General features: G+C 44.1%; 4 protein-coding genes across 9 annotated transcripts; 2 read left to right on the top strand and 2 right to left on the bottom strand.

Annotated features, from left to right (window-relative positions):
* Positions 1 to 5405: 5405 nt before the first annotated feature.
* On the bottom strand, positions 5406 to 15745 carry bach1b (BTB and CNC homology 1, basic leucine zipper transcription factor 1 b). 3 transcript variants are annotated; one of them, XM_017691420.2, is made up of 6 exons: positions 15626 to 15745; positions 12906 to 13157; positions 10120 to 11301; positions 7997 to 8203; positions 7135 to 7603; positions 5406 to 6791 (listed from the first exon to the last, which is right to left on the bottom strand). In XM_017691420.2, the coding sequence occupies exons 2-5, from the start codon at positions 13143 to 13145 to the stop codon at positions 7139 to 7141; spliced, it is 2094 nt and encodes a 697-aa protein (XP_017546909.2). In that variant the 5' UTR covers positions 13146 to 13157; positions 15626 to 15745; the 3' UTR covers positions 5406 to 6791; positions 7135 to 7138. The 3 variants fall into 3 exon arrangements, with proteins under 3 accessions (XP_017546909.2, XP_017546907.2, XP_017546908.2); XM_017691418.2 differs by having other exon boundaries at positions 5406 to 7603; XM_017691419.2 differs by lacking the exon at positions 15626 to 15745 and adding an exon at positions 14967 to 15269 and having other exon boundaries at positions 5406 to 7603.
* A 3054-nt stretch (positions 15746 to 18799) lies between these two features.
* Positions 18800 to 33451, bottom strand: map3k7cl (map3k7 C-terminal like). Its single transcript, XM_037546962.1, has 5 exons — positions 33160 to 33451; positions 32597 to 32678; positions 26788 to 26846; positions 24724 to 24839; positions 18800 to 20011 (listed from the first exon to the last, which is right to left on the bottom strand). Exons 2-5 carry the CDS (start codon positions 32670 to 32672, stop codon positions 19831 to 19833), a joined length of 432 nt encoding a protein of 143 aa, XP_037402859.1. The 5' UTR covers positions 32673 to 32678; positions 33160 to 33451; the 3' UTR covers positions 18800 to 19830.
* Positions 33452 to 37316: 3865 nt separating this feature from the next.
* Positions 37317 to 47497, top strand: cct8 (chaperonin containing TCP1, subunit 8 (theta)). Of its 3 annotated transcripts, none has more exons than XM_017691415.2 (16): positions 37317 to 37503; positions 38784 to 38874; positions 38958 to 39037; positions 39638 to 39787; positions 40822 to 41002; positions 41116 to 41177; positions 41303 to 41440; positions 43333 to 43511; positions 43648 to 43714; positions 44422 to 44509; positions 44629 to 44744; positions 44856 to 44927; positions 45349 to 45513; positions 45601 to 45720; positions 45865 to 45996; positions 47216 to 47497. In XM_017691415.2, the coding sequence occupies exons 1-15, from the start codon at positions 37444 to 37446 to the stop codon at positions 45970 to 45972; spliced, it is 1677 nt and encodes a 558-aa protein (XP_017546904.1). In that variant the 5' UTR covers positions 37317 to 37443; the 3' UTR covers positions 45973 to 45996; positions 47216 to 47497. The 3 variants fall into 3 exon arrangements, with proteins under 3 accessions (XP_017546904.1, XP_017546905.1, XP_017546906.1); XM_017691416.2 differs by having other exon boundaries at positions 45865 to 46004; XM_017691417.2 differs by lacking the exon at positions 45865 to 45996 and having other exon boundaries at positions 37319 to 37503.
* Positions 47498 to 48188: 691 nt separating this feature from the next.
* On the top strand, positions 48189 to 66830 carry tmem135 (transmembrane protein 135). Of its 2 annotated transcripts, XM_017691414.2 has the most exons (15): positions 48189 to 48361; positions 49792 to 49919; positions 52419 to 52511; positions 54049 to 54082; positions 54269 to 54334; positions 55340 to 55386; positions 55490 to 55531; positions 55695 to 55865; positions 57825 to 57894; positions 58679 to 58846; positions 59033 to 59096; positions 62533 to 62609; positions 62787 to 62885; positions 65532 to 65599; positions 65791 to 66830. In XM_017691414.2, exons 1-15 carry the CDS (start codon positions 48221 to 48223, stop codon positions 65921 to 65923), a joined length of 1401 nt encoding a protein of 466 aa, XP_017546903.1. In that variant the 5' UTR covers positions 48189 to 48220; the 3' UTR covers positions 65924 to 66830. The 2 variants fall into 2 exon arrangements, with proteins under 2 accessions (XP_017546903.1, XP_037402857.1); XM_037546960.1 differs by lacking the exon at positions 55490 to 55531 and having other exon boundaries at positions 55569 to 55865.
* The last annotated feature ends 3080 nt before the right edge of the window (positions 66831 to 69910 follow it).

Here is a 69910-nt window from a genome sequence, read left to right as displayed (position 1 = left end):
GTCTGTTAAAGATCCATCTACTGAAAGGTTATTTAGAGAACGTGGCTCTTATTGAGGTTCACTCTAAATAACGCTAATACTCAACGAAAATCTCCAGGTTCTCCGGACTTGCGAACCTGGGACCAAGCATTTTTATAAGCTTGGAGGTGTGGCCCTGTAGATCTGACATGATATCATTGAATTCAGGTGTTCCAGTCACTTCCGTGGCCACAGGTGTATAAAGCCGAGCCCCTAGGCCTGCAGACTGCTTCTACAGACATTAGTGAAAGAATGGGTCGCTCTCAGGAGCTCTGTGAATTCCAGCGTGGTACCGTGATCGGACGCCACCGGTGCAGCAAGTCCAGTCGTGAAATTTCCTCACTATTAAATATTCCATAGTCAATTATCAGTGGTAAAGTTTGGTGGAGGGGGGATCATGGTGTGGGGGTGTTTTTCAGGAGTTGGGCTCGGCTCCTTAGTTCAAGTGAAAGGAACTCTTAACGCTTCAGCACCAAGAGATTTTGGACAATTTCATGTTCCCAACTTTGTGGGAATAGTTTGGGGACAACCCCTTCCTATTCCAACATGACAGAGTCCTGACCTCAACCTGATAGAACACCTTTGGGATGAATTAGAGTGGAGACTGTGAGCCAGGCCTTCTCGTCCAACATCGGCGTCTGACCTCACTAATGTGCTTCTGGAAGAACGGTCAGACATTCCCATAAACACTCCTAACCCTTGTGGAAATCCTTCCGAGAAGAGCTGAAGCTGTTATAGCTACAAAGGGTGGGCCAACATCATATTAAACCCTATGGATTAAGAATGGGGTGTCACTCAAGTTCATATGCGTGTGAAGCCAGACGAGCGAATACTTGGGTGATTCAGAATCAACAACATTATGAAATATAGAAAATGGATGCGTTTCTTTGAATCTGTCTGTTTTTCACTTCACTAGATTGTGTCACTGTGTTGTAGCCCGTGTGCCTATAAGAGATGATTGACTGGCTGGCGGTTGCTTGACCTTTGCTTGGACAGCAGGTGGGAGTGGGGATCAGGGTGAGCTATTAAATAAAGCTTTGAGAGCAGGGTCAGCCCGGAGATTAGGAGGATCAAGCTTCAGTAGATGGGATTTAAAAGAGTGTGTTTAAGTAGCTTGCGGGATGCAGCCGCTAATTCGTCCTCCACTAATTAAAGAACACTTTTTTGCTTTAATTGATTGTGTTCAAGTGGCATTTTTCACAATTCTTCTAGAATGGAAATAAAACGAAGAGAAACGTTTCTCTCTGCCTTGAATACATTTACATCAGTGCTCACCAACCTTCCTCCTGGAGGTCCTTCGCTCAGTTTAGTCTCCGTATGTATGGGACTTGGACACTGTCATTTCAGTCATGATTCCCTATTCAAAAGCCTTTACAGTCCACCATAATCTGGGTCTGTAAAACTGGCTCTCAAAGTTTGAAGCAATTCTTACATAGACTAGGTTTCTGGTAATAGAGTGAAAACAGAGCTGACGTCTCCGTTCAGCAACGCTGCGTTTCTGTAGGCTTCAAACAGGCATGAACCAGAGAGGAGTGCGAGGAGGCTTTTCGTTAATCTCAGCATGTACTGCCAGCTTAAGGATTTTTTTTCTTCCTCTTTTTGGTATTTTGATTAATTCTGGGATTGGGTTTAGACCTCTGTAATGCCGTTTGCCTGGCCTCTAATCTGCTAACCTCATAACTCTTAATCAAAACCCCAAGCAGTTTTTTTTTTGTTGTTGTTGTTCTATATTTTAATCTTGAATGAACGAGGCTGTGGATTATGTGCCTGTCCTGTCTTTCCTCTCAGATGACTTTACCTGAATGACAGTTCTAGAACAATCTGTCAGATGAGACATCACGCCAACCAGGCCTCCGACCCGAGCAAGGTGCGCGAAATACGCAACACGTTTCAATCCAAACAGGTCGAACATGTTAATATACCTGCTTCCTCTTGCCTTGCTGTGCCTGGCATCCGGGTCCCTGTACGCTCTTAAAAAGACGGAGCTTCAAGGGTTCTTTAGTAAAGAAAATGTACTATGTAGAACCTTTATCATTCAAAGAACACTTTGCACGACTAAAGGGCTCTTCAGATTGATGGAGAACGAACTGTGTATGGTTCTATATAGAAAAAGGTTCTTCAATTGTTGAAATGTAAAGCTTGTATCTATAGAGCAGATCTTAGACTCTGAGCTCCGTTTTATCCCACATGTAAACACAGTCACTAAAGTAGCGACTAAAGTTCGGCCTTTTCTCTCTCAGAGCGACGCAGAGAGACTTGTTCATGCGTTTCTTACAGCAGAGTTGATCACTGTAATGGTCCTCTTACTGGAAAACTATACATTTACAACACAGAGAGATCAGATCAGTCCCGCTTGGAAAGAGCTGCACTGGCTACCTGTATCTCTCAGGATGGACTTAGAAGCTCTGCTACTAGTTTCCAAGGCTCTAGGTGACCTTAAAGCACCACTTACAATACCGAGTGTTGACAGATCTACAGATACTGACCTTCTGCGAAAACTGTAAAATACAGAAAACTTATTCTGCTTCTAAACTGTGGAGCTCCGCTCACTTTTTATTAGACAGTCCAGCTCAGTGCTCACTTTCAAGAACCATCTAAAAACGCCTCTCAGCATTTAATTAAAACTCTACGTCTCATGGTTTTTATCTTTTAATCCGATCTGTGTCATTTTCTTATGACTCCAAATGAATTCTTATCATTTCTTGCATTACTGTTGAGCTTTACCACCTTCTATAAAGCACTTTGAGCTGCCGCTGGCTTGAGAAGTACTATATAAATAAAAAGGTCCCTCTTTATTTTGTTTCTAATAACTGTGTAGGTACATGTGGACAACATAAGCATTGACAGTGTAACTACTAACGATTTAGACGCTGTTACTGATGATTACAGGCATACACCTTATGTAATTACACAAGTGTATCTTATAGTTACATTTATTACATTTACGGCATTTGGCTGACACTCTTATCCAGAGCGACTTACAATTTGATCATTTTACACAGGAAGGCCAAGGCGGTGTTAGGAGTCTTGCCCAAGGACTCTTATTGGTATAGTGTAGGGGGCTTACCCAGGTGGGGATTGAACCCCAGTCTACAGTGTAGAAGGCAGAGGTGTTACCCACTACACTAACCAACCACCACCCCAAATTGCACAATGTTAACAACACACATCTGATTATATTTGTAACAGTTTTGGAAGGTTTTTTTTGTGCCCAGCAGTAAAAGGAAGTATTTAATAATGTACAATAAGATATTACTTATACTGTACTTGCCAGCTTTCCTAAGATTTAGCTAGAATTTATGTTTACAGTGCTGAGACACTGTGACCAGACACTGTGACCATTTCATTACCCCAACACAATGTTTATATCACCACTCTATTATTACACAGTACTTATATAACAACTATTGGCCTTATTTTAAAGCCTAACTTCAACACTGCACTCCAGGAAAGTTCCTGTGAAGAAGATACACTTGTGTAATTACATGAGGCAAAACAGAAGCTGATACACGTGTAATTACATAGGCTGTACCTCTGTAATCCTTTTGTATCATTAACAAATCAGTAGTTACATTGTTATTCATATGTAACTACACATTACAGATTAGTTATTAGAGACACTTAATATAAAGTGGGACCAGTAGAAATTATTATTATTATTATTGCTACTACTATAGTAGAATGCTGTTGGGTGCTATATGGAACCCTTTTCAAAAAGGTTCTATATAGAACCATCGGTAACACTTTATTTGAAGGCCACCTACATAAGGGCTTCATAACGCATTCATAAGCGCTGAATAATGTGTTTATGAAGCACTACTTGAACTGAATTAAGTGCTTATGTCGGTTCTCGCCACCTGACATATGTTTTATGAAATAAATGACATTGTACTGACATAATATGAATAAACGTTGAACATATTTACATCTTTAAACATATTTAAAACACTATACATAACTATATATGTCAGCATTCTTAAGATGACACTGTACTGATATCAGGTGAAATATGCCTGGAAACCACCCCCTCTTCCCTCCATGGCATGGATAAGATGATGGATGCAATTTTACATCACATCAGAAGGCAGATTATGATAGATAAATACATAAAGGTTGTTTTTACAGTTTATGTGTGAAGTATTGCTTTTGCTTCATGTCACTCATCGCCTCTCTTAAAATATGCTGACATAAATAGTTATGTATAGTGTTTTAAATATGTTTAAAGATGTAAATATGTTCAATGTTTATTCATATTATGTCAGCACAATGTCATTTATTTCATAAACCATCTTATGTCAGGTGGCGAGAACCGACATAAGCACTTAATTCAGTTCAAGTAGTGCTTCATAAACGCATTATTCAGCGCGTATGAATGTGTTATGAAGCCCTTATGTAGGTAGCCTTCAAATAGTGTTACCGAACCATCTGCCACACATTCTCCATCAACCATTCAATCATGCAAAGGGTTCTTTGAATGTTCACGGTTCTATAAAGACACATTTTCTTTACTAAAGAAGCACAAAGCCCTTTGAAGCACAAAAGCTTACTGGCTGTTTCTTTTAGTCATGATTGTTTTTGCCTTATCAAAGAATAAGACAGAGCAGCTTTATATCCCTTTTCCGCTACCTTGGCACTGCATATAATATCCGCTGTTTACATAGAAATGCAGGGAAAGGAGAGGACGGATTAGAGGCCGCTCACAGATACGTCCTCTCACAGAGTTCAAATTAGTCAGGCCGCTGACGTGATATCGCCCTGTACGTTAGAACTCTTCAGTCTTTAAGCTCACGTTAAGGAGACGGTAAGTCTCCTCTCCATCTGTGAGAGACATGCAGATGTCAATTATACGTAAGCGCAATGCCGAGACGTGCAATATAATCTGCTGTGGTGTCTATTTGTGCATTCGTTTCTCCTGCTGCTTCAATTTCATCTGAGAATTAAAGTCTTACAATCATTGGAAGTAGTACAACCACTGGAACTGCCCGGTGATGTCCATCCTTTCCATCAAAGCAGCTCTTAAAAGTCCGATTTCTGTGTAAATATGAACACAAGTTAACACTTTACTGTAGGGTCCTGTTCATAAGGCAATATGACACCTACATAAGGCTGTTATGACAACTGACATAACCCTACATAACTGTTTATAAATGCTTCCAATACGCGTCATTCTTTATAGGTTACATTTGCCAATTTTGATCAAAGTCAGCTAAAGTAGCCTTTATGACAGATGATGCCTACTGTAATAAGCATTTATAAACAGTCATGTAGGGTTATGTCAGTTGTAATGACAAGCTTATGTAGGTGACATGTAGCCTTATGAACAGCAACCTATAGTAAACACCACTGGACACCACTTTCGTATAAGAACTATCCTTATAGTGTTCATGAATGGTTTAAAATGTGTTTATTACTTAGATCATAAACACTCTATAAATCATTTATAAGCAGTTATAACTAATTTTAAAAAAGTGAATTCATACAGCCGATGAATGAATGTGATGAAGCCATCTGTTTAATGCTGACTGATGGATGAAGATCAGTAAGCATCAAAATCTGAACTTTAACAGTATAAATGGATGTGATTTCACTATTTTTTTAAATGCTTATTATCATTATCATAGGGTGTTTATAACGTAATTAATAACCATTTATAAACTGGTTTCAACCAGTCTGAAGGGCAACTGTGACCTGATGTCTGTCTAATAGTGAACCCACGTTTATTTATACTATTAAGCCTCCGATTTTAATTGTTTTCCTGTCTTCTCCATCAGTCAGCATTAAACTAGCGGCTTCTTCACAGTCATAATCATCAGATATAACAGCTCACCTTTTATTCCTGCGTCATAGCTGCTTATTAATGATCTTGGAAGTGCCAACCGTTTATAAAGGTAGTCTTATTCAAACACAACAACAAGTGCAAGTGAACCTACAGAGATCAGGACTGCGCGGGATTAGCCCGGGCTTAAGATGATCTTAAATCATTTCCTCCGGTCTTCAAACGTCAATCAGACAGGCTTATATTCACCTATAGACTGATAATCAGTATCAGGTTCTGCATGTATTCGAAAGAGTTTCATACTATTATACTAAACCAGAGCCAAGCATCTAAGCTTTTAGGGTTAGGGAGGTCCCGGGAATGACGGTGAAAGACAAACTATTACAGTCAAACACTGCCATCTGCTGGTGGAACAGAACTCATAGCACCTAAATATTCCAGCAGGCTGCACTGACTGATAGTCTTCTAATGTGGAATCCCTCTGTATGCTCTCCCACTGCATGCATTAGAAATGAATGCAGTACTTCACGCAGGGAATAAATCCAGAGCAAGTGTGAATTAGCAATATTAAACAAACAATTTAATCATGTTGCCTGGGCGCCTCGTAAGAAAAATGAACTCATTTGGGGCCATGCAAGAAAGCAGCAAGAGACTAATTAAACCATTAGGTATGTAAGTGATCATATTCCATAGGTTTAGGAAAAGCACCATAACCATTTGTCTACAAAACAATAAAAACACATCTCTGGACTGGTTACCTTCAATTTAGCTGAATGGGCATTTATGCCATGACTACGTGAAGCAATACATGTAGTCCAAACTTATCCTAAAGCTCCTTCATGTGTTGTACATTAACATTGTACGTTATAAATTAACCACAAAATTATTTTCCAGCATGCTTTTTTTCAACGTCCTGAGTGTTGCTTGCCTCTCGGTAGAGATTCCTCTATTAGTCTCTCCTGTGATGAGCTGTGCAGGAATCGAGTGATGACGGGGGCTATGTGAAAGTGGGTCAGAAAAAGGCAGAGGTCATCGGGTGTGTAAAATCAGGAGAAATATGCCTTAAAATCTATAAAAATGATCCGTCTGTTCAGTGAATAGTGCCTAACACTGACGAAACCAGGCCGACTTATGAATGAGCAGGAACGCGCGTGACGGCACATACATAAAAGCATCAATATACAACCTTAAAGACGAGGAATGGAAGTGACCTCACACGCTGTAAGGTTGACAGTTAGTCTGAAAGCTTCATACAGTGAAAAAAAAAATTTCCATTTTCCACAGTCCTCATTTTAAACAGTTCGTGGTTTACAGATATTTAAAAAAACAACAGGAAGCACCTTTTTATTCGTCTGTTTCAAGTTTGCTGATTTGGTCTGGGCAGATGTGCGTGGCTGAGGTCATCGTGCTCTCCTCTGTGTGTGGAAAGTCAGTGGGATGTGGGTCAGGTAGACCTGCTAGTGGACCTGAGGGGCTCTGGGTTTTGCCGTTGACTCCAACGGCAGGGGGTTCCAGAGTGGAGCTGGTGGAAGGCTTGGGCTCACAGACAACAGCATCGGCGGCCAGACCTGCAGCCAAGGGCTGGAGTTCAGACTCGGGGCAGTGGTAGATACATGCTTTGGTGGACAGGTGGGCTTTGAATGGGCAGTCTGCCAGGGAGGTGTACTTGGCAAACACCTGTACCTGCTCTGGCTGGAGGTTGGCCTCGGTGCACAGTCTCTCGTACAGACCAGAGTAGCTCTGCCATGTCTTCAGCTTCAGCTGGTCCAGCTGCCGCTTCTCAGCTGTTAGCTTCTCCTTCTCGCTCCGCTGCAAAACATGCACATTCTCACTTGTAGCTATGAGTTTGTGGAAAGGCAGCGGGGCAAAATTACTCGACATCTCCCTATCTCGCCTCAAAAATCACGCAATGCTACTAAACTGGGTGACCGCTAACCTCTAAAGCATCATAAATCCATCGTTTCAAACTGCCGCTACCTTGATCACATCAGCCAACAGGTACCTGCTTTGGAAATCACTGTGTCGAGTGGAAAAACAAACCCAAACCAAACCAGTTTAGAGTGTAAAGCGTCATACATCTTGAACATTACGAGATTTTACTGAAACTCAGTAACTCAGTTTAAGGGTGCACTGAGCAGCTGTACGACTAAACCACTAGAAGCTTATAGAACAATCCGAGAGCACCACATCCTGACTACCCACCAATCTTTCGATCTCGCACTCCAGGTTATGAATGCAATCCAGCTTCCTCTTACGGCAGCGGCGAGCGGCGATGCGGTTCTTGCTGCGCCGCCGGACATCGTGCACGAAATCGAGCTGCTCGCGCGTCAGGGAGTGCGTCTTCAGCATCTGCTGGAAGTCGTTGCGGCTCAGAGACGCAATGCGATCCACAGAAAACGGCAGCTGCATCTGCAGGAGAGAATTGCCTGCCGTCAGTCAAGCTACATTTGTGTTACTGTGCTGAGTTTGTTAAAACAACACTAAGGCTGCGTCCACACAGCAGGTAAAAGGGGCCCAAATCGGCTGCACGCGACATCAGCCTGAACAGATCAGCTCCTAAACTGACCCACATGCGCGAAAGAACAACGTCCGGAGGTAAACGGTGACTTCAAAAACGCCAGTCGCTCCCAGAGGGTTCAGCTTCATATTCGCCAGCGTCACAGGAGCCACCGTGTCTTTGAGCTCACCATCAAAAGGGCACGACATTCGGCCATGGTCACTTGTTTGGTTCACATCCTCGGATTCTTTTAACTTCACCCCAAACGTTCGAAGTCTTAGAAGCGTGAAATTATGACGAATGTCGATTTGGATTGACGTAAAAGCCACATGAGTTCCGTTCTGGCTGTGACGGAGTCACACTGCCACAGATCGGATACGGATCGGATTTCAGTACCACATAAGAAAGCGGAATTGAAAATGACAGATTCAGTGTGTTTATCTGTTCACACCGACACACATTTGAGTCACATACGGCGAAAAAGGTCGGATTTAGGCCTCTTTTCCCTGCTGTGTGAACCTAGCCTAATATACTAAACAAACAGTCCAGTGTATTTACCAATTTGGCCAAAAGCCAGTGAAAAGCAGACGCAGAGCGCTCAGGATCATATTAATAATAACAGTCATAACAGTTCAGGATCATAATAATAGGTCAGTAATAACTGTGTCGTTCTCTTTCTCATAAATAGGGCACGTCCAACTTCGTGAGAGGCGAAAAGTATGGAAACAAGAGACACCCTGAACTGTTCCTCATCCAGCCACAGCCACAGGTGGTTAATACTGAAACTGGTTTATAATTATAGTGTCCTGCGTCTCGCTGACGTGAGGCAATCAGTGTGTGAACTTGTGGACTTTTCCCTTTGCCACAGGGTTGTTGTAGGATCATCAAGAGTACAACAAGCACACTGCCAACACCTTTACAGCCCTAAACAAGCCGCCAAACTCCAACGAACACAGTTGTTTTGAAGGTGGCGGTTTCGTTTACGAGAGCACAAACAAACAAGAAAGAAAAAAAAAAAAACCTCTTTCAACTTTTCACCACAGAGAACCCGAAAGTTCTACCTTGTTCTACCTGGTTGTTAAACCAGGCTCTACCTTGGTTTTCGAAGTTTGGGTGTTTGTTTGGCAACGGAAAACTGAAATGTTTAAGAAAATCTTCACATCTCAAAGTTTCAGAGTTTATACTCTGAATGGTAAAATGTAAATTAGGACTGTAACGTTTAAAGAAGTTTGACGTAAAGGAATAACTTAAGGGTTCAAGTTCACTGATCATCTTCACTGAATGAAATAAACAGAAGAAAGGTTTGGCAGCTCTTCCAGATTTTCCTGTTTTCAGGCCTGGTGCTCATGTTGCATTGAACAGTTAATACTGCTCTTGTTTAATATTGACAACCTGCCAGTATTTAATTATTGTGCAGTTCAGGGTCTAAAATCTACACAGTTCTCTCCCAACTACAAATATTCCATCTCTTATCCATAAAACTGATAAATGTACAGACAAAAGTCAGGCCTCAATCTGGTTACTAATGGAACTACTTATGTAATATTTGTATTTTTATAGATAACATTATTGCATAAAGATTGCTTAATAACCTGACCTGGTGTCAGGCGTATATCTGCTGACGTAGACAGTTTGCACAATACTAAGTGCTGTTCATAAGCTTCCATGTCTTGTTAGGTATATTAACCTTGTAGTTCCAGTGAAAAACTAAAATATCAAACTCGGAAAACCTAACATTCCTTGGCTGATCGACTCCATTTAAAGAGAAAACTGTAAATTAGACTATTTTGCTTTATGAAGTCAGTGGAACTAATCAGCCGGTGCTCACCTCACTCGCCCGTTCATTGGTGTAGGACTCGCTGTCGCCCTCTGTATCGAAGCTGTCTGAGTCTTCTCCTGAGAGCATGGAGATGTAAGGGCTCTCAGCTGAAAGGAGTAGCTTCTCGCTGCCTCGTACCTGAGCGTCCACGGCGTCCAGGTCCCTGAGAAAGGGGCAGTCCACCGGCCTGGGCCCGAGCTCGAGCTGTCTGAGCCAGTGCATCTCTGAGGTTCTCCTTGTTGTGTCTGGGGCAGATGCTGAGGCTCTGGGGCCGCAAACATCAGGCCAGGAGGTGAGCTGGTTCGCCACCTCGATCTCCACAGTGCTCCTCTGGTCTGCTCTGAGTGTGCTGCATGGGCTTGGACAGGCTGGTCCAGTGCAACAGTCTGAGATTATGGCTTCTTTACCCTTAAGTCTTGCAGCAAGGCTCTCTCCTCCTTCCCCCGCAGTTGCTGGGGCAGTTGCTGGGCAGCTGGCCTCGGCAGCCTCCCTGCAGAACTGCACTGATGCCTGGCCGGGGCAAAGACTCAGAGGTGTCTCGGTTGGTGCTTGCTTACCAAGCGGGCAGCAAAAAGGTGTCACAGCATCCTTCACGTCGTCTCCTGGAGGGTCTTTGCTAGTAACCACAGCCTTGCAGTCTCCAGAGCTGGAGCAAGGCAGGCAGTTTAGAAGGCAGGCACTGTTGGTGTTTTCAGCCTCTGGGGCACAGGTGTCCATGTAGGACGAGCCCTTGCCACAGGCCAGCTGAAACTTGCGGTACTTTGGGCACAAGAGGGAATAATCCGGTCTGGACTCCGTTTCCAGCTCCTGCTCGGTCTCTACATGTGTTTCCGTCTGAGATTCGGCATTTTCACCAATTTTATTTGGGCTGGACAGCTCCTTTTTCTCCAGCGTGGCACACGGGGACACCAAAGATGTTTCTTGAGCCTCATCAGCGTCATCACCTTTAAAGCTTGATTCAGCCTGTGATCTCCAGCATTTGGTTTTACAGCACTGCTTCCTGGATCCTTTTGATGAATTTTTGCTGCTGTCAAAGAACTTGGGCAAGAGGAAGTCGAAGCAGGCTTTATCCAGGTTCTTGAAGCCCAAAACGGTGGCACAGTTACGGATCTCCAGTACGTTCTCTTTGGTGAAGAGCAGTTTGGAAGTGTATGCAAACTGCAGTAAAGGCTCAAATCCTTCTGCAGTTACCTTGGAAAAACAAGACCCTTTTCAGTGGGGGATAGAAACTAGTGACACTGACACACCGGCCCAATCCCATTTCTTATTTTCAGTGTCTCCCTGCCCCTTGGATCTGAGTTACAAGTTGTAGTGGTTGAGATCTTCCCTCTGAAATGAGACCCTCAAATAAACAGAGCATCACTTCATTAACAGCTACTAGCACCGCTCTGTAGGCGACCCGGCCCGTCTGCAGGGACAGCAGAGGAGGGGAAAGTTCAGCTCCTCACTGCTGGGCTTTAGTTACATTTAGGGATCATACGCCTTCAAAGAGGGGGGCAGTTATTTATTATCACCCACCCCTAATTCTTCAGTGATATGAAGCTGAAGTCAGATATTCTCCAGACTCTTGTTAGAATTTTCCCATTCCACCTTAAATAGACCAGCAGTTACATTGTGGCACTTCTGGACTATTTAAGGTGGAACAGGAAATTTAGTTAGATCACTACCGAGACATCAGTGTACTACCAGCCATTTTTATGCTGGTTATGAAGAAAAGGACCATAATACACTGAAACCACATTAAACTAAGATAAAACGGCGGTTATCGTCATTTTTAACAGAGAAAATTCTCACATTTGTGGGTTTCTTTGGTCTCTCGTTCAGCCGTCTTGCTGCTTTTTCTTTTTTTCTCGGAACTCTCTGTTTGGAGGGTCATAGCTACTCCTATCTCAACAAGAATCAGGACACCCTACCGCTAGACGTGGACGAGCGAAATAGAGGGGTAGGGCTGAGTGGCAGGGGCGAGGGGTGAAATGGGATTGGGCCTAAATGATAAACAAGACAAAGCAACAGAGGGAAACAACCAAGCTGCTCATTACGGACTAATAACTGATCTCACCTAACCCGAGTGGCAAAGCAGAGCTAAGTGACCCTGGATACACATTTGCCTGATCGCTGTGTTTGCACACCTCACTTCTGGGACAGAGCGAGGCAGGGCAGGGAGGCAGTGGCAGTGGTGGGTGAAGTGTTAAATGCTTTTAAATATAGGCCTGTGTTCTAAAAGCAAATGAGTGAATATATATATATATATATATATATATATAATACACACACACACATACACACACACACATATTGCGCAATATTTGCTGATGCATAGTAATCGTTGATGCAATTTTGGTTTTGAAATTCTGATATTGCTGAAGAATGAACTGTACATTTCTGTAATTGATGAATCAAGGCATTCACATGATCAAAGGGTTCAAAACCACACACACACACACACACACACACACACACACACACACACATACATATATATATATATATATATATATATATTTTTTTTTTTTTTTTTTTTTTTTTTTTTTCTTTTTCTCAATCAAAACCACACAAAGCCATTGTTAACCATAACATCAAGTCAAGGGCTGACTAATGTGTCTGAAATGTAGATCAATAATCAAAGTATCTGACAATAAAGCTGCACTTTCATCTACATCATGCAGGCCCATTTGCTGGTAAGGCAGTTGCATCCAAAACACGTAACCACCACTTAGTATCAAGGCTATATGGAGGAGGAACACAGAGGTATGGTGTTTGTGAACCCTTGATTGAGCCACCGGACGTGCCCTTACCTCCTCAGGCAGGTTGATGACGAGCCCCTGGCCCGTGTGGCTGGACATACGGGCGCTGAAGTAGTCACTGCAGGATGCAAGAATGGAGCGATGAGCCCGGAAGCTCTGGCTCTCCACCGCCACCGTCACATCGCACAGGAGGTCCTTCTGCCGCTGCTCGTTCAGGCAGCGGAGAACATGCGAACTGTGCACCGAGGACTGGAATGTGAACACTGAGGTCCTGCAGCTCTCCAGTGACATGCTGAACTACATCTACCAGGGCAACAGAGGTAACATGAAAACCCTGAACTGTGACCTCAGACAGGTGGCATTTACCACACAACCAGAGGCAATTTATGTTTATGATAGATGATTATCCCACTGACAGCGTTTACAGCAGGGTACAGACGCCGATGGGAGAACTTTGGGACGTCTGTGATGTGGATCATAACGCATGTAAAAAGTCAGCCAAAGGAAAATTGCACTTTATCATCATCATATGTACGTATACATGCTCATATATCGCTGCTGTCGGAAGAAAACCTCGTATCTCCATTTTTGACATTTTTCAGATTTTGACATGATTTGAAAATCCCTGCTGCTCTTTATATTGTATGTAAATTTCACGATGAACGGACCAAAAGAAACGGCCCAAAATGACTTGGAAAAAATTCTGGTTCCATTGACTTACATTAAAAGTTGAGTAGGTTTTTGCCTTCTGCTGTAAAATTGAATTTTGGAGATACGAGGTTTTCTTCCGTCTCTGAACACATAAAGATTCCAAAGCTTCCAAAGATTATGACAACAAGAAAATCAAGATGAATGCGCCCCTTCCCTTTATTTTTCTGTCGTTTTGTTCCCCAGATGAATTCCGTTTAAAAACCCACCGTTAAAAAGACATTTTTTTAAAAATGCAATAAATGCATGATGTTGCCAAATTAATGGGTAATCAGGGTAAATAATCGAGACCTCAATACTGACCAAAACAACTGTGATGATGATGATTTCTGCAATAATCGAGCTGCCCTAATGCTCTCTTAAAAAAGATGGTTCTTCACTCCAGACTGTGGTTCTATACAGAACCATGAACCCTCAAAGAACCATGCGCATGCATAAGGAGAAAGGGTTCTACGGACTGACCGAGAATGTGTTGCCTATGGTTCTATATAGCACCAAAAAAAAGCATTCCGCTACTGTTACCATGTCAAGCTTGTAACAGTAGAAGAACCCTATTCGGTGCTGTTCAGAACCCATAGAACACATTCAACACATTTTCCATCAGTCTGAAGAACTGTTTCACCCGGCAGACAACCACCCCTTATCCTCCAGGGTGCACTTTGGGTTGTCCGGCTGAAATTTTATGACCAAATCGTAAGGCGAGTTATTCAGTAACTGCATGAAATAAATAAATAAATAAGTAAGTTTATTGTAAAAGCCCCTCAAATTATCAGAACATGTGTTTTATGATCTCCACATGTCACTATTCTCTTACAATTCACTGCTGAAAGCCAAAAATCTCGGCCGCTCTTTGTGTTATTTTCTAAAAGTGATGTTTCCAGAGCAGATCACTGAAGAGACGCCGTCCGTTTATAGTTTAGAGCCCAGATTTGGGGAAAAACGGGTCGACTTTCAGTAGAAAAACAAAGTTCAGCTTCTTTTATTATAAGGGTTTAAAATGACATCACCGTCTATTAGACTGGAGAGAAGAGCTACAGCCTCACACGACGCCCAGCTTCTGAATGGAGCTTATGGAATATGAACGTTATGGAGAACATGACCCACCGGTGGTCCCGAGGAGCTGAGGAGGTTAGTCATGAAGAGTGTTCATGGTTCTGCGTGGAACCACTGTGCTTGGTGAAAAGCCCCTGAGGGAGCGTCTGTTCAGTGAGTGTGTACATCATAAACCTCTTTATGAAACACACTTTGTTCACTTTTCACCGGTTATGTGACTCCTGTTCAACCGTTCTAAAGCGTGGTACACCCTGACACACAAGGCTATCTAGAACCTCGTCTGCTCACGACGCAGTACTGCAAAGAAATGTTTGAAAAGAAGTTAAAGGGGTGAAACGGACGCGTCCTTACCCGTGAGAACTGCTTATCTCCGCTGGAGCTCAACCCAGCCAAGTCATCGCAAAGGCGCGCGCGTGTGTGTGTGTGTGTGTGTGTCGCAAGCGCGCGCTCTGCTGACTCACAGGCTTCTGCTGATAAAGGATGAGCAAGCATTTTTCCCGTCCTCCCCTTTTCCCCACTCGTCCAACCAGCAGCTCTTTCCAAGGAACTTCTACACACACACACTCACACACACACTCCGTGCGTGGGAGGAGCGGCTCGGTTCTCCTCGCTTAAACACGCATTAACTTTCTTCCCCAAAACGCGTGGGGTTAAAAAAAAAACAATGAAAGAAAATCCACCCGTTTTCAGGCCAAACTAAATTTCCGTCCTGGACGCGTAAGGAGTGAAACCCCGGGGGGATCCAGGCTCAGACGTCAGAACCCGCGGTAGTTTCTTCTCGCTTTACTATAATAAACACTCGACGCGCCGATTCGGGCTCTGAAGCCACTCGTGCTCGGTTAGACGAGACGTGACAGTGTTTACAGGGCTTAAACCGAGGGAAGGCGTTCTCTCAAACTTTCAGAGCATATGTTCCTCCTTTATTCCTCCTTTTTCTTTATCCGTCCCCGTGCGTGGAGCTCACTGTTCGCCGGCAAGCGCGCGGATTACAGACAAACGCCAATACTCACCGATCATATCACCCAACTAAACCTCCAAACGTCGCGTTTATTGCCGTATTTCCACACGTAGCCTTTAAAGCTCCGAGCCGTGTCAGAAACAAGGAGGCGCTTGTGTTTCCATCATGTGACCCCGAAGCCAGGACTGTTGTGGTCCCGCCCCCTCAAACACGCTCACCGCTCCGATTGGCCGACGCGCCTGTCGATCTCACCGACGCGATTTCCTGGCTGCCTTTGAATTGTGTAGTCTTTTTTTGTGGGAACGTGATCTTCGAGGCGGTTTGTGGGCAAAATAGGCTCCATCGCGCGTTTCTGATCGTTTTTTGGTTTTTTTTGCGCGATTGTGAAACTGTGGAGCGAAGAAAGCAGATCTGTGCTGGAACCCCCTGAAGAACCTGCTGTGAAAATGGGGTCGTTCCATATAAACGTCCTTCGAGTTTACAGATAACTTTATACCACTCTCGAAACATGTCAGGGTTACAGTAGATTTAGATTTAGAAATGAATCCATATGTTATTGTAAAAAAAAAAAAAACGCCATCGGTTTAGCGATATTGGCTTTTAAATCGGTTATCTAGAACTCCAACACAGAAGTGCTCGACGTCAGGCATGGGTAAAGGCTGAGGCCGTATTTTGAAATTAAAACCACACATTTTTCTGCCATTTCAAACGATAATCTACACATGACTGTGAAATAGATGATGACGAATGGCACAAAGGAAACAAATTCCAACTAAATATATGATGAAACTCGTCCCCAGGAGTCGCGTCACTGGTGTCACCGCGCAACAAAAAATCTCTTATTTTGAAATAAGTCACACCGATGACGCCACTCGGCTCCCTTTGGCCTGTTTTCTGAGGACCTATGAAGAAAAGCTCACGGTGAGTCCGCTGTGTCTCTCGGTTCTCGGAGATCTTCTCATTCAGCTCGTGATCTCATACGAAGCTTTTAGCTGACGTCACCGGTGTGACCGACTCAATGGATTCAATTACAGATCTTAGTGGATTTTCCATGATTGACAGCACGTGGTTTGATTTTTTTCATTAAAAAAAACGTCTCTGGTGTCACCTTTCTTACGTGTAACACCAGTGACGTTCGGTAACACCAGCGACTCCTATGGACAGAGAGAAGAGTGGGCGTTTCTGTAGAATGGGGCAGTCCTGAAGTAGCTGGTGTGCAGCCAGGGTCTGATGGTTACATCTCCTACGGAAAGCCCATCCCTGCAGGATGCAAACACGGTGCTAAAGTATCACCTGACGGTGAGTCAGATGACCACAGAACAGGCTACATGCCGGCAGTTGTGGTCGAACTACAGAACAACTTTGTCCCTGATGAGGTCAGCTTTACCCACAAATCAGACGACGGGTTTGCCCGAGCGGCTGCAGCGCGGGCCTCTGTGTGTTGTCTGAAGCGGCCTAATGAAACTGTGAGGGATGTGTGAGCGTGAGACATTGCGTTACGAGCTCTTTCACAATCCTAAAATGCGCTGATCTCATTTTGAAACTTAAGTTCCTTATTATTAATTCAATAAAGTAGAAGGTGTTCAGGTCCGTTCTCATCTTGCCTGAATTGCTAATTGCTTACTGAGAGCGTGTTCAGCTCCGGCACCATGTTTATTTACCATGAGATGATACTGACATCGATCTCCTAAACGGCAGACAAATAACACAAAGCAGAACTTTAACATGCCTTGTTTCTACGCTCATTGTCCAGCGTTCTCAGCACTGCGGTAACACTGATGTGGTGGTGGTGTGTTAGTGTGTGTTGCGCTGGTCTGAGTGGATCAGACACAGCAGTGCTGCTGGAGTTTTTAAACACTGTGTCCACTCACTGTCCACTCTATTAGACACTCCTACCTTGTCGGTCCACCTTGTAGATGTGAAGTCAGAGACGACAGCTCATCTGCTGCTGCACAGTTTGTGTTGGTCATCCTCTGGTCCTTCATCAGTGGTCACAGGACGCTGCCCACAGGACGCTGTTGGCTGGATAGTTTTGGCTGGTGGACTGTTCTCAGTCCAGCAGCGACACTGAGGTGTTTAAAAAATCCAGCAGCCCTGCTGTGTCTGATCCACTCAGACCAGTGCAACACACACTTACACACCACCAGCATGTCAGTGTTACTGCAGTGCTGAGAATGATCCACCACCCAAATAGTACCTGCTCTGTGAGGGTCCATGGGGGTCCTGACCACTTAAGAACAGGGTAACAGAGTATCAGAGAAACAGATGGACTACAGTCTGTAACTGTAGAACTACAGAGTGCAGCTATACAGTAAGTGGAGCTGATAAAGTGGACAGGTCCATTCTTCATGAAATGTATATGGTAAAGGGCAATAGATGTTCAAATGATGTCACAAACTGAAAAATGACAAAAATGGAGATACTAAGTTTTTGTGTAATATATATAGTTGCTCACCAAGGAGAACCTCCTATCTCAAAACTTAATAGAAGGAAACGTTCTATTTTAATGTAACAACATTTTATTCCAGGTCATTTTAGACCATTTTGACTGGTCTTTCATCACACAATGTAAAGGGCAGTTGGGGTTTTAGACAAAAAAAAGAGTTATAGAGGTTATAAAAGCCACAGTATGTGTGTACTCATCTAAACTAACTGCTCTGCTTTCAGACCCAATTTCATTTACTTGGTGCACAACCCTGCCGCAGTTTGTTGTTACTGATGCAGAAATGTGCAACCTGTTACTTTATACACTCACCGGCCACTTTATTAGGTGCTGTTCGGTTGCTTGTTAACACAAATAGCTGATCAGCCAATCACACGGCCGCAGCTCAGTGCATTTAGGCATGTAGAGGTGGTCAAGACAACTTGCTGAAGTGCAGACCGAGCATCAGAACGGGGAAGAAAGGGGGTTTAAGGGTCTTTGAACGTGGCGTGGTTGTTGGTGCCAGACGGGCTGGTCTGAGTATTTCAGAAACTGCTGATCTGCTGGGATTTTCACACACAACCATCTCTAGGGTTTACAGAGAACGGTCCAAAAAAGAGGAAATATCCAGTGAGCGGTCAGTTGTGTGGACGAAAATGCCTTGTTGATGTGAGAGGTCAGAGGAGAATGGGCAGACTGGTTCCAGATGATAGAAAGGCAGCAGGAACTCAAATACCCAACCAGAATCTCTGAGGAACGTTTCCAACACCTTGTTGAAAGTATGACATGAAGAATTAAGGCAGTTCTGAAGGCAAAAGGGGGTCCAACCTTTTACTAGCAAGGTGTACCTAATAAAGTGGCCGGTGAGTGTATTTCATGGGACACTTGTAGTCATTTGGTATAATTGCATATATACACAACACACAAACCACAAAGCCTTAGGCTTGGCCAACATGGGAATCAAAATGAGAAATCCTCCGGCCTCCAGGGCGAACACTTTAACCACTCCTCCTCATTTGACTACAACTGCTGCCTGTTCAGTTGATGCACACCTTTATTCCTGTAACACAGTTGTTCCCAGTCCTGGTCCGATCAGAGTAACCTCTGCACTTTGTTAGTGTTTCCCCAGCTCCCAACACACCTGATCCAACTAATGAGCTCATTAACCAGCTATTCATGACTTGAGGTGGGTGTATTGGGAGCAGGGAACGCACTACAGGGCAAGGCAGGAGGTTCTCCAGGACCAGGTTTGGCCATATACCCATGAAAAGTGTCAAGAATTGGTATTTGGTGTTTGCAAAGCCTCCGTGCTTGCCTAGAGTTCATGAAGGGTTGTGTGCCATCTGAGTAACCTTGTCAAAGATCTGCTATAAAGGTCATTACAAATACAGCACCACACCATATCTGACCTTAAGCACAAATATAAGCCCAGGGAGATAACACATAAAAAATAAACTGAGTTTTGTTTACAGTGGTGCAGCGGCTAAGTGTCATATCAAGAACATTGGGATGGCAAATCTAGTTCGGGCCAGACATTTTAAGTGCTAGAGAGCCACACGGTATCCCTCTGTTTACATGATAAACGTCAAACTGATACATATCTTAGTTGAATGTACCCCTGTCCTTCCACTACACTAACCTAATGCTCAAATGATGACGTAAATGTTGACTTTTTTGGGTTGTAGTGTTTTGAAAACACTCAGGAGGCGTGTAGGACTCTTAAAAATGTACAGCATTTTTACAGTGTAAATCTTCATCCTACCCCCATGTTAAGAAGGCTACTAAAAAAAATGTTAAAACGTTCCCTTTCCATCCCTTGTGGGAAAGGCCAAGGGTCAGGAGGAGCCCTGTCTCTTCTGATTGGTCACACGCAGAGTGGCCAGCTGCTGAGTGCGTTCCGTATAAACCGTGACCAGCGTTCGGTTCTCCTCCGTCAGCAGACGGAACTCTTCCTCCAGCCGAGCGATCTCCAACGTCACCCTCTCGTCTTCCGCCAGCTCTGCCATCAGCTCCCTTCTAGAGTGAGCACACAGGCACAAAGCAAATCTTATTAAAAAAAATGACCAAAACGGAGTTTCTCAAAACCAAAATTGTGTAAACAACCTTGTGATATCCATCATATGAATCACTGGGTCGTTCCTGTTTTTTAAAGAAAAAAAAAATTCCAAGGCCCACCGTTCTGCACAGATTTAGTTTGGCCAGTTGGTAAACATTGGCACATTTAACTTTGAGGAGATATGAGGTACAGTGGATATAAAAAGCCTGCATGCCTCTGTAAAAATAGTTTGTTTTTGTGAAAAATTAAACCAAGACAAAAGTTTTGGTAAAAAAAAAAAAACATATTTAAATAACCTGGTTGCTTAATTGGGGATGTGGCTGTGTCCAGAATCAGCCAATCACATTCAAACTCATTTTAAATAGTAGCTAGTATATGTGACGGGGAGCGAGAAGGTTGGACGCACGTACTGAGATAAGCGACTTGTATCATGGGCAAATCCAGGGTCAGGGTCAAAACGGTCCAGGGTCAATGAGCCAACACGGATAGATCGGGGACCAGACATGACATAAACCAGAATCAAACAACAACACAGACAGAGAATCAACAGCAAACAAAGACCAGCCAAGACAAGGGCAAACACAGGGCTTAAATACACATGGAAAATGAGGGACAGGTGGAGACAATCGGGCGGAGTCATGAAACCAGGGGGCTAAACCAAAACAAACGCACATGGGCTAAACCAAAACATGAAAACAGGGACTGGACTGGGAGGGGTCAATTGTGACCGTATACACCTACCATCAATCAAAGTATCTGATTAACCCTAAATGAAGTTCATCAATTCCTGGAGGATTTTCCTTGCACATTCTTGGTTGCATCCTAATGCAGAAGCCATGGTCCACAAAGAGCCTACAACGCAGAATCTCATTGAGAAAAGCTATCGATCAGGAGTGGAACACAAATGAATTTCCAAGGTATGAGATGTTCCTTGGAAAAATGACATAACTGGCATAATCAAGAATAGGACATTCCTCTAAAATTGATGAGAAGACAAGGAAAAAGCTGGCCTGGAAGGCCGCAAAGAGGCCTATGGCAACATTAAAGAAGCTGTACTCATTTCTGGGAAGTACTGGTTGATGCCTACATTGGAGGCAGATGATCCGCTGTGGCGACCCCTAAAGGGAGCAGCCGAAAGAAGAAGAAGACTGGTTGATGCCTACATGTGACAACAAGCTCCCTTACTCTTCTCTTGTTTAGTGCAAAATAAACACAGCGTATCGCCATAAGACCACCATAGCTATGGTGAAGCATGGTGGTGGCAGTATCATGCTTTGAGGCTGCTTTTCTTCAGCTGGAACTGGGGCTTTATTCAAGGTGGGTGCAATCATGAAGAGTATGTTTTTGGCGCAAAAAACCTAGAAAGATGAAGATGAAAGGGAATTTCACCTTTCAGCACAACAGCAACCCACAGTATACAGTCACATCAACAAAGGAATGATTTCCCCAAAAGATCAACACTTTGGAACGCCCCATCCAGAGCCCAGACCTGAACTGAACCTGAGCTGTGCACAGGCTCTCTCAATCTGACAAATGTGGAATGTTTTTTCAAGGAAGTCAAGATATGCCAAGCTGATAAACGCCCAAAAAGACTATAAATTAAATTAAAACTATATAAAAAAATCTTATTTTTACCCTAAAATGTTTGTTTTTCCCTTTTCCCTTTTTACAGATAGCAATTTCACACGAATGTGAAATTAATTAACATTCTGATCTGATTTGTCTTTGCTTCATTCTCTCTCACATCACAAAAACCTGCTATTTTACAGGGGTGTGCAGTCTTTTCAGGTTCCCTCTGCGAGAAAGTAGAAAACTCTGAGAACTTGGGCTGGAGTTCTGGGCGGCTTCTGCTCTAAGCTCGAGGGCCAGACCCCCCCTCAGTGAAGAGATGCCGGGCTGAGACATAGGGAGGACACACACACACATTTTCAAAGCCACTTTCTGGGTCGTGGGGAGAGCTGGAGCCTATCCCAGCAGTCACTGGGTGGAAGGCAGGATACACCCTGGACAGGTCGCCAGTCCATCACAGGGCAGACAGACAGACATAAACATTCACACCCACACTCACACCTAGGGGCAATTTAGCACGTCCTGAACTGCATATCTTTGGACTGTGGGAGGAACCCGGAGAACCCAGAGGAAACCCACACAGACACGGGGAGAACATGAACACTCCACACAGAGAGGACCTGGTCTTCCAGCTGGAAATCGAATCCGAGTCCTTATTGCTGTGAGGTGACAGCGCTACCCACATACAAATCTTACTTCAAAGCAACACTGCAAACACTGCATATGAGCTGAAAACCATACAAAATCAGAAAAATGCCTCTATAATACCTTATATATATATACAAACACACACACACACACACACACACACATATATATATATATATATATATATATATATATATATATATACACAGCATTGTGCGAAAGTCTGAGGCACCCAAGACTCATTTTCAAACTCTATTTATTTGTGTAGTTTGTGTTTATTTGCTGAGAAAAGTGTTAATATCTGAATAAACAACATTTATAGAATATTAATTAATAATGATTATATATATAAATATATATAAAAAGTCATTTTCTGGATGTTATTGTGTTTGTTTACCCATCTCCAAGTCTCTCCTCGAGGAAGCCCAGTATTATACGTAGTTAAAAAGCAGCTCCTGGTTTGACCAATCAGTGCTCAGTAAATTGAGCTCATGATGTAATTGATGATATTAACGAGTCTCTGTGGCGGCTGTGAAGGTGTCCAGGAAAAATATGGACCCGAGAAATTCTCGTTACTTTTTATTGTTTTTCTGTTTATTTGAATTATGAATACGACTTTATTCTTTATTATTGTATATTGTGATAAACTCACTGCTGAGGTCGACTGTTTAAACAGCTCTGTATATGAAAGTGGGGCTTTAGTCCTGTTGCAGATGTTTGGGATGTTCATTCTGACATATATAAAATTTTTCACCACTGTGTTTTTACACTGCCATATTTAATGAAGCTTTTAGACAAATGCAAGTGTCTATGCAGAATAACCCCCGTCTTGTTTACAACTAGCTCCTTATCTTTGCTAACCTCACTGCTTTTTAGCTGATGGAAAGCTGACCCCATGACCTCAAAAGCAAAAATCTGGTTTAATATTACTGAGGAAATCCATAGCTATATCATTCCCGTAGACATAGTCCTGTAGTGTACCCGGCTGTGCTGTCTAATGTTCCAGCAGCTCTCGCTCGTGTAAACAAAGCAGTGTGCTGTGACCCCACGTGGCACACGGCCAGTCCGTAAAGCTCCTTGGCCTTTGGACCAACTGTTTGAGCAGCGTGTCAAGGGTGGGTGCAGTGTTCTGAGACTTCCAGTAACTCTGGTTTACTGTGAGGAGTTTGGAACCACAGGAGTTCATTCTCTTTTTAAGGAAACTCTTAATCACTGAAGCAAAGCAGCTCCCTTAGTAATGTGTGAAAGGGCTGGCATGGTGGGTTTCACCAGCAGTTCCAGCTGTGTGGTAATTTAAGACCTTATTTGAAACCTCACACATCTCCATCACAGTATATTCCGAATTTGGCAGGGAAAAAAAAAAAGAAGAAGAAGAAGAACTTGTGCCATTTTTCTCCATGTGAAAGCAAGTAAGAGGGAAATGTGTTAGGGAAATTTGCACTGACTGCAACGTCAGGTGAGTTTACACAAAAGAGAGAACTACGTGAACGTTTGCGTGACTAGACGACGCAAAGGATTCTTCGCTTAACTAACTGGCCGTTTCTATCCAGTGTTTATTGGGAACAGACCTCGTAAAGTACCACGATGCTCGCTTGATCGCTTGAGCCTCGGATATGCTGATCGTTTAAGGCAACTAAGGCAGTTTTCTAAGCGCACTTCTCCTGCGTGTCCAAGAAAAATCCAAGTGTTGCATGCCACAATACAGTATGTAAGAGTTTGTCATGATTACACAGGCCTATTTTTAACCAGCAGAGCATGACTTGTAAGGAAATCCCCCTTGTCAGTCAAAGAGGAATGCGTCCTAAGGAAGAGCACCAGACAAAGGCTGCAGTGTTGCGTCACACCAAAGAATGGCTGAATTTAACTTTAAGAGAAGCTGATATTATTTACCTTCCTTGTTCCCTTATGAAACTGCATCACACAAGGCTATGATGTTTGAGCGCTGCACACCGATCAGGCATAACATTATGACCACCTCCTTGTCCGTTTTATCAGCTCCACTTACTGTATAGGTGCGACAGCTCATCTGCTGCTGCACAGTTTGTGTTGGTCATCCTCTAGTCCTTCATCAGTGGTCACTGGACGCTGTTGGCTGGATATTTTCGGTTGGTGGACTGTTCTCAGTCCAGCAGAGGTACTAAGGTGTTTAAAAACTCCAGCAGCACTGCTGTGTCTGATCCACTCAGACCAGCACAACACACACTAACACACCACCACCACGTCAGTGTCAGTGGGGGTCAGTGTCAGGGTCCATGGGGGTCCTGACCACTGAAGAACAGGGTAACAGAGTATCAGAGAAACAGATGGGCTACAGTCTGTAACTGTAGAACTACAAAGTGACCCTATAGAGTAAGTGGAGCTGATTAAACGGACAGTGAGGTGCTCATCATGCTAGGCCTGATTGGTGTGTTTCAGCTTTCCACAGATGTTTCATGCAGCTACTGTTCAGACTTACTTTCTGTCTTCCAGCAGAGCAATTTCTGTTTTAACCTGATGAAACTCTCTGGCCATTTTGCAGTGGTCTCTGTAGACTTGGACAGACTCCTTCAGAGACTGGCACGGCAGCACGGGCTGTGGGAATAAAGGATAAAGAAGATCGACAGGGGTGCCGAAACAGGCTGGGGCGAAATATAGCGAGCCTCAAAATTACTGGCACTTATGGAGAAGATGATCAAAATTAATAATAATAATTGGGGCAGTCGGAGGTTAGGGAACTGGCCCTGTGACCGGAAGGTTGCCGGTTCGATCCCCAGTGCCGACGGTCCATGACTGAGGTGTCCTTGAGCAAGACACCTAACCCCCAACTGCTCCCTGGGCACTGCGGATTGGGCTGCCCACCACTCCGGGGCAAGTGTGCTCACTGCCACCTAGTTTGTGTGTGTTCACTCGTGTGTATGTGGTGTTTCACTTCACGGATGGGTTAAAGGCCGGAGGTGGAATTTCCTCATTTGTGGGATCAAAAAAGTATCACTTAACTTAATAAACATTTTCAGCATTAAATCAACAAAGACACTTCATCTTTGCCAGCAGTAGCATCATTCCCGAGGGTTCTGGAGGGAAGTAGATGCTCACCTCGATTAAATTTGCTGTTTACTGACCCTGAGACGAGGCTTCAGATGCTATATTATGCAACTTGGCTGGTATTCATCCTAGTAGTCTCTGACTGCTCGCTTGTTCTGTGGACTTCTGCCCAGTGTTCAAACTTCTTTGTAGCGGGACTGGACAATTACCGAGCGAGCTGGAGGTACATGGAAAAACTCCCAGAGATGACCACTTTCCATGATATCCAGTGTTTCCAGTGCTTACAGAAGCAGCAGTAACGTGTAGGAAACTGTTGGCGAAATGTTTGGCTTCATCTGAAACAGAACTTCTGCTTTCAAGATGACTCACGGCGAACTCCTCCAAAATATCGCTTCAACAACAGACTTCTGCTTTATTCTCATTATTTAATTCAGAGCCTCGTCAGTCTCTTTCTCCTAAGATTCTCTTTTTTTCTGTTTGCTGCTGACCAACCCGACAACCCTACAGTCATCGTTATTGCCTTTCTTTCAGAAAGAAGAGGGTATGACAAAGTGTGGTCTGCTCAGTTAGCATGAGTAGACACGTTATGGTTGGGCTGTGAAACTATTGTGTTTGAACAAATTCCCTTTAAGCTTGGCTGTAGGTTTTCTGGGGACGGCTGAATGTTCCAGTGTCCGGTCTTTCAGAGAAAAGAACAGTAGATGAGAGTTTATGGCGTAATTTGGACTGAAATAGACACTTCTTCTTCTTTTTCAGGTGCTTGGGTCATAATGCTTTATGTTGAATGTGGTACATTCGTTATTGCAGATAAAGTTCTGGTAGAAGTTTGAAGCCCGGCTAGCCAGATCTTTGAGTATAGAGCGTTTTTTCCCTTATGCGCAATGTCAATATTGGTCAGTTTACTTTGATTATACCTTTAAATACAGACTTCCTCTTAAATCCTGATATCAACTTCGCATGAGGAAGCACAAAACTCAGCAAAGTGGAACAACAACTGGTAGAACCAGCCCCAGCTTTCTGGAGAGAAACCAAACTCTCATTACCGCCCTCTTGTGTTTAAACCGTAATACTGTAATGACCCATATGTGTTCATTTTTGTCAGTTCTATATGGGTCCCTTTTACTGGCATACCAGTTCTATATATAAGAAAAACAAATGCGGGGGAAAAAACAATATTCTATCTATATATAATGCAGCAAATGCTTCGGACGTCTTTATCAGCCTTTTACGACTCCCTTTCCACTCTGATTTAACGAGCTAGTTTATCCGAGAAGCAGTTATTGCATCCCGTTGCACAAGCCAACGACTCACGATTGCTATTCCTGGTGTCCAGTTCTATCATTAGCCCCGTTTATCCTTTCTTCTACTTTTCCACACACCTGTTACTGTGTGACCTCAAAGCTCTCATCGAGCGAACCCACAGCCTCCAGACATGACAGAAATGCTGTTTACATCCATTTGCCACTGTGTGTCCACAAGAACCGCAGAGGAACATTACCTGCAGGCGCTGCTCAAGGTCGGGGAATGATGGGAACTGTTCCTCAGCATCTTTCAACTCTGAAGAAGAACAGAGAGAAGATCAGCGAAGAGGCAGTACAGGTGGCGTGACCTGTGAGTACTGTACTAAACACTGAATTGTGCAGCCTTCTTACTGAACTAGGTGATATATGATAGTGTTCTCACAACAAATTATGTCATGATAAGCTTGTCTAACTATATACTGAGCATTATTAATACTTAAAGAACACTCAACTGCATATCAGGTTTCACTGAAATTCCCCAGCAGTGAACACCAATCAGGAATAACATTACAACCACCTCCTTGTTTCTACACTAACTGTCCAGCTTATCAGCTCCACTTACTGTATAGCTGCACTCTGTAGTTCTACAGTTACAGACTGTAGTCCATCTGTTTCTCTGATACTCTGTTACCCTGTTCTTCAGTGGTCAGGACCCCCATGGGACCCTCACAGAGCAGGTACTAGTTGGGTGGTGGATCATTCTCAGCACTGCAGTAACACTGACGTGGTGGTGGTGTGTTAGTGTGTGTTGTGGAGTTTTTAACACCTCAGTGTCGCTGCTGGACTGAGAACAGTCGACCAACCACAAATATCCAGCCGACAGCGTCCTGTGGGCAGCGTCCTGTGACCACTGATGAAGGACTAGAGGATGACCAACACAAACTGTGCAGCAGCAGATGAGCTGTCGTCTCTGACTTTACATCTACAAGGTGGACCGACAAGGTAGGAGTGTCTAATAGAGTGGACAGTGAGTGGACACAGTGTTTAAAAACTCCAGCAGCGCTGCTGTGTCTGATCCACTCAGACCAGCGCAACACACACTAACACACCACCACCACCACCATGTCAGTGTTACTGCAGTGCTGAGAATGATCCACCACCCAAGTAGTACCTGCTCTGTGAGGGTCCATGGAGGTTCTGACCACTGAAGAACAGGGTAACAGAGTATCAGAGAAACAGATGGACTACAGTCTGTAACTGTAGAACTACAAACTGATCAGTGCATCATGAAGATATTTTGTTATATTCATGTGATATTTTGCAGAAGTGCAGCGACTCCTGAAGCTTCCTACTGTGCATACATACAATATTATCTGCTAATGACGCCGAACCCCCTGAACCATCACTATCTCAGTAGAACCTGCAAGCCTGTTCTCAGACCAGTGCGATGGCAAACGTCCACCATCACCTCTTAGCCTGGTCCACATGCACTAATGCTCGAGAGGACAGATCGAGGGTTTAGTGTCTCCTGGATCCTTCACAACAACTTGTCTTTAACGAGAGCTCTGACAGATGAGTTGTCTACACTCGCTGTGACCATGCCAGCTATGTCCATACGGAGCTGGTATACACATGTCGGGAATTCTCTGATGCAATCCGCTAAAAACAGGGGTGTGGTCATGCATCAGCTATGGGGCCTGTTATAAACAAGACATGTGTGAGCAGAATTTCCCTATAGCTTTCAGCCTCAAGATGATGTAGAGCTTCTGCTTCTCTTTGGAAAACATGAGGTATTCCCAGAAGCAGATCCTTTAGGTTCTTGCTTTGCTATTGTGGAGGAACTTCGGCATTAAAATTTGGAAAAAAAAACACTTTACAGACCTCAGTTCATCCAAACCTGCTGGAGTGAATATCACACCCCTTCTCAGACGGCTTCAGTGACTACCATATGTCTTCATATGATAGTTACACAATTCCCAGCCTATCTCACTCAGCTTCTTTAGGCTTCCGTGTCTTCTGGGACTGGAAAATCAGGAATTGTACTTCCATCACTCTCTGACTTCCATTTCACCTTACCATTTGTGGTAAAGTAGCCTTGGGTTTGAGAAAGATGCCGTATTAATAAACCACATCACTGCTGTTTTTATGAAAATTCCTTTTTTTTTTTCATTTTGAAAACTCTAAAGCAAGAGTCTCCTCCTCCTGCTCTTAGGGGGGTTTTTCCTTGCCGCTGTCGTTACTGGCGACGCTTGTGGGGGCTCGGACCCGGATTTTTCTATAAAGCTGCTCTGTGACAGCACCTGTTGTGAAAAGCGCTACATAAACTTTGACTTGACTTGATTCTCAAAAATGTCTTAAGAAAGAAAATCGGATGTTTTTTTTCCCATAAACCTCATGAAGTTAAAGTTCTGAAGACTGTTATTCTTCAGAAAAACACAACCCTAGCTTTCTCACACGACTCGTACAAAGAAGTGATATTGTTTAAAAACCATGGGCCTGATTCACCAACATCTATCCAGTTTGTTTTAAGATGTGGTCTTGAGAAAGGTCCCCAGAAGAAGTCTACGTCAGATTCATGACGTGTTCCTTGCGGTTCCATGACCGCAGAACTGCTCCTGTTCTTACCTAAGAACAAGCCCCAAACCAGAAAACACTGGTGAATTTCAGAGTCTTCTAACAGCGGATTTTCTGAAGAAATTTCTTCTTAAGGACGGTCGGTGTTCTTCAATATGTTCCTAACCTGATGTCAGCCTCGCCGTAGGAGTTGATGAGGGACGCCTCTAAAACGGAGACGATTGTTGCTGAGCTCAACGCCGAGCAGATTGAGCTGAACAACCTGTTTACAGATAACCTCACGTTCAGAGTGGACCTCAGGTCCTTTCTGCTAGGCTGTAAAACGTTACGCAGAGCTGACTGACAGTTTACACCAGGAGAAAATTCAGACCTCCCAGAGGAACCGATGGACCACTAATTAGTTCTCCGAGAACTTCACTGAAGACCACTGGCCTGATTCACCAGCTGTTCATCAGAATGAGCTTCCCCGTAAAACCCGCTTACGCAGTTTTCACCAAGACTCCGGCATTCGCCAGTGTTTTCTTAGGGAAGGACAGAATTCTCTCTTTCTTTATTCCTCTATTTCTCTCTCTTTACTTCTCTCTCTTTATTTCTCTCTTTCTTTCTTTCTTTCTTTCTTTCTTTATTCATTTATTTCTCTCTCTTCATTTCTCTCTCTTTACTTCTCTCTCTTTATTTCTCTCTTTCTTTCTTTCTTTCTCTCTCTTTATTTCTCCCTTTTTACTTCTTTCTTTCTTTCTTTCTTTCTTTTTTTCTTTATTCATTTATTTCTCTCTCTTCATTTCTCTCTCTTTACCTCTCTCTCTTTATTTCTCTCTTTACTTCTCTCTCTTCATTTCTTTTTCTTTCTTTCTTTCTTTCTTTCTTTCTTTATTTATTTATTCATCTATTTCTCTCTCTCTTTCTTCATTTCATTCTTTCTTTCTTTCTTTATTTATTCCTCTATTTCTCTTTCTTTCTTTCTTTCTTTCTTTCTTTCTCTATTTCTCTCTATTTCTTTCTTTTTCATTTCTTTTGTTTTTTCTTTTTTTTCTTGCTTACTTTTCACTTTTCTTTCTTTTTCTTTCTTTCTTTCTTGCTCACACCTCAATTTTGTTCAATCTCTCTTTCTTTATTCCTATATTTCTCTCTCTTTCTGTCTCATTCTTTCTTTCTTCATTTTTCTTCATTTCTTTTCCTGTCTGTTTCTTCCATTCTGTCCGTTCATTTCTCTCTCTTGCTGTCTTCATCTTTTTTTCTTTCTTTCTTGCTTTCTTTCTCACTCACTCTATATTTTTCTTTCTGTCTCTCTCTTTCTTTCTTTCTTTTCATTTATCTCTTTCCCTCTCTCTTGCTGTCTCTCTTTCTCTCTTTGTTTCTGTCTTTCTTCTGCACACACTCAAAAGCACTGCCGTGTGGTTTAAGAACTCCTGAATCTGACGTAGACTTTTTTTCTCAGTAACACATTTAAGACAAACCTTAGGAAGATGTTGGTAAATGAAGCCCAACCTTAGGAACCTCTCAGTGTTTGTCTTCAGATCCTTTGCCAGTTTTTTGTTAGGAAGGTGTTCATGAATCCGGTCCCTGACGCCTTTACGTTACGTGAAAACGTCATGAAGAATCGACCGACACACATGATCCAGAATGACTCGAACGACAGTAACTTTGACTACAGAACTTACTGCTTCTGAAATGTTTCCATCTTGAAGATGCATCATGATTAGGGCTGAATTTTGGCTGTGAGATAGCGTTCTAGCTTTGCCTGGTCTTATAAACCCAGAGCACCCTTTCTTTTATTGCTTTTCACTTGTTTTTCAGCCGAGCTGCATTTAAAATTCATGGAGATCCACTCTTAAAAGAACAAGCTCAGTAAATACATCATGTTTCCGAAGTCAGTGACTAATAGTGTTAAACAGTCGTGATCTCACTATTCACCAAAACAACTGTGGTTATAATTTCCATCCTAATGGAGCAGCCCTGGCTGTAGTGACAGCGTCAGTATTAATAAATTACATTTATAAGACAATGCAGGCGTTACATTAGCACATTTTCAGACAATCCATATTCCTACTTTTCCTCTACACCCCTTGTTTTCAAGTGTCACTCAGTCAGGGCAGTGGTTGAGATCTTCCCTCTGAAATGAGACCCTCATATATAAAAGAGCATCACTTCATTAACAGCTACTAGCGCCGCTCTGTAGGCGACCCTGCCCGTCTGCAGGGACAGCAGAGGAAGGGAAAGTTCAGCTCCTCACTGCTGGGCTTTAGTTACATTTAGGGATCATACGCCTTCAAAGAGGGGGGCAATTATTTATTATCACCCCCCTAATTCTTCAGTGATGTGAAGCTGAAGTCAGATATTCTCCAGATTCTTGTTCAAACTTTCCCGTTCCACCTTAAAAGATGCAGCAGTTCTGTTGACAGAATGTAACTGCTGCACCATTTAAGGTGGAACGGGAAATTTAGGTAGTCAGCTACTGAGACATCATCAAATTATTCAGTGATTTTTATGCTGGTTATGAAGAAAAGGACCATAATACACTGAAACGACATTAAACTAAGATAAAACGGCGGTTATCGTCATTTTTAACGGAGAAAATTCTCACATTTGTGGGTTTCTTTGGTCTCTCGTTCAGCCGTCTTGCTGTTTAGAGTCTCCATCTCATATAGAGTCATAAAACCTCCATCAGGCAGCCCCAACACTTCACCCTCCCTCTCTATCCCAACAAGAATCAGGACACCCTACCGCTAGACGTGGACGAGCGAAATAGAGGGGTAGGGCTGAGTGGCAGGGGCGAGGGGTGAAATGGGATTGGGCCTAAATGATAAACAAGACAAAGCAACAGAGGGAAACAACCAAGCTGCTCATTACGGACTAATAACTGATCTCACCTAACCCGAGTGGCAAAGCAGAGCTAAGTGACACTGGATACACATTTCTGATCGCTGTGTTTGCACACCTCACTTCTGGGACAGAGCGAGGCAGGGCAGGGAGGCAGGGCAGGGAGGCAGTGGCAGTGGTGGGTGAAGTGTTAAATGCTTTTAAATATAGGCCTGTGTTCTAAAAGCAAATGAGTGAATCACACAGCAGTGAGGTATTAAAGAGGAAACCTGACGCCGGGCTGGCCGCGCTGCAGCTGCCGTCCAAACATTCGGCCGAATAGCTGTAAAACACTTTGACAGCGCTGTTGACCGCGTGTCTAGGTAGATACTTTGTTTTTAAGATGCCAGAGATCTACAGAAATAGAGGGAGCACCTGTTTAGCCAAAAAAGAATGACGAAAGTTAAAAACTGATCCGGCGTGAGTGAGAAGGGGCTCGTGGTGGGTTTTGCTGGTTGCCGTTTTGGTGGGAGGCATGCAGTGTATGCCATCACTGAGCGTGGTGGGGTGGGGTGGGGTATGGCTGGGCAGGGAGGGGGCTGAACCCTTTTTAGTACCTAAAGCATAGCGGTTAAGTAGCCCCTTCAACGCAAAGCCCAAGAAAATGCAGTTTTTTTGAACGAGGTGACCCACCTGAGGGGTCGTCGAGGCTGAAGGAGATTCTGACTTCAGGCTTGTCGGCAGTCACTCGTTTTGTTGAGGTGATCATTTATCCCTGGAAGTGGGGGGGGGGGGGAGTGGGGGGGGGGGCACGGACGAACAGACACAGAGGGCACAAAAGCATGTTTCCTTTAATACACAGCTGTAATGTGAGATCATTCACCTCTCAGGGGCTATGACTGGATTTCATCATGTGCCCAAAGCTGCATCAGGGATTAAACAATTAGAGGAGCAGCCTCTCCGTGCCAGAGAGTGAGGTCACACTTCTCTGGGACTGGTTAGTGTCTTTGCAGTGACCAAAGCATTTTATATAACCAAAACCAAATGAATTCACTCATGCAATAGACATGAGATTTGTCTGGGTGAGATGGACTATGCTGAACCACTTTCCGCAGCCCGTATAGCCTGAATATGACTCTCCCTATAGTAAAGCAGGTATAGCTTCCAAAGCGCACAGTAAGGTGTTGAGACTAAATCAAACACTTTCAGTGGTGAATCCGTTTATATCAGGCTTTTTCAGATGAAATGAGACTTACCTGACGACAGAGACGTGTTTCTGAGAAACTCCCTCTGAAGAAGAGGTTAAAAAGCTGGAGACGGTCTTCTTCCACAGGAGCCCAGCGCACCACCGTCACTGGGTTAGCGGGTTTAGCTAATGCTGGCTGGCCTTGCCTGTCTGAAAGTGGACAAAGGAGTCATATCGGCAGCTCTTCAGCAGCACTGTGTGCGTGGAGTGTGAGAGAGAGAGTGTGTGAGAGTGTGTGTGAGAGAGAGTGTGAGAGAGTGTGTGTGTGCTGTGCTGGGAGTCCCTCAGATGCCGCCACTGACACACACGACTCGAACGAGTGACTTTAGAGGAGAAAAATGTCCACCGTTCCAATCAGAGCCGAGCAGCGCGGACAGCCAGCCGAGACACAGGAGCTCAGAATCAGGCTCCTTCACTGGGACTGAGCAACGGCTCCATTCTGTCTTCTCTTCTTTCTCCATTCTCTCTTTCTCCATTCTCTCTTTCTCTACTGTCTCCATTCTCTCTTTCTCCATTCTCTCTTTCTCTACTGTCTCCATTCTCTCTTTCTCCATTCTCTCTTTCTCTACTGTCTCCATTCTCTCTTTCTCCATTCTCTCTTTCTCTTCTTTCTCCATTCTCTCTTTCTCCATTCTCTCTTTCTGTACTGTCTCCATTCTCTCTTTCTCTTCTTTCTCCATTCTCTCTTTCTGTACTGTCTCCATTCTCTCTTTCTCTACTGTCTCCATTCTCTCTTTCTTTACTTTTCCATTCTCTCTTTCTGTACTGTCTCCATTCTCTCTTTCTTTACTTTCTCCATTCTCTCTTTCTTTACTTTCTCCATTCTCTCTTTCTCTTCTTTCTCCATTCTCTCTTTCTCTACTGTCTCCATTCTCTCTTTCTCTTCTTTCTCCATTCTCTCTTTCTCTACTGTCTCCATTCTCTCTTTCTCTACTTTCTCCATTCTCTCTTTCTCTACTGTCTCCATTCTCTCTTTCTCTACTGTCTCCATTCTCTCTTTCTTTACTTTTCCATTCTCTCTTTCTGTACTGTCTCCATTCTCTCTTCTCTACTTTCTCCATTCTCTCTTTCTTTACTTTCTCCATTCTCTCTTTCTCTTCTTTCTCCATTCTCTCTTTCTCTACTGTCTCCATTCTCTCTTTCTCTTCTTTCTCCATTCTCTCTTTCTCTACTGTCTCCATTCTCTCTTTCTCTTCTTTCTCCATTCTCTCTTTCTCTACTGTCTCCATTCTCTCTTTCTCTACTGTCTCCATTCTCTCTTTCTCTTCTTTCTCCATTCTCTCTTTCTTTACTTTCTCCATTCTCTCTTTCTCTTCTTTCTCCATTCTGTCTTTCTCTTCTTTCTCCATTCTCTCTTTCTCTACTGTCTCCATTCTCTCTTTCTCTTCTTTCTCCATTCTCTCTTTCTCTTCTTTCTCCATTCTCTCTTTCTCTTCTTTCTCCATTCTCTCTTTCTCTACTGTCTCCATTCTCTCTTTCTCTTCTTTCTCCATTCTCTCTTTCTCTTCTTTCTCCATTCTCTCTTTCTCTACTGTCTCCATTCTCTCTTTCTCTACTGTCTCCATTCTCTCTTTCTCTACTGTCTCCATTCTCTCTTTCTCTTCTTTCTCCATTCTCTCTTTCTTTACTTTCTCCATTCTCTCTTTCTCTACTGTCTCCATTCTCTCTTTCTCTTCTTTCTCCATTCTCTCTTTCTCTTCTTTCTCCATTCTCTCTTTCTCTACTGTCTCCATTCTCTCTTTCTCTTCTTTCTCCATTCTCTCTTTCTCTACTGTCTCCATTCTCTCTTTCTGTACTGTCTCCATTCTCTCTTCTCTTCTTTCTCCATTCTCTCTTTCTCTACTGTCTCCATTCTCTCTTTCTCTTCTTTCTCCATTCTCTCTTTCTCTTCTTTCTCCATTCTCTCTTTCTCTACTGTCTCCATTCTCTCTTTCTCTTCTTTCTCCATTCTCTCTTTCTCTTCTTTCTCCATTCTCTCTTTCTCTACTTTCTCCATTCTTTGTTTGTTTGTGTTTATATAGAGTACATCGCTGCTGTCGGAAGAAAATTTTCTATCTCCATTTTCGTCATTTTTTGTTTTTTGACTTAATCTGAAAACGCCTCGGGAGCAGTTGGGGGTTAGGTGTCTTGTTTAAAGGCACTTCAATCATGTACTGTCGGTCAAGGGGATCGGACCAGCGACCTTCTGGTCACAAGGCTGGTTCCCTAACCTCCAGCTCCTGGTTGTTAGGAAACAGGAAAATGTATTCAGTTAATCTAACTGATGTTGTGATATGTTTAGTAAGAGTAAAAAAAGAAGCAGTGCTTTAATATCAGATAGTACGCAATAACAGTGAGCTGGTCAGTTGTGTACACAATGTTTTTACCCTTTAATCTCAGTAACCAGAGAGATTAACCAGTCTGAGTAGAAAGACTGAGGCACTGGATTTTATACAACAGTGAGTTCCGGCCACGCGAGCTGATTGGTTGAGCAGCGTTCTCACTGTGCTCTTATTTCACCATAACATTTACAGGTTTTTCACAAACACTATCACTCTGAGACCCCGTTGCTAAGCAACGACTTTGACAGCTGTAGGAGACGCTCAAGGCATTTGAACATTTTTACTTCTTACAAACAGAAAACAGACACTGTTAAGATCAAATTTGACCGACAGCCGATTTGGCCAGACTCTGAAGATGAAGCTACACAAAGGCCCAATCCCACTTCACCCCTCGCCCCTGCCACTCAGCCCTACCCCTCTGTTTTGCTCGTTCACGTCTAGGTGTAGGGTGTCCTGATTCTTGTTGAGATAGAGGGGTGGGGTGAAGTGTTGGGGCTACATGACCCTCCAAACGGGGGTTTTTCAGAGACTCCAATCAGAGAGATGAGGAAAAAAAGAAAAACCGGCAAGACGGCTGAACGAGAGACCAAAGAAACCCACAAACGTGAGAATTTTCTCCCTTAAAAAATACAATAACCGCTGTTTTATCGTAGTTAAGTGATACTTTTTTAATCCCACAAACGGGGAAATTCCACCTCCGCATTTAACCCATCCGTGAAGTGAAGCACCACATACACACTACTGAATGCACACACACACTGGGGCAGTGAGCACACTTGCCCGGAGCGGTGGGCAGCCCTATCCACGGCGCCCGGGGAGCAATTGGGGGTTAGGTGTCTTGCTCAAGGACACCTCAGTCATGAACTGTCGGCTCTGGGGATCGAACCAGCAACCTTCCGGTCACAGGGCCAGTTCCCTGACCTCCAGCCCACGACAAATGCCGTTTCAGTGTATTTTGGTCCTTTTCTTCATAACAAGCATATAAAATTGCCAACAGCATGCCAATGTTTCTGTAACTAGTGGCTAATTTCTCCGTTCCACCTTAAATAGTCCAGCAGTTCTGACGCCTGGAGCGCCAGAATGTAACAGCTGCACCATTTAAGGTGGAACGGGAAAATTCTAACAAGAATCTGGTGAATATCTGACTTCAGCTTCATATCACTGAAGAGTTAGGGGGGGTGATAATAAATAATTGCCCCCCTCTTTGAAGGCGTATGATCCCTAAATGTAAGTAAAGCCCAGCAGTGAGGAGCTGAACTTTCCCCTCCTCTGCTGTCCCTGCAGACGGGCAGGGTCGCCTACAGAGCAGCGCTGGTAGCCGTTAATGAAGTGATGCTCTGTTTATACCCCTTGTGACTCCGCTTCAAAAGAAAAAATGGGAATGGGCCAAAAATTCCCAAACTCTCAGACCGAACCGGCAGCTGAGCGGCGAGTGGGCGGAGCTCATCGCTCTGACGTAGCAAAGAGCTGGTTGCTAAGGAACCAAGGAACGTTGAAACGTTAAAACGGCCGAGTTTATTCATTTCTAACTTAATTTATTTCGCTATTTTTCATTTTATTTTCGTGATGATCTAGCAAATCACAGCCGTGATGTTATCTCGCGATAACCTAACACAATCCCTCTTGCTTAAATAACGTTATTCTTTCATTAGACATTATACCATATAGCTTATGTTTTTTTAAAAATCTTGTTTCTAAATTATTTAATTAGATATTACTTTCCTAATATGTTTGTTTGCGCGTTTATATATAAGGAAATCAGGATCCCCGATAAAAAAGACCGCTGACTGTAACGGTTGCTCAAGTTCGACTCGCTCGTTGATCAGCTGCTCGCCCTGTGGATCGGGCTCTCCGTGTCTCGGCTGTCGAGCCTCGCCCTGTCTTTTCTCAGCCGCACGCCGTGGTTGAGCTGCAGCGGCTCACAGCGCCGGTCCGGACCGTAGCGACTCTCCCCGCAACCCCGAGCACTCAGCATGGCCCTCCACGTCCCTAAAGCCCCGGGCTTCGCCCAGATGCTGAAGGACGGCGCGAAGGTACGGCTTATTAGGTTTCTGCGTCGGCCCGCCGGCGCTACTGAGAGGCGCGGGTAGCCGCGTTAGCCTAGCATGCTAAGCTAACTAGCCTGGATCATGCGGGTGGATGTTTCTAGAACAGGGGCCCAAAGTCGGCGTCCTCACCCGGATACCGCAACACACCAGCTGCGTTATGTACCTGTACTGTTAATAAAAAGCCGTTTTCTTCCCGCCGAGTGGCCGCGGCGTCTTAAATGCGCGACTAAACGTGTTTTTGTAGCATTAGCTAGTTAGCAAGATGCTACTTAACCTAAGCATGTGCGTTCGCCGGCAGCCTGCTGTTCAGAACCAGAACCAGAACACTTCAGTGATCCCAGAGGGAAACTGCACCTGTTTCGGTTGCTACCGCTTGTTTAAAAGACCAAACACTAATAATTTAAGACGAAATTTGCTTTAAAGTCTTACAAATACAGTTAAGTGGCGGCGGCTGATGATAAATGAGACATACTGTATAAAACCTCTGAGTTATTGTGCCCTGAGGGAGGAGTTGGGGAGTTTGATGGCCACAGGTAAGAATGACTGGTCATTTCGGTAGAATGAGCTCCTGTGTATCATCACTGTGTCGTAGACTGGGTGGGAGCCGTTGCCCATAATGGCCTGCGGCTTAGACAGCATCCTCCTCATCCTCTCTGCCGTCAGTGGGTCCAGTTCCACACCCACAGCATCACCGGATCAGTCTGCTGGGGTCTGCTAGCCTCAGCCTGCTTCCCCGGCATGCAACAGCGTAGAGGATGACACTCGCCACCACAGACTCCTAGAAGATCGGTTAAGGCAGTTTGACAGTAATTGTGATCAGGAACGTGTTCAGTTTATCGAACACGTTATGTGACCCGTTTAGTAAGAGTAGAAAAAAAAAGGAGCAGCGCTTTAATATCAGAAGGTACGCAGTAATTCTCAGCTGGTCAGTTGTGTACGTTTTTCCCCTTTAATCTCAGTGACCAGCGATGAACCAGTCTGAGGTATTGCTTAGGCCCTGACAGATGCTTTGGAAAGTAGATACTGTGGGATGTCAAGGGATCTTCTTTACAAAGTAGACCTCTTTACACAGTAGGTGTTTGTAATGGTGTTTAGGGACAGCATTCAGGTCAGGAAAGCTCCTGCTGTGATGCCGACCAGCGCCTGAATCGGAGACGGGGCGTGGGGCATCAACAGCAGCGGCGCTGTTTTTTTCCATTCTTGGTTTTCAGCTGCCTGTCTTAAAAATTCAACAGGCACCAGTCTAATTTGTCCCGTCTGATCAGCATTATTCAGGTCTGGAGGAGGCCGTCTTCAGGAACATCCAGGCATGCAAGGAACTGGCTCAGACTACGAGAACAGCATACGGACCCAACGGTGAGGCGTCCACGTCACGAGGTTGCGTTTTCACTTGTTTCAGGTACTTTTTGCACCTGGGTTAATTCTTTTATGTTTGCCAGGCATGAACAAAATGGTCATCAACCACTTGGAGAAACTCTTCGTCACCAGTGATGCTGCCACCATTCTGAGAGAGCTTGAGGTGAGTTTAGATTCTTGTACCAGTGTTGGGACAAAAGCCACAGGCCTCCAGTGTAATAATATTAAAAAGGAAATCTCTTAATACTGGCTAATACTTACTCTAATAACTGTTTTAAGTAATATTTTGATGCGGAGTTGGTAGAAACGGGGGGGGCTGCTTCTTTATTCCAGCATTTGATGGCACACAGACCCAATTGCACAATAAAGTGTTCTGACCGTGCCTTATGTACCTTTATCTGGGGTGTCATGTCACCTTAGACTTCATGTTCCTTTAGTCTCCATTCAAACTTCATCACTTGGCCGCTCTTGACTGGCCTCAGCCAGTTCTTACCAGTTTGTCTGAGCCTACAAGGCCCTACTGAGTCAGATATCATATGGACTTTACTAAGAGTGCACCTGCAAGTAAGGTCATCGAAGCTCATCTGCTTTTGGAAAGCCTTTGCTGTGTTACGTCTTAGTGAGAAATGAATATTCCCCTTTAGTCAATGCTTAACTGTTTGATTAATTGATTGAATGTCTAATCTGTTTACTTATTAAGAGTGTATTTATTCCAAATCTTCAATTACACCATTTTTTTTTTCTCCTCCCTCTCTCGTTTTAGGTCCAGCACCCAGCTGCTAAGATGATTGTTATGGCATCCCACATGCAGGAGCAAGAGGTGGGAGATGGGACTAACTTTGTCCTGGTGTTTGCTGGTGCTCTGCTGGAGCTGGCAGAGGAGCTGCTCCGAATGGGTCTCTCGGTGTCAGAGGTGAGGAACTGTAAATTGCGGTATTCCTTATTGTCTGGACCACCAGGCTATTTTATAAACACTGCTTACTTTGTAGAAACGGGCAGAACTCGCTCAGTTAGTGTCTTCAGGGTGTTCGTGTGACGCCTGTTAAAGTAACTGACCTTAGACTTGGGTGCTACGTGCCCAGTGTAGGTCTTGTTTCTGAGTTTTCACGGATATGACGTGGAGATGAGCATAACTGGGGTTTCATTAGGAGTGGCCCAAAGAAGTAATATACTTACTTATTCGTTATATTAGTATGTCGTTAACCGTTTAATTCACATGCAAATTTTAGAAAACATTTTATTATATAACCAGGATAAAATGGCAATTACTTAATAAGGCTGAGCACTGCCAAAGTGCCACTGTGATCTTCCAAGTCACTCCTTTTCTTTCCAGGAATGAAGCAATATGATTTGAATGAATTTAGTGAAAGATATTGAGATGGCAAAAAAAAAAAAAAAATCAAACAAATAGAGGCGCATTTATTTGTTTGGCTCTAGTTTTGACTAATAAATAACATTCAGCTACAGAAGCTGTGCATTTTTGTAGATTCCAGTTTCTGTGTCATTAGCAGTGTGTTACCTCGTGCAGGCCTCTTCTGATTTAAAGCTGGTTCCCATTCAGGATTGTGTGTTTGTGGACATTCCTGGTAAATAATGCATTTGATCATGGGTATTGTGGTGATTGGGGGCAAGGAAGGGGCGTTTTATGGTCTTTCAAGGCTCCTGGGTTCGAAGATCTTTGGAAGTCCACCAAACTTGGCAGTTACACCTAATAAATTGGTTAAAAAGTGAGATGAATCAGTAGTTTACATTCGTTTTATCAGCTGCTACTTATATCTGTAGTGGATTTACCCCAAGTTTTATGAGCCTTGTGAGACCCCTGTGGCCTAACGCCGCCCCAGATCTTTGACGGTCACAGGCCCTTGGCCGCTGACCCCACTGGTCAGTAAATCATCCCTGAGACAAGGTGGAAGACATGATTTAATGCGTGTTTTTTTTTCTACCCAGGTCATTGAGGGCTATGAGATGGCCTGCAAAAAGGCTCTGGAAATTCTTCCTGACCTCGTTTGCACCTCTGCTAAAAACCTACATGACTTGACCGAGGCTACCGCTATGATTCGTACTGCTGTGATGAGCAAACAGTACGGAAACGAAGACTTCCTTGCCGATCTCATCGCGCACGCCTGTGGTAAGAACCGATTGTCTAATAACGTCCAGGATTGTGTCTAACATTACTGGCACCTTCTGACCAATGAAGTCTTCACCTGCTTAAGTTAAGGTTTTGATCTGTTCCTTTCACAGTTTCCATCTTCCCCGAGTCCGGCAATTTCAACGTCGATAACGTCCGAGTGTGTAAGATTTTGGTGAGTCGTAACTCGGTTACTGTCGGTCTGACTACTCGGTCTGTCGATACTTTTGACAGTATTTTATTTATGTGTTTGGCTATCAGCGTGTTTTGTATTCTCATGCTGCTTATTTCTACATGAAGGGTTCTGGTCTGAATGCCTCATCAGTGCTGCATGGAATGGTTTTCAAGAAGGAGACGGAAGGAGACATCACATCAGTTAAAGACGCCAAACTCGCTGTATTTTCTTGTCCGTTTGACTGCATGGTCACTGAGACCAAGGTAAGCATAATGTTAAAAAATTAGGGTGCGATTAAAAAGTGCTACGTCTTTATCTTTGAATGAAGATGGTTGTGTGTGGCAACCGTGATTAGTCATTACTGTTACCATGGCGATTAATGTTTTAATGAAATAACAAGTTTGTTTAAAATGTCATGTTTTTAAACGTAAAGTTCTGTGTCGTGAATGCGGATGTGCGATGATGATGATCAGGTAGGGCTGTAATGATTCGGTTTGGATCAGACTAAATTGCCAACTTGGTGATGGTGCTGGTGATACGGACTCAGATTATTCCTAATCTCGATTACTTGAACGTTTTACTTCGATCACGATTGCTTTGTTTTTCGCCCTCATAGTTCACTGACGAGGTTTGTACTGTAGATGACTGGGCTGGAGGTTAGGGAACCGGCCCTGCGACCGGAAGGTTGCCGGTTCGATTCCCAGTGCCGACAGTTCATGACTGAGGTGTCCTTGAGCAAGACACCTAACCCCCAACTGCTCCCCAGGCGCTGTGGATAGGGCTGCCCACACCACCGGGCAAGTGTGCTCACTGCCCCCTAGTGTGTGTGTATTCACTAGTGTGTATGTGGTGTTTGACTTCACGGATGGGTTAAATGCGGAGATGGAATTTCCCTGTTTGTGGGATTAAAAAAGTATCACTAAACTTAAATATGCTCTGCACATCTTAATGTCAATTATCTCGACAACCAGGTCGCAATTCATGCGACTTGTCAAACCAACATGACGTTCATCATAATTTTACGCTGCTGAGACCCATTAAACGTTTGGGGTGATATTTATGTACTAAAAGTAGAAGAGACTCATCCAAAAACCCTCCAGAGAGAAGTTTAGAACTAAATGAACGCGAAAGCGAGACTGCAGCATTAAAGTCTGAAAGCAGAGATTTAAGGAACCCAGAAAACACGAACTAGAGAAGTGACGGCGACGTTTATACGGCGAACTAGAACACGTTCTGGGTGATGAGCCCAGCTGTCAGTCAAGCTTCTTGATGGCTCCTGTGATGTTGGTGAAGATGAAGCTGAACCCTCTGGCACTCGTTCATAGCCATGATTGTTCACCTCTGGATGAGCCATGTGAAGCAGTGATCTCTTGTGCGTGCAGGAGTTTAGGAGCTGATCTGTTCAGACTGATGTCGCATACAGATCACATTTAGAAGACGTTGTGAACAGGCAGATATTCAGTTGGGTGAGATCAGATGTGGATGTGGCGACACGCAGGGTACGAAGTTCTAAGGGGGCAGTACATGAACACAGAGTGGAGAACGGATTAACAGAATAAAAAAAAATTGAAATAACCAACATCTTAGATTACATCGGTTAGAGGTTCTGAATGTCGGTTTCGATTGCTTTTCCATTAATTGCCCAGTCTATAACATAGTACATCGTGCGTTAACTTCACATAAATTGACTTAACGAGATCTCAGCAGCTGGTTGGGGTGGGGCAGATGGAACGTATCGCTGTTGGTACCTCAGACACTTGTATTGCGGTTTCGGTCTGAGTTTCAGAATCATTACACCCTTAATATCAGCAGATAATTACTTAAAAACACCAGTGACTGTCAGACAAACTGGTTTGGCCCAAATTTCAGGCTGATATTTGATGAAGTGCTTTATGTTCTGGAAGATCAAAGCACTTGGGCAGCGTCAAACCTGTTTGTATCTCCAACAGATATTTACATGGAAAATACTGCGTATCTTCAGCGATTCCTGTATCAGCTCTAGTTGTAAAAGGATAATGATTCTGCGTAGTATTCGGTTTGTTCGGTAACCTGCCAGGGTGTCTGGTAGGTGATGCAGATGTACCTGCCAAACGGTGGGGATGTGGCTGTTAATTGCTTCTGTGTAGAAATAACTACATGGCTGTATCCTCCTCAGGGCACAGTGTTGATAAAGAATGCTGAGGAGCTGATGAGCTTCAGCAAAGGGGAGGAAGACCTGATGGAGGCGCAGGTGAAGGCCATTGCTGACGCCGGAGCTAACGTGGTGGTGACCGGGGGCAAGGTGGCAGATATGGCTTTACATTACGCCAACAAGTACCAGCTTATGGTGGTCCGGTGAGAAGACGCAGTGGACTATTAATAGTGTTTACACATTGTACATCCTCCAAACACGAAGTGTTAACCCTGTGCCCCCCGTTTATGGGGGAGAATGTTCATAAGCTTAGTGTGCTGTTTTTTGTGTTTTGTTAAGGCTCAACTCCAAATGGGATCTTAGACGGTTATGCAAAACGGTTGGTGCTGTAGCGTTGCCTAGAATGGTGAGTATTGCTCTTAATTCTACCCTCACGCTTGTATCACCAGGGTCTTATTTCCCAGAGCACGTTCAACTTCAGCAGGGTTCCTGACTAAGGCTGGCTTTGTGCAGCGAAACTTTCATGAAACTGGTTGCATGTTCTGATTTGGTAGTTTACATGTTTGCAGCATTTGTAGCATTATTTATTTATTTAAAGTGACTTATTTCATTCTGTATCTCCATCAGTAACTTGTGTATCGAACTAAGGTTCTCTGTGTATTTGAGGTTTTTATTTATTGTATGTTAATGAATGTTTGAAAAAGAAAGTTATAGACTATTTCATATCTCTCATCTTGTCCTTTGCAAGTTCATCACATTTAACAACAGCCTAAAATAACAGTAGTGTCAAAAGCTGCCATTAAAACAGATCTTCCTATTGGCTGGATACATTCGCTTTGAGAAACTCACATTTTGGTACCATAGCTGAGGAAACCTAACAAAACCGAATCATACCCTGTTATATTTCCCTCTCCGTTGATCTGGTGTATGTAGACCGGTTAAAAAGTGATCCAACGTTGTGAGACAGCAAATCCAGAGTTAGGTCATCGTAACATTAACAGACTACGCAAGAAATCGTGCTTCGTCACACAGGCCCAGGTTAAACTGTGAATAAATAGTAACGCAAGTTCTCCGTTTCTTGGCATCTACATCTGCCTTGTTTACTTTCCCCAGACTGTTCCTACTCCAGAGGAGATGGGGCATTGTGACAGTGTGTGCCTGTCCGAGGTCGGAGACACACAGGTTGTAGTATTCAAACACGGTAAGAATCATCAAGTCACTGTATCATAATGTTTTTCTTTTCCCTTTTACACGAACCCCACGACAAGACACTGTTGGGAGGACGGGTTTCCAGACAAATAACACGTTTTCTAATTACAGAGAAAGAAGATGGAGCCATCTCTACGCTGGTGATCCGTGGCTCCACAGATAACCTGATGGACGATATCGAAAGAGCCATTGATGATGGGGTGAACACTTTTAAGGTCCTTGTCAGGGTAAGTCTGTAGCTCTGGACAATTCCACATAATCCCACACTGTCCAGCTGAGTCTGTAATCGGGCATCAGCTTTTCTTTTGACGTTCAGTTTTGTCTTTGTGCAATCTTAGGACAAGCGACTGTGTCCTGGTGCCGGAGCTACAGAAATTGAGCTGGCTAAACAGATCATGTCCTATGGAGAGGTAAGACAATAACATCACCGCAGTAAAGGATTAACTAATGACGTAACGTTGGCTGAAAGTCTGCATACAGAATCTAATTCCCCAGTCGTGCGTGTGGCAGAGTGGACAGTGAGTGGACACAGTGTTTAAAAACTCCAGCAGCACTGCTGTGTCTGATCCACTCAGAAAAGCGCAACACACACTAACACACCACCACCACATCAGTGTTACTGCAGTGCTGAGAATGATCCACCACCCAAATAGCACCTGCTCTGTGAGGGTCCATGGGGGTCCTGACCACTGAAGAACAAATGATTTGCAACTGCTTATTTTTGCTGTATCCAGTCGAGACCCCGCTGTATCATGACGTTGCTCTCCTAGAAGTTTGACTACTTACAATAAGCACTTTTTCCTGCCTGATGCCCTTACTGTGTTTCGCCAGTCTTGCCCAGGTTTGGAGCAGTATGCCATCAAGAAGTTTGCTGAGGCTTTTGAGGCTGTGCCGCGTGCGTTGGCGGAGAACTCTGGGGTGAAGGGCAACGAGCTGATCTCCAAGTTGTATGCAGTTCACCATGAGGGCAACAAAAACATGGGCTTTGATATTGAGGTGGGTGTCGGCGTTCATAAAGATGGACGTTTATCTTTATTTAATCACCTTTGCTGTTATTTAAACTCTTTATTCCTCTTATTATAGGGTGAAGGGCCTGCCATGAAGGACATGCTTGAGGCAGGCGTTCTGGACCCTTATCTGGTCAAATACTGGGGCATCAAGCTGGCCACCAATGCTGCCATCACTGTCCTCCGGGTTGATCAGGTCAGCTAATACTTCACACTGAGCTGAATGCTCACCAGCAATGTTGACACAGCCGTCCATTTGAAACCTTTTTCTTTCTGAGAGGCGGCAAAGGTGTGATTTCAGCAGCTTGTTTGATTGTAATGCGATGTACATGTGTATCAGATCATTATGGCGAAACCAGCAGGGGGCCCCAAAGCTCCCAAGCAGCAAGGCCACTGGGACAAAGACGGATGGGACGAAGAGCCGGATAAATTTGACGCGCATCATTAATAAGAAACTCCAAAAGTGGGACAGGTGCCCCAGTACGCTGTGTGTGCCTAACCACTGGAGTGTGGGAGTAATGTTTGGGAATGCATGCGCACTCACCTTTTGAATCACTTGTGTTTGTGGATGACGGTAGACAGTCGTACATGTTATCTCAGAAGTGACCTCATCACACATTCCTATATGAGAATTAAGATTAAGAATTAATCAGATTTTAACTGGAATTCCTCTGGATTAAAAATAATAATAATTAATATGAAGTGTTTTGATAAAATGTGCCATTCAGGAGGTACTTGCTGACTCTTGCACTTAAAATGCCAGTGAAAGGAACCAGCTGTCAAGGTGACGGACAAATATCCGTTTCAAATGACCATTGAATCTGTCCCTTCAAACTTTATAGTCTCTTTTTTAAAAAGTCCTTTTTTATTATTTTAATTTTTCTATCATTTGAGCACACATTTTGTAAAAATGTCATATGAAGTGGACCAGTAGAAATGCTCCAAAGTTCTTCGTCTGGTTCCCATCACCTCCACCTCCACCACCACGGTGACCAGTTCTGACTCAGTAAGTTGCTCTAGAATGGCTCCTTTCACATCAGATCACTTTAAATGACTGTTCACATCTTAAAGATTTAATTACAGTACGTTTTACGTTTGAAAACTGACGGAGAGCAAAAATGTTTGCGTTTAGGAGTGAGTCTTGCACGTCTAACGATGTTCGACATGGCTTTGGGCTTCAATGGGAGTCGGTCATGCATTCTTACATACTGTTAAATGGATATAGACCCTGGACTTGATGATATAGGTTATGGAGATGAGGGCGAATGAAAGCACTGTGGAAATAACGACTCAAGATCAGGTTACTATTGTTATTTGACTGGCGTACATCTTGGGCTTGCTGGTTGCTGTTTAATCCCTCATGGAAACTCGTTCAACTGTTCTGCTGGAACAGCAGGTGTACGTAGGTGCGCCCCTCCAACCTCTGTATAGTTCGACACTTTGTTGGCATCTTACTAACGTTTCTGCCACGAGGCACCAAAGCATATTTTCAGTCAAAGTATTTTGAAATGGAAAACTCTGCACTGGCACGGTGAGACTGCATGTTGCATGCACTGAAGCACTCTTTCCTTCCACTAGGGTATTCCAGTCTTGGCAGTAGCACCTGTTTGGACTAACTGTACTAAAGGTGAGGTACACGCTTGTCTGGCATGTTCTGACGGGTCTCGCATGCGTCTCTCCTGTCCCCACAGATCATCATGGCCAAGCCGGCTGGAGGACCCAGAGCGCCACAGGAGAAGAAGGACTGGGACGAGGACGAATGAGCTAGCCTTGCCTAAACACTTGCGTTCCCTGCGTCCCCTCATCAGCGTTCCGACTGTTGTTTATTTAATATCAGCACCTCGTTTTGTATTTTTATTCTCTTCCCCCCCTTTAGCACAAGCTTCGGATTCGTTGGTGTGAACAGAAATGAATGGCTCTGTAGATTTTGTGGTCTCAATAAAAGGCACTTGAGCCGTCACGTATCTGTCAAAGATGGTCCGTTCTGTTTCTTTTACAGTAGATATTTTCCTTGAACTCCAGTTGCGTTTGCCTGAGGCGAGGAATACTGCCCCTGTTTTGGACAAGTTTGCTGAGTGGGCTTGCAAGCTGTGAGTCCACAGCAAACATATATACACCGATCAGCCACAACATTAAACCCACCTCCTTGTTTCTACGCTCATCGTCCAGTTTATCAGCTCCACTTACTGTAAAGCTGCACTCTGTAGTTCTACAGTTACAGACTGTAGTCCATCTGTTTCTCTGATACTCTGTTACCCTGTTCTTCAGTGGTCAGGACCCCCATGGACCCTCACAGAGCAGGTACTTTTTGGGTGGTGGATCATTCTCAGCACTGTAGTAACCTGACCTGGTGTTAGTGTGTGTTGCGCTGGTCTGAGTGGATCAGACGCAGCAGTGCTGCTGGAGTTTTTAAACATTGTGTCCACTCACTGTCCACTCTATTATAGCCAGACTGACTGAACACAGCGATTAAGAACTTCGGCCTACGGTTACAGAGTTCAGAGACCAATAAACAGGCTCCAATGTCATATTTCCCTGTTATGGTGGTGTTAGGACACGTTTCTGAAACCTTAAGTCGAACATTAATCACTAGGGGCGCTTCGATTCAGTCGGGCTTGTGAATCGGTTCGAGCGAGAAGATCCGATTCGGAAGAACGACTCGTGGACGACTCGGGCATCGCTAGCCTTCGGTAGACATGGCCGCTCTCAGCAAGTCCATCCCGCACAGCTGCTATGAGATCGGACACACCTGGTGTCCGTCGTGTACGGTGTCAGTCCTGCAGGTGACAGCCGGCGCCCTGGAGGTCTCCTTCAAGATATACGCGCCGCTGTATCTAGTAAGTGTTTAGGGTTAAGGACGCTTGAGCTAACTAGCCGTAGCACCGACTCGCTGAAGCTGCGGCATCATCACAGAGCTTTAGCTTGTAGCCTTAGCGTGCTAGCTGACGACTTTTCCGCCAAAGCGAGGCCTGGATTTCAGTTTATTTAGCTCTTAACGCTTTCTGGAAGCTTTCTCGCTTCCTTACCACCTCTGTTATCCCAACCCGTAGCAACCAACCAAGCTAGGAAGGCGTCTTAATGTGCTGACGAGCCCGGCGCCTGCGCCGTTGGCCGTTATCTGATTGACCGTTTTCACTAGTTTTGTTAGTGAACTTAACGCCCGTGAATAAAAAGCACGGAGCAGGAGTCAGTTTAGTGTCCTGGGGAGTAGGTTTAGCCAGCTGGCTGTCAATAAATAGCCGTGATAGCCGACCCACTGGCTGTCCATGACTGTGCAAGTTTGTTTTTGTCCAGTTTCGCATGTAAACATTATGTAAACTATACCTACGAGGCAGGCAAAAGCCTTAACAATAGTGGTGAATGTCACCCAGCTTCCACTGGACTGGTCCTTGGTGAGGTCAGTGAGTATCCATGGCCTTAGGCTATCAATCCAGGAGGATCAGTGGAAAAACGGTCAGTTTGATAGCCGGTCAGTTCTTGATCAAATGCAGAGGTGGTCGATGTGGCTAAATGTAATATCGCGATACTTCAGGAAGGTTTTGTTTTGTGTTTTTGTACGATTTGTGACTTATTTGTGTTTATTTTACAGAGTAGTGCCACATTTAGGGAAGAAAAATGGTGAATCCATTCATTGATAATCAATATTTCACACTTTGCTGCACTAAATCCAGGCTGGACAGGATAAAAAAATGCTCTGACTTTAATCAAGCATGTTTTAAAGCACTGGTGATATCCACCACATGCCCAGAAAAGCATGCTGGGACGTTGTGATGTTATCGTAATATTGTGATGTCACGATATTGATAAGTATTGTCATATTGCCCAGCCCGGGTCATATATACTGTTTAGTTATGTTCAGCTAGACCTGATGAATGTTTGTTCAACATTGACAGCTTGCAATAGTTGCAACACTCCGTTTGGTTGCTCTGTCTAGTAGCTCATTGGTTCTGGACAGTGACCTGACCGTAACCTGTTTCTGATGTGGGAGCATGAGCTCAGCACAGAGGGCTGACCTAGTTGCTGCCTTAATCTAATGATTGTGGCACTACTATGCAATTGATCCCTGTGGCATTGGTATCTTTAAACAGCAGAGTATTGCATTAATCCTAGATCTTGAGGACGTTGGGGTGGGATGGTCATTAATTAGGCTGCTCAAGACCAAAAGTTATACTTTAGCTGTGTTTGAGTGAGCAGAGTGAAAGCCTGCCCTGCACAGAACTGGAGCACAGGTTGTACATTTCACCCAAGCACATGCCTTCCACCCCAGATTGCCGCCATCCTAAGGAGGAGGAAAAAAGATTACTACAAGAAGAGGCTCATCCCCGAGATCATGCAGTCCACGTCCTTTCTGACCGCAAACGGAGGCCTGTACATCGCCTTTTTCTGCATACTTAGGTAAGAGCGCAGCCTTTCTCAAAGAAAGCGAAACCGTTGTGACGTTCTCCTGAATGATGGTTCTGTAAACAGGCACTAGACAGATGGCCCACCAACCTTTGTATCACTGCTCTTATCAGCTGGTTAAAGTCCGGGGATGGTATACGGGATCCTAAAGGCTGAAGCACTATTGCGCTGGCTTTATGGTGGTAGAAATGACAGGAAGGTTCGAAATACAGTGCGCTTTGTATCTGAGACTTTGTGGGGCATAACAGGTCAAAACGTACTTGCTTATATTATAAAGAGCTGGGCTGCTCACTAATAATAAATAAATAATTGGCAATGTCGATAAATGCCAGTGTTTTAGTATTTAAAGCCACTGGTATGTGATGGTATGTGGTGAGGCTTTGGGCCTTTTCACACCAAGTCAAAGGTTCACCGAGCGCTGTACACCAACGCTGATGCCGCCCGTCACGTCACAGCTCGTGAGCGCGTTTGCAGTTAGTTTCTTTGCCCATTTAAATGAATTGGGAGCTGTTCCTGAAGCCGGGCCTCAAACCCTGCATAAACACACTGCCATAGAGAAACAAGCTGTTCTACTACACTTTTATTACACTGTTAGAAATAAAGGGACCGTGCAGGTCCATGACTCGTTCATCAAGGTTACAAACAGTGTAAACGTTCCCTCAAAGGTACAACAGCGGTTTTAAGGTCCGATCGTGTACCATAAATAAGTTTTCCCCCAGTGGAAAAGTAGATATTTGTATCTTTTTATAAACGAATGTTTTAAAACAGAACCATTTAGTAAAAAGCCTGGAGAGCTTCTGTTTATTATCAGACGTGTGGGATCGGGATGTGCACAGGCACTCGAGGACTCGGTTAACTGTTCGAGGTGCCGGTATTCAAACACTGGTGTGAGTGTTTGTTGTTTTTCATCACATAAAGTCAGAGAAAATATACAGACCATCAGTTTCAGTGAAATTTTTGCTCATGTGTGTGAGTAAATATACCTCGCTACTTGGAAATGTGAGTGCCTTAATCTATGCCCTTTCCCAAGGATGCATTGTTAAGGACGTAACTAAGGAAGCCGGGATAGCATGGAAGCTGCTTTGATAGGAGGATCAGAAATAGTGAAAATTGATTTCTCTGACAAACTAACATGTTAGCACATCGTCTAATAGAGATGGGGGGGAAAACTGTGAGAGACCATGAGTTCCTGTCAGCATTGAGTGAAGGTCAGTGAACCAGCACTGTGACCGGAAGGTCGCCGGTTCGATCCCCAGAGCCGACAGCACATGACTGAGGTGTCCTTGAGCAAGACATCTAACCCCCAATTGCTCCCCGGGCGCTGCGGATTGGGCCGGCCCCCTAGTGTGTGTGTTCAGTAGTGTGAATATGGTGACGGATGGTTTAAATGCGGAGGTGAAATTTGCCCGTTGTGGGACTAATAAGGGTCAGTTAATCTTAATTAGCTCATCTGAGCCACTTTCCATTATGTTACTTAACTGAAACCAAAACCTACCGATCTCCTTCCTTTATTTTTGAATAATAAAACTTGCTTTGAAATGTTTTACTCAGCATGATGCTATTTTTTTTGTGTAGCACCAGTGTTGCCACCTAAAAAGGTTAGCACAGCTCTACATCTGTTTTTATCTGGCTTTTTTTTTGGCATTACTTTTTTCCCCCTTCTCCACGGTTAACCAGATACATCTTATGAATACTTGAATTTCAAAATTAGTCAGAATGCACATCCCTAGAATCCCTGGGAGTTGACATCTCTGGGAGTTGATATCCCTGGGAGTTGACATCCCTGGGAGTTGACATCCCTGGGAGTTGACATCCCTGGGAGTTGACATCCCTGGGAGTTGACATCCCTGGGAGTTGACATCCCTGGGAGTTGACATCTCTGGGAGTTGACATCTCTGGGAGTTGACATCTCTGGGAGTTGACATCCCTGGGAGTTGACATCCCTGGGAGTTGACATCCCTGGGAGTTGACATCCCTGGGAGTTGACATCCCTGGGAGTTGACATCCCTGGGAGTTGACATCCCTGGGAGTTGACATCCCTGGGACTTGACATCCCTGGGACTTGACATCCCTGGGACTTGACATCCCTGGGACTTGACATCCCTGGGACTTGCTGCAAAAGTTTTAGATTTATTAAAATCATATCTGCATTTTTGAGCCATAAAAATCAGCTTGGTATGACGAGACTTCCCAGCAATAAAAAACAAAAATTAGATTAAAAAGCTAAATTTTTATGTCACTGTCGTGTTGAAGCTCACAGGGAAATGAAGTGAACCCAGGACTGCACTATTTTTATTAATAACACTGATAAATCAATAAGGGAACTGTATTCTGTGGTGGAATGAACAACCTAGACATTATGCTGCGCTGTAGTTAAATGCTTCTTGCTGCTAGTTCTGAAATAATAATTGATTCTGTAGCTTTCTTTTCATTGACTCATCCGATTCAGTTCCTCTTTGCTTTTCTTTTACGTTTCCTTCTCTCATCATGCAGGAAGCTATTGGGTCGTTTCTACTCCTGGACTGTGGGCTTTGGAGCTGCGCTGCCTGCCTCATACATCGCTATTCTGATAGAGCGCAAAAGCAGGTGGGCTTTAACTCCACATCAGAGAATTGCTGAACTAAGTAGTGTATATGACGTCATCTGTGCATGAAACTACGCTTCATATTCCCGTGTTTCACATGGCGTCACACGGCATAGTCAGCGCCGCTTTGAGGGCCGAATCAGGGGGTGACCGAGCTGCGCGACGCCTTCAGTTTGCTGTGCTTTGTGATTGATTCACCTGCAAGACGTGACGGAAGCCGAGAGACGAGACACACAGACCTTTAATTCAGTGCTTTCACTCCAGGTTTGGAGCCGCCGCTCTGCATAGTTCAGTGTTTCTCTCTGCTGTTCACACCTCGTTCAGCTCCAGAAGGGATTAATCAGCTAATAAGATCAGGAATTTTAACCGGGAAGCCACAGTTATGCAGGACAGGGGTTTCAGGACTGGAGCTGAACTCTGAACTAACTGCACCAGCAAACTTACAGAATCACGTCTGTCGACACACGACGTCGTTTTCCGTCCCACGACATTCAGTCTGATATTTAACGTTTGTTTCTCAATTCAAACGTCATTTAAATCAGAAACAGAGAGTAAAGTTATCCCGGTGGTCTGCAGCTCCGTTAGGGGGACAACTGTTCATCTCTCATCAGCTAAAGGCCTCTAAAGGCCAGCATTGCTCACATCTGTGTTAATGAGCTGATGTCGTTTCTCTCCTATGATCAGAGCTTTTCTCCTCTTTATGCAGCACCATGGGATCCTTTACCCACCCTGATGTGAAGATAAGGTGGGCTTCTGTGATGAGGGAGAATAGGGAGAGGGGCTAAGCATGAGATAAATATAAATGTCAGGAAAACACAAATTTGGTAGCTTTCCGCCAGGTTAACTGGGACCAGGAGTTCAGTGTGAAACTGTATAAGGATCGCAGACTATTTTATTGGCTTAGTTAAGGTCACTTTTTTTTTTCTTTTAAAGTAAGAAGAGTAATTTTAGCCATCTTTCACCTCCATTCGTGTGGAGCAGCGAAGCCAGAAATTCAGTCCCAAATATGGTGGCCACAACAGATAATATCATGTGGTTGAAACCCAAGGAATAAAGAGATCAGAGTGGATCTTTGAGAGAAGTTTGAGAGGTTGTGCTTCTGCTACCAGTAGAAACTTCAGAATCGTCAGTGTCCAGTTTACCAAAAGCATCGGAGTCAGCGACACGCAACGCCGGTCCTGGAGGGCCAGTGTCCAGCACAGTTTGGGATTTTACCTACTCACTGATTACTCATTAGGTTTAGTGAGCGTATTTGAGCAGGGACACCGCCAAACGGTGCTGGACACCAGCCCTCTATCTTAACCAGTAGAGAGAGTGTTCTGTGTGGTGCTCGCTTTACCATTTAAGAACCATCTTGGGGTTAAGATGCTTTCAGGAAACCCAGCCCAGTGGTTTCGGTCATAATGCCAGATGAGGGCATTAAATCCTGCCTTTTGTTTACCAACTTGTATGATGATATGCACAGTGCACTGATGTTTAAGCTTGAATCTAAATGTGCATGGCCTTCAGGCTGAAGCTACCGCATTTGTCTTTATACAGGAGAGGACTTCTGACGATATATATGGCAAATTTGGTAAGGCACTTAAGCTTTGCGTCAGGAATGTAAAGACGTTGTTTTAAGATAGCCACTATCCCACGTTAATGTGGGAATTTTTATTTTTACTTTGTTGTTTTTGCGTTGAAGGAAACTCTAGTTAAAGTATGTTTGCTTCACACTAAGATGAAACGTAACTTTAACTATGCTTGTCCTGTTTTTCAGGCAACTGAAACAGTATTCCGGATGGCTGTCGCACGTGGCATTGTTAATCCTTTAAAGCACGGAGAGGTAATAGAGCATGTAAATACGCCGATCAGGCATAATTTTATCACCACCTCCTTGTTTCCACGCTCACTGTCCACTTTATCAGCTCCACTTACTGTATAGCTGCACTCTGTAGTTCTACAGTTACAGACTGTAGTCCATCTGTTTCTCTGATACTCTGTTACCCTGTTCTTCAGTGGTCAGGGCCCCCATGGACCCTCACAGAGCAGGTACTATTTGGGTGGTGGATCATTCTCAGCACTGTAGTAACCTGACCTGGTGTTAGTGTGTGTTGCGCTGGTCTGAGTGGATCAGACGCAGCAGTGCTGCTGGAGTTTTTAAACATTGTGTCCACTCACTGTCCACTCTATTAGACACTCCTACCTTGTCGGTCCACCTTGTAGATGTAAAGTCAGAGACGACAGCTCATCTGCTGCTGCACAGTTTGTGTTGGTCATCCTCTGGTCCTTCATCAGTGGTCACAGGACGCTGCCCACAGGATGCTGTTGGCTGGATATTTTTGGTTGGTGGACTATTCTCAGTCCAGCAGTGACACTGAGGTGTTTAAAAACTCCAGCAGCACTGCTGTGTCTGATTCACTCACACCAGCACAATGACAGTGTGACCGCAGTGCTGAGAATGATCCACTGCCTCAATAGTACCTGCTCTGTGAGGGTCCATGGGGGTCCTGACCACTGAAGAACAGGGTAACAGAGTATCAGAGAAACAGATGGACTACAGTCTGTAACTGTAGAACTACAAAGTGCAGCTATACAGTAAGTGGAGCTGATAAAGTGGACAGTGAGCGTAGAAACAAGGAGGTGGTCAGAATGTTATGCTTGATGGATGTATGTATATTATATGTATATATGTGCCAGTCAATATGATTACATGCTAACATATCTAATAACATGCTACACTACTGTGGATATATTCTATATTCTTGGACCTCATATGAAAAGTAAGAGGAGATGTTTTTTAATGTTCTTCTTCTAAAATCTCTGTCTCATTGAGCACATTGCCTTACAGGTTTTGCTCTTCTGCTTGACTGCATCACTCTACATGTTTTTCTTCAGGTGAGTGAATCTGATAGATGCTCGAGAAGACTTTGTGAACCTACTGAAAGCAAGTTTCATAAATTTACATTTAAATATGGAAATGTATTTGTTACATTTTCAGATGTAAAGATGGACTTAAGGGCTTTGCTTTCTCAGCGTTAAAGTAAGTGTTGATTGTGGATCCGTATGTGTTTGTACAGTGCGTTGTCTTCTTATCTACCATCGTCTGTCGTCCAGGATAAGACCCGAGCAGAACGGCTTGATTCCTGTGTCGTTTACTCCGCTTGTTTGTTAGCTAAAGAGGATTATGTGTTTGGCTGGGGCAGATTTATTGTAGGAAAGGAGGAGCTCCCCACACATTCCTACCAGGCGGAGACCGCCAGCGCTTCTCGCTCAGAGAGGGCAGACGTCCCACCCAGCCCTCAGCCAGAGGAGGGACGGGTGTCGTCCCGAAGGGGGGCCATCGCTGCCCTGACGCGCAGACTGCTAGACACTCTGTGAGTATGCATGGCACGCTGAAGATGTTATTCTGGCCGTGAGTGTGGACGCTGTGGGTCGTCTCTGTCTGTGTGGAAGAGGCTGATTCACTTTGATCGCTGATGCAGGTGTTGGTTCCAGGAGAGGCCTGGGCATGTATAAAGGGTGTGTATGCACTATGACTATGTACGCAATGATCGGTATTTATGAAAGAGGAACTTGTGAAAGTGAGAAATATGTGCGGTTCCTCATACTCTGCAGCAGATGTGTGGATGTTTTGGGGAAGAATGGCAACAACTGACAACTAGTGGAAAGCAGTTACTCATAACTAAATCCAAAAAACATAGAGGGAAGTCTATTCATACATGGTCAAGTCCAGTGTGCTTCTGATATTGTTGTTGTTGTTGTTGTTGTTATTATTATTATTATTATTACCACCACTCACTAGGTAGGGCCCATGTGCCAAACACAAGGCCCCCCGGTTAAGTCAGGCCTGTGACCCATTCAGCCAACAAAATAATCTTAGTTTTCTATTCTTAGTAGCCCTTTTCATGAGATGTATTTCAGTCCCCAGCATGCATTGCAACAGTTTGGCTTCTGACCCCCTTCCCCAACAAAAATTTGTCAGCCAGAGGTTAAACAAACGGAAAAAATGCCTGGTGTCTAGTTCAAGTAAATAGGCAGCTTATTTATTTATTTATTTATTTTAATATATTTGACAAAAAACGGCCTAAAATGAAAATATTTAAATATATATATTTTTAATAAGTATTCAATGGCATTCGTTAGGTAGGGTAATATTGCTTACAGGTCATTATGATCATTACTATTGACAATAGTTTGCATAAAAGTGTAAATGATTGCGCATAATTGAATCCTCTGGCTGCAAAGTTGGAGGACAGTCTAATTAGGAGTGAGCGGGTCCTCACATGCAGTTTTGGGCAGAAGAGAGAAAGCGGCTATTAATGGGTTAACTGTGTGCTTTTTTTTGGATCTTTTTAATGGGTAAATATTGGCGTGGGTATGTGTTTTGCCATGTTCTGATTTACGATGGGTTTATGTGGTTTTTCATAAAACTGACTTGAAACGTTCATCCAGACAAAAACAACGACATTAGCGCACAAGAGTCGGAGACCATCCTTCATTTATTTCATTTCTTGTCACAGTGGCCAAGTTACAGGTTTTTCTGCGGAGATGAGATGCAAGATAACCCATTCGCATAAGGAAGGGTCAAGTCAAAGAAAAGCAAGCGAAGACACAAGCTTCTGAAAGTGGAGTGCACAAAAAATCACTGTTAAAGGACAGAGAAAATGCTCCTAACAGCTATCCAGGACCTGCTAAACCACCAAAATGGTCCCAGTACTTACAGCTTTCATCTTTGAGAGAGAGGAGAAAATCACGTTCTTCAGATTTGAAGAAAACCCACAGTTGTTTCTGTACATCCTTCCACGGAAGACACCTCGGTGCTAAGCGTCTAAAAGGATGTCAAGAAGTCATTAATGAGAAGAAAGTAGGCAAACAACGAGAACATGGGCAAATCAATCAAAGACGATTCAGGCCCTGAGCCTGGTGTTGAAGCATTCTGTGTTCGACCACGTCCGTGTGGAAATGCCGAGAGGCCAGCGTCGTTTGGATTGTCAAAAGCAAGAAATGCAACAAACTTCAAAGACTGAACTTCGGAATAACAGCCCCGCAGATTTCTTTGATAAACTGAAATCAAATTTCCCAAAATAGAACAGAAGCTGTAACAAAGGCAAAGGGTGGACACAATTCTGAGAAATGTGATATTATATAGTACTTAATGGCCATTTAATAGGAATTGAAATAAAAATAAATGAAGGGTGGTCTCTCACTTGTGCAGTTAGTATATGTGTATGTATGAATTTAATGGTGATTTTCTGCCCCAATCAGCTCTAACTGGTCATAGAGGCAACATGGTCCTGGATGTCTTCATTCTATACTTTATTCTCCCCCTTCAGATGCAAACATGGACCTAGACATAGATGTTGCAAACACTACCAAGACAACTGCATCTCCTACTGTGTTAAAGTAAGAGCCTTCTTTTCTGAACACTTAAGCAGTTTATTTTGTACTCACCACTTTGTTTGTGCAGAGAAGAAGGGACAGTTGGTTTAGGAACAAAGCTAGTTGTTTGCACTTGGTCAGAATCAATCATTGCAGTTTGCTCCTTTACTGGCTATGCAAAGGTCATTGCCAATCTGATTCAATACATTCCGTAATCATTATAGATTAAGACTGAGGTCTTTATTATCACTCTACTCAACAGTCTGATGAACATCTCTGGTTACATGCTCACCTCAAATAATCCGATCCACAATGATCGTGCGTGGAGAACCGCTTAGTGTAGACGTTACCATGACAACGAGCATCACGTGAGTCCAGTCAGAGCGAGATGAGCAGCAGTGAGCGGTGCTTGTTTTAATTGCTTTAAAATGAAGGCAGAAAAATGTACTTCACGTCTATTATGGAAGCGGCAAGAGGAAGACGTCGCGTTCTGAGACACACAAGCCGGACCTCCGTCCCACCGCCGTCTTGTGTTGAATGGTATAAACTTTCACTATGACGCGACGCACATACAGAACGGACTTAGACTTTCCGATAGGGAATGTAATCAGATACAGGCGTTTACACGGATATTATTCTTCTATTTAACGGATCATTACTCACCTTGGATAGAAGTTGTATTCCGAATGGCATAAATTGGACTAGACTATTCCGACTGAGATGTTTGCATGGACGTATTCCATTCTGATTGAGCCATTAGTCGGATTATTAGGCTGCATGTAAAGTCATCTCTTTTATGCATCTGAAGGGCTTCATCCGAATGTTCAGCGTGGGCTACCTCATCCAGTGCTGTTTGAAGGTTCCGTCGGCATTTAGGCAGGTTTTCACGAAGCCCTCTCGCCTTCTGTGGCTGCTCTACAACAAGGAGAACTTCCAGTTAGGAGCATTCCTCGGCTCTTTTGTCAGCATATACAAGGTAAAGCCTCTACCAAGGTTGTCTCTAATTCTGAGTCTATACTGCTGTCATCAGCTGCTTCTCAGAGAAATGCCGAACATCTTAAAGATACCATTCTTATGAAATGGCTTCCCTTATCTCAGTATCTCTGTCTCACGCTCTCTTATCTTGTTGCTTGTGTTGTTCTTCTGTCTCTTCTTCCAAAAGGGAACCAGTTGCTTCCTGAGGTGGGTGCGTAACCTTGATGACGAGCTTCATGCTCTCATAGCAGGTAAGCTTCTGTGTGCATTCCCTGGTCCTTTGCTGGTTTTCTGCTTTTAGTGCCAGTATTTTGACCTTGTTTACTTAAGGGCTGTCTCTGTAGATGATACTAGTGTTTGAATAGTATAGATAATAATAGTATAGATATAGATAATAATATAGATAGATATAGATAATAATAGTATAGATAATAAACAGATGATAATAATATCCATCCATCCATCCATCCATTATCTTTCGCTTGTCCGGGGTTCGGGTCGCGGGGGCAGCATCCTAAGCAATGAAGCCCAGACCTCCCTTTCCCCAGCCACTTCCACCAGCTCTCCAAGGGGGATTCCGAGGCGCTCCCAGGCCAGCTGGGCGATATAGTCGCGCCAGCGTGTCCTGGGTCTTCCCCGGGGTCTCCTCCCAGGTGGACTCGCCTGTGACACCTCCCGAGGGAGGCGTCCAGGAGGCATCCTAACCAGATGCCCGAACCACCTCAGCTGGCTCCTCTCGACGTGAAGAAGCAGCGGCTCTACTCCGAGTCCCTCCCGGATGACCGAATTTCTCACCCTATCTCTAAGGGAGAGTCCAGACACCCTGCGGAGGAAACTCATTTCGGCCGCTTGTATTCGCGATCTTATTCTTTCGGTCATTACCCAAAGCTCATGACCATAGGTGAGGGTGGGAACGTAGATCGACCGGTAAATCGAGAGCCTTGCCTTATGGCTCAGCTCTTTCTTTACCACAACAGACGGGTAAAGAGCCCGCATCACTGCTGACCCAGCACCAATCCGCCTGTCAATCTCCCGCTCCCTTGTACCATCACTCGTGAACAAGACCCCGAGATACTTGAACTCCTCCACTTGAGGCAAGAGCCTATCCCCGACCCAGAGAGGGCTCTCCACCCTTTTCCGCCTGAGAACCATGGTCTCGGATTTAGAGGTACTGATTCTCATCCCAGCCGCTTCACACTCGGCTGCAAACCGATCCAGCGAAAGCTGAAGTTCGCGGCCTGATGTCCCCAATAGGACCACATCATCTGCAAACAGCAGTGATGTGACCCTGAGGTCACCAAACCGGACACCCTCCATCCCTTGACTGCGCCTAGAAATTCTATCCATAAAAATTATGAATAGAATCGGTGACAAAGGGCAGCCCTGACGGAGTCAAACTCTCACTGGGAACGAGTCTGACTTACTGCCGGCTATGCGAACCAAACTCCAGCTTTGTTTGTACAGGGCCTGAATGGCTCGTAGCAAAGAGCCATGTACCCCGTACTCCCGAAGCACCTCCCACAGAATACCCCGGGGAACACAGTCGAATGCCTTCTCCAGATCCACAAAGCACATGTGGACTGGTTGGGCAAACTCCCATGAACCCTCCAGAATCCTGGAGAGGGTGAAGAGTTGGTCCAGTGTTCCACGACCAGGGCGGAACCCGCACTGTTCCTCCTGGATCCGAGGTTCGACTATAAGCTGGACTCTCTTCTCCAGTACCCCTGCATAGACCTTGCCAGGGAGGCTGAGGAGTGTGATTCCCCTGTAGTTGGAACACACCCTCCGGTCCCCTTTTTTAAAAAGAGGCACCACCACCCCAGTCTGCCAATTCAGTGGCACCGCCCCCGATGTCCACGCAATGTTGAAAAGGCGTGTCAGCCAAGACAGCCCCACAACATCCAGAGCCTTGAGGAACTCAGGGCGGATCTCATCCACCCCTGGAGCCTTGCCACCAAGGAGCTTCTTAACTACCTTAGCCACTTCGGCCTCAGTAATGGACAAGCCTATTCCCATGTCCCCAGACTCAGCCTCCTCACTGGAGAACGTGTCGGTGGGATTGAGAAGGTCCTCAAAGTATTCCTTCCACTGCCCAATGACGTCTTCAGTCGAAGTCAGCAGCACACCATCTCCACTATATACAGTGCTAGTGGCACACTGCTTTCCCCTTCTGAGTCGCCTGACGGTTTGCCAGAATCTTTTCGGAGCCGACTTAAAGTCAGTTTCCAAGGCCTCACCAAACTCCTCCCATACACGGGTTTTTGCCTTGGCAACAACTGAAGCCGCAGATCGCTTGGCCTGTCGATACCTGCCAGCTGCCTCTGGTGTCCCACAGGCCAACCATGCCCGGTAGGACTCCTTCTTCAGCTTGACGGCATCTCTCACCTGGGGTGTCCACCACCGGGTTCGAGGATTACCGCCCCGACAGGCACCAACTACCTTACGGCCACAGCTACAGTCAGCCGCTTCAGCAATGGAGGAACGGAACATGGCCCATTCTGAGTCAATGTCCCCCACCTCCCCCGATTTCTGGTCAAAGTTCTGACGGAGGTGTGAGTTGAAGATCAATCTGACAGGTTCTTCTGCTAGACGTTCCCAGCAAACCCTCACTATGCGTTTGGGCTTGCCTGGTCTGACCGGCATCTTCCCCCACCACCTGATCCAACTCACCACCAGGTGGTGATCAGTTGACAGCTCAGCTTCTCTCTTTACCCGAGTGTCCAAAACACATGGCCGCAAGTCCGATGACACGACTACAAAGTCAATCATTGAACTGCGGCCTAGGGTGTCCTGGTGCCATGTGCACTTATGGACATCCTTGTGTTCAAACATGGTGTTCGTGATGGACAAACTGTGGTTTGCACAGAAGTCCAAAAACTGAACACCACTCGGGTTCAGATCAGAGAGGCCATTCCTCCCAATCACACCCCTCCAGGTCTCACTGTCATTGCCCACGTGAGCGTTGAAGTCCCCCAGTAGGACAATAGAGTCTCCAGGAGGAGCACTTTCAAGCACCCTTCCCAAGGACTCTAAGAAGGCTGGGTACACTGAACTGCTGTTCGGTGCATAAGCACAGACAACAGTCAGGACCCGTTCCCCAACCCGAAGGTGTAGGGAAGCTACCCTCTCGTCCACCGGAGAAAACCCCAACATACAGGCACCGAGTCGAGGGGCTATGAGAAAGCCCACACCTGCCCGCCGCCTCTCACCATGGGCAACTCCAGAAAAGAATAAAGTCCAGCCCCTCTCAAGGAGATTGGACCCAGAGCCCAAGCTGTGTGTTGAGGTGAGCCCGACTATATCTAGCCGGTATCTCTCAACCTCGCGCACCAACTCAGGCTCCTTCCCCGCCAGTGAGATAACGTTCCAAGTTCCAAAAGCCAGTTTCAGCAACCGAGGATCAGAACGCCAAGGCCCACGCCTTCGGACACTGCCCGATCCACAACGCACCGAACCCCTACTACTGCCCCTCCCATTGGTGGTGGGTCGATGGGAGGATGATAATAATATACAGATCCAAAATAATTCAACGTTATATTCAGACTGTTGGCTTAGAATTTAAAACCACATTATCGTGGCAGCACACAAAGAACCCTTTTTGGCACCTGTATGTTTAAAAACGAGCTCAAAGATGAATATTAACAAGTGATCAAGTTTAAGTGAGTAATCACGATTCTCTCGTTTCAGGCTTCCTCGCTGGCTTGTCCATGTTCTTCTATAAGAGCACCACCATCTCAATGTACCTCTTCTCGAAGCTGGTGGAGGTGACCGAGTTCTTTCTATGTCTTATGAATACGTAGCTCTCAAAGTTGTTGCACGGCGTCAAAGTAGATAAAGCCATTTCTGGCCTTGTGTGAACGTAGTTAGCCCATTTCTGATCTTCTTAGCCTCTATTTCTGAGGACACTGTGCTATTAACCTCTTAATCTCTTCTTTGGTTAGACAATGTATTTCAAAGGCATCGAGGCAGGGCGCTTCCCCTACTTCCCTGAAGCTGACACAGTAATCTATGCCATCTCGACCGCTATCTGCTTCCAAGCGGTGAGTCAGATTTACCCTTCAGAACATGCAAATGAAACAGCACGACAGAAACTTTACACGAAGCGAACACGAGGATTAAAGTCACACCTTCATCATCAGAGTTTAACCATAACTGTGGACAATAATGAGCGATTTCACCCGTAAATTAGGATCAGGAGCGAATTTGGATACATTTTAATGGATCAGGTAAACAGTGGCGGTGTGACGACTTGGCCCGGTGCGATGTAATAGGATATCATCTATAATGTATAAGTACCCTGATGGTGATGTGTCAAAGGCGATGATCTGCTTTTTAGGAAAAGAACTAATTTAGCGTTATATAATGTTTTTAAATATTGTCGCATTTCGCGCTGTAGATGAAGATTTCTGCACAAACCGTTGAGCTTCATTCATCCAGAATAAACATGTGAACGTTTCCTGAAATTTCGACACTACGTTGAGAAACCGGGGTCCACCCTTACACTCCAGCTGGGGGTGGTGGTGAGATTGTTAAGAAGCTGTTACGCCCACATGGCTTCAGCTTTTTACTTTATATTAACTCAGAGCGATTAACTGGGTTAAAACATGAGCTAAAGTGACAGCACATTACTGTAGAACATCTAAGTCGGCTCTAGTCTGAAGAGATAGCTCTTCTGATCTACGTCTGGCTTATGAGTAGTATTGAATAGTATGTGTACAGAATGTTTTATTCACTTATACAGTTAAACACTGCATTTAAAAGGCTACTGTGTGGCATGAGGGAAATATTATAGTGTTTTCTGTACAGCTTAGTGTGCCTGTGGTCACATAAATCATGGAAACTCTGCTGTATTGAGGGAAAATGCCTTGGTTTTAATGTGGAAAGCATGTCTCCATGGCTTTGAAAACCGCTTGCAGTCTGCCGTTTCTCCAACAGGGAGCGATGTTGGCACACAAGTCACCATGACACTGAAAAACTCTACAACCACAAGAAGAAATTTTTTATTTCTAACTAGAAAGCATCTTTAAAAGTGGAATTAAAATCACATAGAACCAGTGTTAGATATCACCCAAGCCTAGTGCCGACATTGTTCCGCGCCACGATCCAATACCAGAAATAATGCCTTAAACATGGAAACTCATTGGTGAGGACATCACCCAGCTGTGGCAGTTACTGGAGCATAGCGAACGGCGCTTGACCGTGTTAGAACGTCCTCTCACACTCATTTTCAGCCAGTTAGTAAGAGCCACACTTTCTACAGAATACAAGATCGGCTAATTGAAGCACTTGCAGTGCTCAGTTCGTTTAATATTAATATTGCCTGCTGTCTGTAAATACAGCGAATCCAGTCTCATATGCCATGTAAACATGTAAATAGATATACTTTGTTTATACTATGTAAACTTTATTTTATTTCTCTTGTACTTTAACTTGTGACTAGATTTATTTCTGTTTTGTGTTTTTCTGCAAAGTGTATGTAAGTTTATGTGTAATCATGTCTTGCTACTTAAACACCCCAGTTTCATTCCGGGATCAATAAAGATCTGTCTGTCTATCTGTCCATCCATCCATCCATCCATCCATCCATCTATCTATGTCTATCTACCTACCTACCCACCCATCTGTCTATCTACCCATCTTTTCTACCCATCTATCTATCCATCTATCTAGCCATCCATCCATCCATCTATATATCTGTCTATCTAGCTATCCATTCATCCATCCATCTATGTCTATCTACCCATCTTATCTACCCATCTATCTATCCATCTATCTGGCCATCCATCCATCCATCTATATATCTGTCTATCTAGCTATCCATTCATCCATCCATCTATGTCTATCTACCCATCTTATCTACCCATCTATCTATCCATCTATCTGGCCATCCATCTATATATCTGTCTATCTAGCTATCCATTCATCCATCCATCCATCCATCCATTCATTCATCCATCTATCTATGTCTATCTACCTATCTTATCTACCCATCTATCTATCCATCTATCTGGCCATCCATCTATATATCTGTCTATCTAGCTATCCATTCATCCATCCATCCATCCATCCATTCATTCATCCATCTATCTATGTCTATCTACCTATCTTATCTACCCATCTATCTATCCATCTATCTATCCATCATCCATCTATCCATCCATCCATCCGTCTATCTAGCTATCCATCTATCCATCCATCTATGTCTATCTACCTACCTACCCATCCATCCATCCATCCATATATCTATATATCTATCTAGCTAGCAATCCATCCATCCATCCATCTATCTATCTATGTCTATCTACCTACCTACCCATCTATCTGTCTGTCCATCAGTCCCTCCATCCATCCATCTATCTATCTATATATCTATCTGTCTATCTTCAAATTATTTGTCCCACACAACAGTGAAAATGACAAAGTGGTTTAGGCAATCGTCAAGAAGTTTTGTGAGCATTTCTTGTAATTGTGATTAGAAAACGTGTCATATCATGATGCAGAAACAACCGTGCATATATATATATATATATATAAATAACATCGTGAAATTAGCACATCGTTACACCCGTTAGGCTTACAGTTAGGCATATTAGGGATTCGGGAAGTATAAAACTGAATATTGTCCGTTTTACTGTAATATGCAAAGTTTAGTTTGACTTTTCCTGCACTCTGATTTTTCTCTCTAGGCGGTGATGGAAGTGCAGAACCTGCGGCCATCGTACTGGAAGTTCCTGCTAAGGCTGACCAAGGGCAGGTGGGTCGTGAATTGACTGTTTGACCCACAGTGCGTAGCTGTGGTTATTAGAGAGAGCGGACATGTCTCGGAGGCAGGCAGCGTGGGCGTCTGAGTGTGGGCGCTCTCTGGCACAGTGAGCGCAAACTGAAAACAGAGCTGAAGAAATATGTTGGCTAACACTCAGCCTACATTTGTTTTTGAATCTTCAGGTTTGCTCTGATGAACAGAAAAGTACTTGATGTGTTCGGGACTGAAGCATCTAGACACTTCAAAGACTTCACACCCAAACTGGACCCAAAATACATGATGTTTCCTCCAGGCATGGACGTGGAGCTGAGCTAGTGGACCAGGCCGACCGCCACCGTGATGCTTACGCCACATAACCAAATTCTAGAGAGTTGGGTTTGTCTCTCACTTCTACCTTCGTACAATGTGAACGGCATCGCCTTGGTTGAGAGCATAGCTTTTCTGGTGTTGCACAGAGGCAGTATTACGTGTTCATATCTGCTCATAACCCTCGGAAGTAAATTGGAGTTCTTGGCAGAGCTGATCAGTTTCACCTTTTATGGCTTGTTTGCTTTTACACCAGTAGGTGAAAAGCCTCGTCATTCACTCGATACAAGCAAGACGGTAACTATTATAGTTAAAATTCTGAAAAATTGACACGATGCCTCAATTGGCAGGGAGAATGTAGATGTTTTAAATTAGAGATTTACATTTTTTTTTATTATCAACCATGACACTTTTTGAGTTCGACCTCTGGCTGTTTGTTGGGATAGAACTTTTCTGACCTTCTGTTTGCTCCGTCTCAGTCTGTGAGGGCGGTTACTGGACGACTGTAAAGCAGGCCTTACTTACATCAGGGTTTCCTATGTTCTGTTTTTTTTTTTAGTGGTTTCTTTACTGACATTTTCAGTAGTGCACAAGTTTTATCCTAATTTAAAAAAAAAAACAACTGGCACTGCCCAAGAGCTAAACTGATAGGTTATTGATAGGGTATTTACGGACCTTTGGAGAAAAAGCCAGATAATCTGGGGTGGAGGGATGATAATTAAACACATCATAGCCAGAGTTCTCAGTAGCACAGATTTTATTTAAATTAGCAATAAGCATCTAGTGTAAAATAATAGTGATATAATCAAGTATTGCTGTATACATGTATGAAACTCTGTAATTTATGTAAAAAGAAAAAAGCATAATGTCTTTTGTTGATGTTTCTATAAGCGCAAATGCTTTCTATTAAAAAAAAATCTAAAAAATGTGTGATTTCACTCACTTCGAGTCATGTCTGAAGACATAAGTAGTAATAAATGACCGGTATCAGTCAGTGTCTGACGTAATTTACAGTCAAACTGGGCAGATTATGCTTTTTTTTGAGTAATACAGAAAATTATGCAAAGCTCAACTAAAATTAATTCACTGTTTTTACAGGTTTAAGTACAGGGTGATTAAAAAATATCTGATTTCAAAGCGCCATATTTTTACAGCCGTGAGGCGTCTAGGAACCAATCACAATCCAACTGTAAGAGGGGGTCTTAGAGTTTCTGACTGGCTCCCTTCAGTCTGAGAGGAGATGAGACCCCTGAGCAGAGCGTTCTGCGTTCTCCACGTCAATAAGAGTGAATCCGTCATAACTGTGCAGGGTGATTTGTGGGCAGTGAAGCTCCAGCAGCTCAGAGCGTTCGGCGCTGGTTCCACAGCACTGGATGATCTCCGAAATCCCACTGAAAGAGCCGTGAGAGCAGCGACGCCCGACACGCTCAGTCCAGTCTGGGATGAGTTTGACTGTGGTGTTGATGTCGTCCGTCCAGCTGGAGGAGGTTCAGACTGAGACCTTGTACAGTTACATAATAAACTTCATGCTCATTTAAACCGTTGATGTATTAAACATTTTATGTTGCACTCCGTGCTGGAGGGTAGTCTGACTTTTGCACAGTACTGCGTACTTTAGAGAGGGTTGGATCTCTGCGTGCCAGGTGACGGGCGCAAGTGTCTGCTCTTGTGCTCTTGTGGCAGCAGGAAACGGCCTCTTTTATTAGCGACTGCTATTGAGCGTCCACATCTCGGCCACTTTTATTAGTGGCCGCCACAGATCAGGAATCGCTGGAACCGCCACATTCCTTAATAAGTTGCATCCTACAAGCAATGAAGGCTTTAAGGTTTTTAGGACGTGATCAGGAAAATGATGTCTGAGTAAATAACCCACAGCACACATGAAGCCTCGCTGAAACACTGCGAAGGTCTGTTTGCTGATGTCTGGGTTTTGTTCAGTGAATATTTAGCGATGTGGAAATGTTCATTTACTTCATCTGGTGATGTTTGATCGATTTGATTTTTTTTTCATTTGACTCATCAGTGAATTATGGAGCACTGTTACTTTTATTTTTTGAGGCGCTTCTCAGGTGCATTTGTTCTGTCCTGCTGCCAGAGCTGCTCTCCCATGGTCAGAGGTTCTGTAAATTGGTGTTGGGGACTTTTTACAGCCCGATTGTCAAAAAGCTGAGGCTGAGAATGGAGAAAATACCCAATAGCAGTATAAAGAGATCGTCAAGAAACGCTGAATTTCCCTTAGTTCTTAAACATTAAATATGAAATGAAATAGTAAATATGAACTATATACAATAACATGATTGCCACATAGATAAATCCAAAGACATGAACAAGAAAAGGTTTTTAAAAAGTCAGAGAATAAACATGATGAGTGTTGTTTAGTGAAGTGCTAACAAGCATAATTTAATGCAAGTGTTAAAAACATTATTCATGTCTTAATAATGTTGATGAAGATGCTTTATTAATGTTAATAAATGTAGTCATTTTCACCAAAGCATTACTAAAAGAATTACAGCAAAAGAAAGAAAGTTGGGAAAAAATTCAACAAACTTATAAGAGAGGGACCACAAGTATCTAGACTGGTTTAAGCCTGCTTTAGTTAAAGCTTAACTCCTTCACATGCGTACGTGGCATATAAAGCCCTTATTAATAGTAAACAATTTAGACAGTAGTGGTCCTGCTATGATGTTTGGTTTGGAGACTGTGGCTCTGTCTAAAAGACAGGAGGCTGAGCTGGAGGTGGTGGAGATGAAGATGCTGAGATTTTCGTTGGGAGTGACCAGGATGGACAAGATTAGAAATGAGCAGATCAGAGGGACGGTGAAGGTGGAGCAGTTTGGAGATAAAGCCAGAGAGGCCAGGTTGAGATGGTTTGGACATGTGTTGAGGAGGAATAGTGGATATATTGGGCAAAGAATGTTGGAGATGGAGCTGCCGGGTAGAAGGAGAAGAGGTAGACCTCAGAGAAGGTTTATGGATGTAGTGAAGGTGGACATGGAGATGGTTGGTGTGAAAGTAGAGGAGGCAATGGAAGAAGAAGAAGATTAATAGTGAAAAATTTAGCTCTTTGGCTACATAACCCATTAGTTTACCTAAGCTGTAAGCTGTATTGTGTGTCATACTGGCCTTGTGAATCTCTATATACATTCAAACAAAAGTTTGTTTTAGCCTAAAGCTTGAAATATCACGTTATTCCAACACGAAGGTGTCACAAATTTGCTGAAAGCCCACATAAAGTTATTAGGAGTCTGGCCACTTCCTATTTCCCGCATTATATCAAAAACAGGACTGCTGAACAGCAGAGGGCGCTCGCGAGTTAGCCCTTAATGAATTGGAGTGAGTGGAGCTCAACCAAAGTTCAAAGATTCTAATCACTCGCCCAGAACGTTACTTTAACTTTAGAAAGTAGAAGGATGGATTTCACTGAAAAACAAAGAAATCTCACCTGTATGTTTCCTTCATTGCTACAGTAAACGGGTTTTGGGCAGCTGGAGGCGGGGCTTTACTGCTAGAGCATGATGATTGATGGGCGAGCGGAGCAGCTCATTGGCCGTTCGTGCTCTCTGATGTCATGAATGTACATGAGGCCCCGTTTTAAACTCCTTTAACTATAAGAGTCTAAAAGCTCTTAAAAATGTCACAGCGGTGTTAAAATGTTTTACGCTGCTCAAAACGTTTAAGCATTTATAAACGGTGAAGGCTCCATATCAACTCACTCAGGAGCGCCCTCTAGTGTTGGAGAAACCCAGAAGACATTGCAGAGCGGGAATTCTCCTCTCTACAAGTCCTCTGGTCCGGCCGTGAAGTGGGATTTATTGTCCACTAGAGGGCGATGCGGTACTGCAGTGAACAGAGACTGGAGGCGTCGTTCCTCCTGGTGCTTGAGAGACTGTAAGTGTAACTGGTCATTTCCTGGACAGTGTAGACGCTGTAGACGCTGTAGACTCTCCACCCTTATTATCTTAATGATGACCAATGCGACACAAAGTCGTGAGGAAC

Source organism: Pygocentrus nattereri, chromosome 18, assembly GCF_015220715.1.
Source record: "Pygocentrus nattereri isolate fPygNat1 chromosome 18, fPygNat1.pri, whole genome shotgun sequence".
Taxonomy (NCBI): Eukaryota; Metazoa; Chordata; class Actinopteri; order Characiformes; family Serrasalmidae; genus Pygocentrus; species Pygocentrus nattereri.
The sequence above is the reverse complement of the archived record's forward strand: the minus strand, read 5'-3'. Positions and strand labels throughout refer to the sequence as shown.

Excerpts from the sequence above, each read along its gene's own strand:
- bach1b (XM_017691418.2), bottom strand. The coding sequence starts at position 13,145 with ATGTCACTGGAGAGCTGCAGGACCTCAGTGTTCACATTCCAGTCCTCG. Across the intron at positions 8,204-10,119 it reads CCAATGAACGGGCGAGTGAG|ATGCAGCTGCCGTTTTCTGT; the intron begins GTGAGCACCGGC and ends TCTCTCCTGCAG. Across the intron at positions 7,604-7,996 it reads AGTGCGAGATCGAAAGATTG|CGGAGCGAGAAGGAGAAGCT; the intron begins GTGGGTAGTCAG and ends CATGTTTTGCAG.
- map3k7cl (XM_037546962.1), bottom strand. The coding sequence starts at position 32,672 with ATGATCACCTCAACAAAACGAGTGACTGCCGACAAGCCTGAAGTCAGA. Across the intron at positions 24,840-26,787 it reads ACCTTGAGCAGCGCCTGCAG|CCCGTGCTGCCGTGCCAGTC; the intron begins GTAATGTTCCTC and ends TTATTCCCACAG. Across the intron at positions 20,012-24,723 it reads GCTCTGCTGGAAGACAGAAA|AAGGGAGCTGATGGCAGAGC; the intron begins GTAAGTCTGAAC and ends TGCTCACTCTAG.
- cct8 (XM_017691415.2), top strand. The coding sequence starts at position 37,444 with ATGGCCCTCCACGTCCCTAAAGCCCCGGGCTTCGCCCAGATGCTGAAG. Across the intron at positions 37,504-38,783 it reads TGCTGAAGGACGGCGCGAAG|CATTATTCAGGTCTGGAGGA; the intron begins GTACGGCTTATT and ends CCGTCTGATCAG. Across the intron at positions 38,875-38,957 it reads AACAGCATACGGACCCAACG|GCATGAACAAAATGGTCATC; the intron begins GTGAGGCGTCCA and ends TATGTTTGCCAG.
- tmem135 (XM_037546960.1), top strand. The coding sequence starts at position 48,221 with ATGGCCGCTCTCAGCAAGTCCATCCCGCACAGCTGCTATGAGATCGGA. Across the intron at positions 48,362-49,791 it reads TATACGCGCCGCTGTATCTA|ATTGCCGCCATCCTAAGGAG; the intron begins GTAAGTGTTTAG and ends CTTCCACCCCAG. Across the intron at positions 54,335-55,339 it reads ATCCTTTAAAGCACGGAGAG|GTTTTGCTCTTCTGCTTGAC; the intron begins GTAATAGAGCAT and ends ATTGCCTTACAG.